The 72,089-nt window shown below is 36.0% G+C and overlaps 1 long non-coding RNA gene and 1 pseudogene across 1 annotated transcript; one reads left to right on the plus strand and one right to left on the minus strand.

The window, feature by feature from the left end:
* Positions 1-17,525: 17,525 nt before the first annotated feature.
* LOC128197504 (uncharacterized) lies at positions 17,526-20,722 on the minus strand (annotated as a pseudogene).
* Positions 20,723-33,752: 13,030 nt separating this feature from the next.
* LOC128197407 (uncharacterized) lies at positions 33,753-34,788 on the plus strand. The gene is made up of 3 exons (XR_008249940.1): positions 33,753-34,145; positions 34,261-34,417; positions 34,648-34,788. It is a non-coding gene; the product is annotated as an uncharacterized LOC128197407 (long non-coding RNA).
* Positions 34,789-72,089: the final 37,301 nt, after the last annotated feature.

A 72,089-nucleotide genomic window follows, 5' to 3' on the forward strand; every position in this document is an offset into this window, starting at 1 on the left:
TAAAAACTATTGGAAACATGTCAAAAAGTTCAAAGTATTGACAGTGGTCACCTAGGTTACCACGACTGGCTCCTACTTTATCAATGTAATAACTTAACATAATCATCTACTGAAAAAGTTACGTTGCGCTTTACTTTGTCATCAAAACACATACATTGTCAATCAAATCACATTGCACAATAACTACTCTTGAAAACTAACATCTTATTGCAATAAGAATCTGTAAATAAATATCAATGTTTGTTACAAAGCGAAAAATCCATTGTTCTCTACATACAGACAAAATATGTACAGATGAAATCAATCCTATAACAATCCATATTCCGTTAGCGCTTCAATTCTTCTAATGTTCTCGTTTTTATGGATCCAGTCCCATACATATTTCTTTCTAATTACAAGCAACTCCTCCTTAAACCATGCAATCGTAATGTTACTTACATTTGTATATTGAGGCATGCTTTTCCCATTGTATTTCTCCTCACTATCCCAAATTTCCATTGCTTTCAACATTATAATACCACAATCATGTCTGAAAGAATTCAACCACAACATATATCAGTTTTGACAACATACATTATGGACAACATAGAATGGTTAGAACAACTTATAAGTTTGGTTGGGATGGGTTATTTGCTTGTTCAACAACCAAAGGTCCAATACTCCCTTCGGGTCTATTGTACAACATGCGAAAAAATCCTTCAACATTTTCAGCCTACCAATTACCGGGTAAAGAAACAACTTAAACAAATCTCACAATAAATGACAATAACAAGTTTATTTGGAATCATAAATTTAGAAAACATACAACAGCTTTGTCAATCCTTTTCCGGTCTTTTATATCCCTTCCCAATGATTCAATGACAAATATTTGTAATGTGTTAAGTTTCACTTAATAGCACCACCAATGATCATCATGTACAAAGGGCATAAACAACTATAAGCAAAGAAAACCAAATGTCAATTACAGTAAAAAAAGATAGGCAAACATTGTCCTTAAAATTTAAACCTAACTACAAAGTCAGCGTGGCAATGTCTCCAAGTCCAAAAAAATAAGAACACAAGTACGAGTTGTAATTATGTAGGGTAAACACGTGTCTATTCTAGGGACGTCTCCTATAATCACCAAGAATATGGTGTTGTGGACAATTACAAATTCATTAAATCACAATGCCTTAGACACAATTTGTACCATCAAATATATGTTATCAAAATAAATATTACTTACCCCGTATAATGGACTAAATAGAATCCTCTTAACAACAGCGTAGGACCTTTTCTCAAAGTGCATAAAAATTGTAGTAGCCAATAACACCACCTACATGATGAATGATCATAAATTATCATCAACACAATGAAAATTGTACAATCAATTAACTATGAACATTTAACATACACCCATGTCACATAATAGTTACCATGTTATACAAGCTCATGATGCGGCTCCTGTTCAGATGAGACACATGTATATGTCTCTAATGGATTCTAGGATGGAGGCATTGTACAAAGGCAAGCAGGCGTACTGATTACCCTGACATCTACCTTCCCTGAGCGACAGTTCATGTCTCAGGATGATTTCATGGCCCATGTTGCATGGCCTACTGATCCAGCTCAGGCTAGTGGATGAGGATGAAGACGAAAAGGAAGACGAAAAGGAAGACGAAGAAGATGATGATGATTATGAGTCCGATGACAGCAGAGGCTGATGACTTAGAGGATAGTAACTACTGATAGATGCTATTAGAACAAGATTTTCGTTTTCTTTTTTTACTTTATGCATTGTTGAACTATATGTTGTTTTAACTTGTGATGTACTTGGCTAACTAGATTGATAGTCTGCTGCAATGGTTTTGTGTTTGGTGATGAACTGTTTTGTGATGAGTAATATTGTCTTGTGTTTGCTCTATTGTGTTGACATGCATTATTGAGATGATGATTGGTTTAGCTTTCAAACATAGATGGTGGTTGCTCATAGGTGTGATGCAGGACTTAAATTGTGATTAATATGCTGGGCACCATGTTTATCAAAATGTGGAACTTGAATTAACTTGTGAGAGATTGGACTCCATAGTCTTTGATTGATTGCATGCTATTACTTTGGAAGCATGATTGATTTCGCTTGAGTTTTTCTGATTGAATCACTTGCTTGCTTGTTACACATGATCAATGCCATGTTTTTCTTTTCCCATATAAGCCAATGCCAATATGTGAACCCAACAAAGAACAATATTTTTCTTTAACCTTTGAACCTTGAGCCTAAATTTGAAATTTGAAAAAACCTTTTTGAAATCCTTGCCTTGAGTTGAGTAGAGTATGTTTATGTGGTAATGGAGAATGGTTCAAGTTTGGGGTTGTGGGAAACCGGAAAAGAACATTACAAAAATCTTTAAAGGAGCATTGAGTAAAAGCAAGAAAAAAAGAAAAGAGAAGAGAAAGAAAGAATGGAAAAGGTTAAGCTCAATGTAAGTAAAGTTGAGAATTAGTTCAAGATTGGTTTCTCCAATAAAAGCAAAAAGATAGATTAATGATGTATTATGAAGTAAATTGCTCACTCTCTTAACTCAAGGAATTTTGTTGTCTAGAAAAACCAATTTTGTTCTTAGCTCGACCATGTTACAAGCCTAGAAAAAGTTCTTGTGATGATAACTTGCTTGTGAGTGTGTTTGATGTGTTTGAAGTGCATTGGTATTTTAATCGATAATGATTTTGATGATGCTGCAAGAGAAGAACTCGAAGAATGAAGATGTAATTTATTTAAAAGAACTTTTGTAGACTGGAAATGTATTATGAATAACCTTGAACATGTAAACACTTAGAAATTTACTGTCTTTAGGATATTTGCGCATATAATCGATTATGTGATGTAATAATCGATTATCACAAGCCTTGTTGAAAAACCATTGCTCTCGCAGATAATCAATTATTGCTTGAAATAATCGATTATCCTGGTTGAATGTGAATTGCTCAAGTCTCTCAAATAATCGATTATTCCTCAGAATAATCGATTATCACTTTTTTGAAAACCCTGTAACGGACTTGAATAATCGATTATTACTTACAATAATCGATTATCACTAGTAGTTGTATTTTGTCTTTTTTAAATCCAGACCTATGGGCTATATATACTTGTCTAAAACCCTTAGAGGGTTTATCTAAGTGACTTGATAATACAATGTGATTTGAGGAAGTTCTCAAAGTGTTAGTTCATTGCTCTTGTCAAGTCTTGTGAATAGGAGAAGTTCACGCTTTGTGTGTCAAAGGTCGGAGCGATTCTGTTCAAGTTGGTAGAATTATTTTCTTCCGGTTCGTTTTCGAAGGAAGATCTTCTGTTGTACTGTTCCGATTCGTTTGTCGAAGGAAAGTGTTTGTTACTTGCTTTCGGTTCGTTTGTCGAAGGAAGTTTCCTTCCAGTTCGTTCATCGAAGGAAGGTTTTATCATTCTCATTGCATTCACTATATTGTAATCTGTAAACTTGTTTTTAGTAATATCGTTAATCAGTCTTTATAGTGATTAACTATGTGATTTTTCCTACTCCCTACACTCTTTACATTTTCTACACATCAACTATTCGATAAAACGTTTAAGAGAATATTAAAGGAACCATTTTTCAAATTGACCGAACAAGCTCTTTGCTTTTAACAATCTGTATCGTACTTTGAGTTTTACTATTTCCGCTGCGCAATATCGGTACCGATTGTTACAACAATTGGTATCAGAGCTTGCTTTGATATTCTTTCAATTTTTTCGAAAATGGCCAGTCATCAAAATCAAGTATATCTCAAGGGTGCTTCCATCAACATACCACCACTTTTTACTGGTGATAACTATGCCTTATGGAAAGTCAGAATGGAAATTTTTATGGGGTCTGTTGACAGAGGCATCTGGGAAGCTGTACTAAATGGTCCTTATATTCCAAAAAGTATTGTTGATGGTGTTGAAGTAGAAAAAGGAAAGGATAAATACCATGGAGAAAGAAAAGAAAGTCAGGGATCTCCATCAAGCGTCAAGTGCTATGGATGAGGAGAAAGAGGACATATGAAGACTGAGTGTCCTAAAAATAAGAAAAGTGAGGAGAAGAAAGAAAGAAGATTTCCCAAGAAGAAGAAAGCTTACATAGCATGGGAAGAAAATGCTTCTAGTTCTTCAAGCTCTAGTGAATCAGATGAGGAAGCAAATATCTGTTTAATGGCAGACTCAGAAGATGCTGGAAGCCAAGTAAGTGATTCTAGGTTTGAGTTAAGTGATGAATTTGATTTATAAAACGCCTTTCTTGAATTGTTAAATGAATTTGAGAACCTAGATGTTGCTCATAAAATTTTGAAAAATGAGTTTAAGGATTTGCAAATTAAATATGAAGCATTAGATGAAGAAGTGATATTAAGAAATAAAGTTAGTAATCTAGAAACTAAACTGTCTGAGTCTAATGCAAATGAACAACCTATTGAATGTTTATCTTCTAAGAGTCATATGTTTGATATTGACATTCTTGAAAATTTATTTGCAAAGGCATCCAAGCCTAACTCATATGCTAAAATTATCTTTAAAAGAAGAAAAAATAGTAGTTTTGATTGAAAAAGGCACTTTTTTGAAAAATAAGGTGCATGATGTTTGTTGTTTTTATTGCATGAAGCATGGTCATACAACAAACAAATGCAACATTAAACATTTTGGAACTCCAAATGGAAAATATGCATGGGTTAAAATTGTGAAATAATGTTTGCTTGCATGTACTAACCCCAAGGACCCATAATGAGATTGGGGACCTAAATTCTTGTTTAACCTGTTTTGTAGGAACCTACAAAGTCAAAGAATTCATTGTGGTATGTTGACAGTGGGTGTTCAAGACACATGACTCGTGACAAAAAGACGTTAATCTCTTTTGAGAAGAAGAAGCACGGTTTTGTAACATATGGGGATAACAACAAAGGAAGAATAATTGGAAATGGAGACATTGAAGAAGGAAATACCTTGACCATAAAAGATGTATTATATGTTGAAGGTCTCAAACATAACCTCCTAAGCATAAGTCAGTTATGTGACAAAGGTCTCAAGGTAACATTTGAAAGTGATAAATGTACTGTTTATTTTAAGAACTCTTCTTATATTGCTTTACAAGGTGTTAGGCATAATAATATTTATTTGATTGACATTGAAAGTGCATCTAGTCATAGCATAACATATTTGGTTGCAAAAGAGGAAAATCCTTGGTTATGGCATAAAAGAGCAGCACACATTCATATGCAACATCTAAATAAACTGATTTCTAAAGATCTTGTAATTGGTTTGCCTAAACTAAAATTTGAAAAAGATAAATTATGTTCTGCTTATCAAAAAGGAAAACAAACCAAATCTTCTTTTTCATCTAAAAGCAAAATTTCTACATCAAAACCTTTGGACATTTTACATATGGACTTGTTTGGTCCATCTAGAATTAAAATTTTTGGTGGAAACTATTATGCACTTGTGATTATTGATGATTACACTAGGTTTACTTGGACATTCTTTTTAACTTTGAAAAGTGAAGCCTTTAAAGCATTCAAAACTTTTGCAAAATATGTTCAAAATGAAAAGGATTTGAAAATCAAAACCTTAAGAAGTGATCACAGTGGTGAATTTGAAAATGCATCTCTTGAAAAGTTTTTTGATGAGTATGGAATAACTCATAATTTTTCTGCTCCTAGAACTCCTCAACAAAATGGGGTTGTTGAAAGGAAAAATATATCATTAGAAGAATTAGCTAGAACTCTTTTGAATGAATCAAACGTACCTAAATATTTTTGGGTTGATGTAGTCAGTACTGCTTGTTATGTGCTAAATAGAATGCTTATCAGGCCTCCTCTTAAGTTAACTCCTTATGAACTGTTTAAAGGAAGAAAACCGAATGTGTCTCATTTAAGAATCTTTGGATGCAAATGCTTTATTTTAAATAATAGTAAAGATAATCTAGGTAAGTTTGATGCTAAATCTGATGAAGCAATTTTCTTGGCCTATTCTTTGACTAGCAAAGCATATAGGGTGTTTAATAGAAGAACTTTGATAATTGAAGAATCAATGCATGTTGTATTTGATGAAATTATGGACCTTGAGGTGAATCCTCTGGAGTCAAACAAACCAATTGCAGGTGATGAGGATTATTTAAGGGAAGCTCTTGAAGAGATGTATCTAAATGAAAACAATCATAGAGAAACTCAAAGTCAAGAAGTGGATCCCAAGAGCTACAATCAACCTCGTGGCCTCTCCCTGGACAACATCATTGGAGACATTTCAAAAGGGGTAACTACTAGACACAATCTAAATTTTTTTTGCTTAATTGTAGCCTTTGTGTCTTAGATAGCACACAAGAATATAAAAGAAGCTCTTCAAGATTATAAGTGGTGTGTTGCTATGCAAGAAGAGCTAAATCAATTTGAAAGGAATGACGTTTAGGAACTCATTCCTAGAAAAGAAGACTATCAAATCATAGGGTCAAAATGCATTTTCGGAAACAAGCTTGAGGAAGATGGAAACATCACAAAGAATAAAGCAAGGCTAGTTGCAAAGGGATACTGTCAAGAGGAAGGTATAGATTATGGTGAGTGATAACGGTTGAAAATACCGTTATCTGTGATGTAATTTTGATACTAAATGCACCTTTTTCTGCTTAGAAACCTGCTTGGAATCATGTTTTTCTGTTAAGTTGTGTGAATAAGAGAGTTGAGGTTGAATTTGATGAGTTTATGACTAATTCTCTTTGTTTTGATAGAAAATGAGTTAATATGGAAAGCAGGGATAAAGTGCTAAGGAGATAAAGCTTAGAAAGGTCCAGAAAAAGCACTAGAAGGAAGGAAGCTCGAGGCTTGGGCGCCCTTTTCGGAGGCTTGTGTGCAACAAACCACCGCTCGCCGCCCGGGCGCCCCTTTTTGGGCGCTTGAGCGCAATAGCACGAAGCTTGGGCGCCCTCTGGAAGGCTTAAGCACAAGAAGTATCGCTCATCGATCGGGCGCCCCTTTTTGGGATGCTTGAGCGCCGGACGTAGAAGGCTTGGGCGATTTCTAAGAGGCTTGAGCGTGGAAGACCAACGCTCGCTGCCCGGGCGCCCTAAGTGGGGCGCTTGAGCGCCATTCTCCCAGGCTTGGGCTTTATTTCTTTTCTGCTTCCGTTCTATTTAAAGGACCCAGGCATCCTAGGTTTGGTATCTCTAGCCGGAGAAGCACAACAACACACTCTTCCACTCTCTAAACGCGGATTTGGATGCGAAACCGTTGTTCCTCTACTTTTAGGGTTTTTCTATCTCATGCTTTTCCATTATTCATCTAGTTTCTCCATGTCTATGGGGAACTAAACTCTTTTTGTTGTTAGGGAATGATGTAACCTTGTGAACTCTCATGTATTTGAATTGATTCTTAATTTATATGCTTTTTCATTAATTGTTAGGGAATTCATTTGTTTCAATGCTTGCTCTATTTAACTCATTTAATAGCATGATTTATGAATTGCATGAATGCCGGGAGGTTCCTTACAATGCAGGTTCTTGTTGAGTTCTCGCAAGAGTAATATTTCTCAGGGATGAGGGTATGAGTCTTGGTCGTCTTAAGCTCTTGATCTTCACATTTAATCACTAGGAATGCTAGGAATTGCATGAACTGGTGGTTAAGGACAGACTTATTCTCCGAGGGATCGGGTTTAAGTGATTTAGTGAGTGACGTTAACATTAACGCATAAAGAAGAATTCTTACATACATGAGAAGGAACTTGGTGAAATCTAACCCCCACAACATACTCATCTCATATTAAACAACATTCGTTTATCACTTTGCTCTTCTGCTATTGATCAAATTAATCCATATTTAATTTTCTGTCTTTGCATCTAAAACCAATGATCTCGTTTTATTTAAGTCTTAATTAATCGAGTTATCACACGATTGTTTAGTGCCAAGAGTCTTCTGGGATACGATACTTGGTCTTACCATTTTATATTACTTGTGCGATTCGGTACACTTGTTGACCATCAACAAGTTTTTGGCGCCGTTGCTGGGGACTCACGGTTTAAACTATTTTATTTGTGTGATTCTTGATTAATTTTGACTTTATTTTTTTATTTTTCTCATTTTTATTTTTATTTTCATTTTTATTTTATTTTTAATTTGTGGTTTGGGTCGTTTGTTTTTGTTTTTGTGCTAACAAATTTTCTAGGGTTTTGTGTCTAGTTTTTACAGGATACAGTTAGAAAAAGGTGCAACAAAAGTGTTAAACCTCTTCTTGAAGGGCTTGAGACTAGTAGAAGGCCAAGAAGAAGTAGATTATCTAGAGAACCTTCTCTAGAGAGAATTTCACAAGCCTTACAATCTGATTTGGAAAGCATGGACAAAATGGTGTTCGGCGTACTTTGGCAGATTATGCAACAGTGGTTGGCCCTCATCATTTTAACAGCATTGCAAAGCCGAGGGTCAACACCGCAAGTATGGAGATGAAGCCTGCGTTGATCCATTTAGTGAGCAACCAATTCAATGGACTGTCAAGTGAAAGTCCATATGAGCATCTGACAACTTTTAATGAGATTTGTAATACTGTAAAGCTGAATGGAGTGCCAGATGATGCTATTAGACTAAGTTTGTTTCCTTTCTCACTGGGAGGCAATGCTAAATTGTGGTTGAACTCTTTTCCTGAGAATATTTTTACTGAGTGGGAAGATGTGGTTGCAAAATTCTTGAATAAATACTTCCCACAATCAAAGATCAACAAAGGGAAGTAAGAAATCTCTTCTTTCAGACAAGGCATGAAGGAGACATTAGGGAAGCATGGGATAGAAACAAGGGCTTGTTGAGAAAGACACCTACTCATGGTTTTGATGAAGCAACATTAGTCATTCTTTTCCTTGGAAGTCTTGGCCCACAAACCAAATTAATGTTAGATGCCTCAACTGAAGGCAATATCAGGTGCAAGACTCTAGAGGAAGCCTATGAATTAATTGAAAACATGGCTACCAATGACAATGAGATACACAATGAAAGAGGAACTCCATGACAACCTAAGGGAGTGTTATAGTTAAAGTCTTATGATGCCTTGCTTGCTCAAAATAAGTTTATAACTCAACAATTAGACGTGTTGACAAAGAAGCTTTCTCAACCACCAAGGGAGTTTCGGAATGTCTCACAAGTTCAACACCAACTTTGTGAACAATGTGGTGGTGATCATATCAATGGTCAATGTGTTGTGCCTAAGAATATCAATGAAGAAGTTAGTTACATGGGCAACCAATTTCGTCCCAACAATTATAATCAAGGGTGGAAATCTCATCCTAGCAATGGACAAAGTCAATTTGGCCAAACAGGTGGGCAGTTCAATAGACCATCACAACAACAACAACAGTGGCAACAACAACCCTCTCTATCTGAAAGAACTACCAAGCTTGAAGAGACTCTCCAACAATTCATGCAGGCAACTCTTTCCACTCAGAAAAGCACTGAAGTTGCTATAAGGAACCTGGAGATGCAGGTTGGTCAATACTGAAGTTAACCCCAAAGAAGAATGTAAGGCTATTGTTAGTATGAAAGATGAGAGAGAGAAAGAAAAAGAAAAGTTGAGCGAGAAAGAAAAAGAAGGGAGTGAGATAAAAGAAATAATAGAGAGAAAAGAAGAAAAAAATTTGATTGAATAAGAAAAATAAAGAGAGGAGAGTGAGAGAGACAAAAATGAAGAGGTTGAGCGAGAAAAATAAAAATTAGAAAATAAGCTCAATCACCCTGAAAAAGAAAAACAATTAGGGTGTTTTGAAGAAATCTCTAGAGAATTGGGAATTAGAATTCCTGTCACTGAAGCATCGTAACAAATTCCTGAATATGCTGAGTTTTTGAAGAAACTCCTCAAAATAAAAGAATATTTAAAAGAGGAAACAATGGAGGTACAGGAAGAGTGCAATATGATCTTACAAAAGTCACTTCCTCCTAAGGTTGAAGATCCAGGAAGTTTCACCATTCCCTGTAGGGAATCATAAAATAGGGAAAGCCCTAACTGATTTAGGGTCCAGTATCAATTTGATGTCTCAATCTGTTCTTGAAAAGATTAGTGATCTTGAAGTGAAACCTACAAGGATGACTCTGTTTATGGCTTATGGATCCACCAAAAAGCCCTGTGGTATGGTGGAAGATGTGATGGTTCAAATTGAAAATCTCATATTCCTGGTTGATTTTGTGATAATGGAGATGGGGGAAGATTTGGAGATCCCTATTAATCTTGTATTTGATAACATAAGAGAATTGTTCAATGAATTCAAGCCACTTAGCATGTCTCTTTTGCAACTTGTGTTGGCTCTTCAGATATTTTAGTGATTCATGATCACTATGAATAATAAACTCCTTGGAAACAAGATAAGGTTCCCAAGTTTGAAGAGCCCTCACAAGAGCATAGAGCTCTTTGTTATAGGTGGGGTAATTACAAGAAGCACCATGAAGTTTTTCACTAAAATAAGCAATTGGGTGTCCTTCTTGTAATAACACAGCACCTATTCCATGTCCAGAAGCATCACATTCTAACTCAAAAGTTTTGGCAAAATTTGGAAGAGCTAGAATGGGAGCTTAAGTGAGCTTCTCTTTAAGTAGCTCAAAAGCCTTTTGTTGTTTGTCTCCCCAAAGGAATGTAACATCCTTTTTCACCAACTCATTGAGAGGTGAAGCTAGACTAGAGAAGTTAGGCACAAATCGTCTATAGAAGCTTGCCAATCCATGGAAACTCCTAACTTCTCCTACATTCTTTGGAATGGGCCATTCTTGGATGGCCTTTATTTTCTCAGGATCAACATGGACCCCACTTTTATTGACTACAAAACCAAGAAAGATGACACTATCAACACAAAAGGTGCATTTGTCAAGATTTGCAAACAATTTATTGGTTCTAAGAATTATTAGAACAGCTCTCAAATGTTTTTCATGATTTTGCAAGTCTAGGAATGGGATGTCTATACTTTATTGTGATGTTGTTGATAGCCCTACAATCACAGCACATGCGCCACTTCCCATCCTTTTTAGGCACCAACAACACAGGTATAGCACAGGGGCTTAGACTCTTTTGGACCAAACCCTTATCTAATAACTCTTGGACTTATGACTCAATCTCTTTGGTTTCTTGGGGATTAGTCCTATAGGCAGGCCTGTTAGGAAGAGTTGCCCTTGGAATGAAGTCAATTTGATGTTCTATTCCTCTTAATGGTGGAAGCCCTTTGGGAATTTCTGTGGGAAATAGATCATCAAATTCCTTCAAAAGTTTTTGTATTGAAAGAGAAAGAGTAGAAGTCTAAGACTCACTAGATGTGCAGGTGAGTGTTCCTTGGCAAATAAGAAGGTATGAAGGTTGCTCAACTTGAAGTGTGTTGTTTAAAGTCTTTTTATTTAAAAGAACTTCATGTTGAGTGACCTTGTGGGAAGGCACATTGGACTCTATCACCTCTCTTTCTTCCCTAATGACTACTCCGCTCTTTTGGTTTGGAATTTTTTTCTTTTTTTGTTTCTTTTCCTGATCCCTAGCGGACTTCATTTGTGCTTGATCTTGTGCCACCATGGTCTTTCCAATAGCACATGGCAAGCTTCCATGGGAACTACATCACAGATAACTTCATCTTTGAAGTTCCCTATGGATAGAGCCACCTCTTAACTTGATTCTTGACTGTAATATCTCCATCTTCATTTAGCCAATGAAGTCTATAAGGTTTGGGATGGGGTATTACAGCAAGATTCAACTTTTCAACTAATCTTGTGCTACAACAATTGCAGCAAGAACCACTATCAATAATGAGAGAACAATAATTTTCTTGAATTTTACACCTTGTATGAAAGATGTTCTCTCTTTGTGATAGTTGTTCTAGACTTGGTTGACTGCTAAGCACCCTTTTCACCATGAGAAGTTGACAATCATCCGCAAACACATCCTCTTCTTTTTCTGTTTCACTCTCACTATCACTAGGGGATTCACTTTCACTGCTATAGATGTCCTTTCCTTTTAAAAGAATGGTTCTCTTAGTAGGACATTGAGCAGCTATATGACCCCTACCTAAACATTTGAAACACTTTATGTCACTTGTGCGAGTGTGTGAAGAGGACTATTTGTTTGGTTTTTCAACTATTTTGGCTAGAGGTTTGAGGGGTTCTTTTGCTTTATTAAATTTCTTCTCAAAGGGAGATTGAAATCTTTTGGCAGAAATTTTCCACAGATTTTGTTGTTCTACTTTTATACACATTTGAACAAGTTCATTCAAATCTCTATAAGGTAGAAGTTCAACTTTATCCCTTATGTCCAAATTCAACCCACTCAAAAATCTAGCTAAAGTAGTTTCCTCTGCCTCTGTGATTCCTTCTCTCATTATGTATAGCTCCATCTGTTGTCTATATCCTTCAACAGACATAGACTTTTGTTGCAACCTTTGGAGCTTATCCATAAGTTCCCTCTTATAGTAAGAAGGAATGTGCCTTTTCTTGAGAGCAGTTGTGAGTTCATTCCAATATTTGATGGGAGGAAGTTGTTGTCTCATTCTTTCTTTGACTAGGACAGTCCACCAATACATTGCATACCCTTGAAAACTAAGGGTAGCAAGAGAGACTTTTCTTTCCTCCGATACTTGTTGACAGGCAAAAATTGGCTCTACTTTCATTTCCCAGTCAAGGTAAGCCTCAATGTTATCTTTTCCATGAAAATGAGGCAATACAACATTGACTTCCTTAGGAGGAGGAGGAGAATTTTCATAGTCACGCCTATGCCTTCTTGAGGAAGAAGGATAGTAATCTCCTACTCTTAAGGTTTCTTGTTCACTTTGGGATTCTCCACTCATACTTCTCTCCCTATATTGGATTTGTTCATCTCTTAACATTTTCAACTCATTGTTGACCATGGCATTGTGCAGTTCTCTTTGAATCTTTTCTTGCCCTGTTTTCCTTTCAATCTCAGTGAGTTGATTGAAAAGAGTTTGAAATCAAATTTGATCTTTAGGCTCCTCATTAATTCTAGGGGAGTGTCTTCCAGACATTTTATGAATTTAGGAATTTTCTTGAGATAAAGACTAAGAGAGTTCACTTGAGGACAATATTCCAGGTAAGAGAGGTGGACCTTGTAGGTCACTTAAGTACCAAGTCTTGCCTTTCCAAATATATCCTTAGTTACTTACTAAAATTCCTTAAATCAAAATCACTTCTAAATCCACCAAATATATGGAGACACAAACAAACACAAAGAACGAAAAACCTTAAACTCTAAAACCGGACTCTAAGGCTTCCTATGCGAACTTGCAAAATTTAAAAGAATTTAAAGGTGAGGTCTCCTAGGTGAGGCTTAGAAATTTTGAATCTAAGACACACTCATCGTCTACCAATTTTAAAGTGATGAGACTTTAAGTCAAGTTAGCAAATGAGGGAAGAACACTTATGAGCTCTTCCACCTCACTTGCTTGAAATGGCCAACATACAAGAATGGAAAAGAAATTCAAAAAGCAATACAATGGAAACAACAAAAAAATTTGGGAAGAACACAAAGGTAGTTTAATGTGGTAGCTTTGGTTGCTCTCAAACAAGTAATGAATCAGAAGTGATTCATGCAAATCTTTCAGCTACAGAGTGAAATATGCTGCTGTTGCAGCAACCAAATTTTATGCAGACCAGTGAAGAACGTGGTTCTGCTGCACCAAAAATCAGCCCCAATGTTGATCTTTCCTTGCTCCAATCCACTCCCTAAGATGCTACCAGTGTTGTGGGACGTTTTGAGATAGTTCTGCACCCAACAGAGAGCTCATACAAACCACCAATAATCAATTATTAAGCCAGAAAATCAACACTGCTGCTGCCAGAAAACTGTTAAACCAGAATGCACAACTGTAGTTTTATCAAACAACTTATGTGCAGGATTTTCAAACAACTTAAATCAATCAATTAATCGGTTTCCAATGAATGGTGGTTCTCAAAATGAACTTAGGAAAGGATCTAGAGTGGATTTGAAAAGCAAGAAACAAAGATAAGTTGCAGCCGTGATCAATTCGAGACCAAATTTAAACTAGGCAAAGTGTTTGACAAAATGCCTAGCAGAAGGTTGAAAAGTGTGCATCAAAGTTTTCAAATTTGCTTGGTACAGGTTCAAACAGCTTTTTATAATGCAGTTTATGGTAAAATTTGAAGTGTGTACTTCTTTTAATTCAATTGAACCAAGCTTTTTCTACCAATCTAACACTGAATCTGATGCATTAATCATACCAAATACTGATTACAAAATCTGCAACTTATATCAGAAAAAGTGTTGAAAATTGGTGGTTTAGATGGTCAATTTTCACAAACGTGTTTGGTCTTTCAATTTAATGGTTCGAGCAACTTTAGTTTACCAAATATGACTTGTGCAAGCTGCCAGCAGAGGCTAAATGCTATCAAATCAAAATTTCACTAGTTTAGTTGCTTTTTAACACCAAATTTGACCAATTCACCAACCAAACTTCAGCAGAGGATTCAAACAAAACTGTAACAACTTTTATGACTCTAGGACAACAAATTAAACTTGAACAAGACTCTAGAAATGAAATTAAGAGATGTCCAGAAGGGAATTCTAAATTGGACAGATTCAAAAATCAGAAAAAATGGCTCAAACAATGATGATTGCAGTTCGGTCAAGCTGCTTAACAAGGATTTCCAGATTTTGCAGAATGGTGCATCCAGTTTTTATTGTCTTAGACAATACAATGTTTATATGGTATGCACACAACGCAGTCCAAGAATTCAAACACAACCAAAAAGCAAATTTCCATACGGTGTAGTTTAGAAAGTTTAAAACAGATTCAAAAAACTACATCAATTGGCACTGCACTGTGATGGAATTCAAGATGCACTTGAGCTCTTTAATCATTGCTCATTTGATGTGCTTCTATTGAAAAACACATCCAGTTTCATAGATTTATCCAGGCACCAAAATTACTCAGGATTTTTGACAAAATTCAAGCAAATCACATGACTGGACAAAACAATGCAGATTTAAAAAAATTAAAAGACTCAAATCAATGAATTGATCCGATTAAAATGATGAACACTAAAGCAATTAAAAGCTGGAACAAACGAATCAACACAATGGAATCTACTGGAATTGAAAAACTTAAGGAAACAGTGCACAGATTCAAGAAAAACACGAAGGAAGTGTTGATGACAGTATGGAAGGGGAAGAACACTTAGCTGGAGCGTGATGCAGAACCAGGCTCTGATACCACTTGATGAGGTTGCTCCAGCAAGAGTGACAGGTTGAATGCAGCGGAACATAGAATCCAGAGATGGCAGCGGAGATGTAGGGTGAAAATCAGTGGTGTAAGTGATGGTTGTAGAGCTGTTTGGGAGGTGGAGAGCTAGCTCAGGCGGCCTTCCACTGGAAGGAAACTAGATGGAGAAGGGAAGCTCATTGGGATGACTTTTGACAGAGTTTTAGGTGCTGCAAATGCATCAGCAGAGTAAAAATCAATATTCTCAAAAGTGTTTTTACAAAGGTAGCTGCCATGATTTTATAGGCTAATCATGGAGCTGCAGCGAGGAAATGATGTACAGAGAATGATGGATTAGCTGCCATGTGACCCATGTGTAAAATATGAAGGCCTTCTAGAAAGGCTTATTAAAAATGTGTTAAAAACCAAATCAGCACGTGGTCTATGGGTGTTGATGTTGCTATGGTGTGCTTAGCAAAGAGTGGTGGTGCAGCTAGCAACTTGGACATTCATATGGAAAGATTTGCCCCTTCTCTTGGTATCTCCAAATTCCACTTAAAATGAAGGAAAAGAACTTGCCCTGTTGATGAAGTTGCTCCAGAAGAGGTGTGGGTTGAAGGCAGTGGAATGATGAATTGGATCATGAGCAGTGTTGAAGTTGGCTCACGAGAAGCAGCTGGCAGCGGAATGAGTTGTGGTTTGGCAGCAGCGGAATAGTGAAATTTAGTGGTTGCAGAGATGGAGGAAGAGCTCTATGGTGAGTGGATTCTCTAGCTCAGACGGCCTTCACTGGAAGGAAGCTAGAAGGAGAAGGAAAGCTCAATAGGAGGTGACTTTTGGCAGAGTTCTGGTTGCTGGAAAATGCATCAGCAGAATAAAACTCAATATATTCAAAAGTGAACTTCAAGCTTTGCTTATGAGATTTTATAGATCAATCTCAAAGCTTAAGCAAGCCTTTTACACGTTTTCTTTAGATCTGAAATGTTAACCATGTGCTAAATGTGTGGCTTCTAGAAAGCCTTATGAAACACGTTGATAATTGAATTTTACATGTGAAAATGAAAAATTACTAATGCCACCCCATAGAAGGATAAGCACACCCCTTCTTGTGTGTAAATGTCCATTTTACCCTTCTCCATGTTTTGGCAAATTTGGAACATCTTCTTGTTCTCCAATTTTCCATCCAAAAATAGCAAATAGTATTTGACCTTGGGGAGAATACTCATCTTGGAGCTTTTTGGCCATTCCTCTTGTGATGGGTCCTATGGTGTTAGACCTTCTTGTATCATCCCCTCCCTCTTGAGAAGGATTTGCCCTCAAATCCAAAAGGTCTTCATCTTCACTATCAAATCCTGAAAAAGGTTTAAGATCAGATACATTGAAGGTAGCATGAACACCATATTCAGGAGGAAGATCAAGTTGATATGCATTGTTATTAATCCTTCTTATCACTCTAAAAGGTCCATCTCCTCTAGGATTGAGTTTGGATTTTCTTAATTGAGGAAATCTTTCTTTTCTAAGATGAATCCAAACTAAATCTCCTTCATTGAAGATTAACTCTTTCTTACCCTTATTATGTTGCTTGGCATATTTCTCATTTTGTTGTTGAATTTGAATTTTAACCCTTTGATGTAAATCTTTGATAAATTTAGACTTAGATACCCCATCTTGATGAATAAATTCAATAGAATTTGGAAGGGGTATTAAATCCATGGGTGTCAAAGGATTAAAACCATAAACAACTTCAAAAGGAGACAATTTAGTAGTTCCATGAACTACTCTATTGTATGCAAACTCAACATGAGGTAGGGACTCATCCCAAGATTTGTGATTTCCTTTAAGAACTACCCTTAGTAAAGTGGAAAGAGATCTATTGACTACTTCAGTTTGACCATCTGTTTGAGGATGGCAAGTAGTAGAAAAAGATAACTTAGTCCCTAATCTGGACCATAAGGTCCGCCAAAAGTGACTAAGAAATTTTGTATCTCTATCCGAAACTATTACCTTAGGTAACCCATGAAGTTTAACCACATCTCTAAAGAATAACTTTGCAATGTTGCTTGCATCATCTACTTTGTGGCAAGGTATAAAATGAGCCATTTTGCTAAATCTATCTACCACCACAAAGATAGAATCAAAACCCCTAGAAGTTTTAGGAAGACCTAACACAAAATCCATACTTATCTCTTCCCAAGGGGTGGAAGCAACATTCAAAGGAGTATACAGTCCATGAGGCATTGATTTAGATTTAGCTTCTAAACAAGTTATACACTTAAAGCAATGCCTTTGAACATCCCTTCTCATGTGAGGCCAAAAGAATTTTTCTTTCAACATGCCAAGGGTCTTTTCTACCCCAAAATGCCCCATTAATCCTCCCTCATGTGTCTCTTTAACAAGGAGTTTTCTATGTGAACCTTGGGAATGCAAATTTTTCCTTCTTTAAAAAGATACCCCTCTTTCACATAGAATCCTCCTTGAGGCTTATTGAGACATTCCTCATAGATATGAGCAAAATCAAGATCTTGGGAATATAATTCAAGAATGTTATTAAATCCAAGAATTTGAGCTCCCAATGTGGCTAATAAATTAATTTTTCTTGACAAAGCATCAACCACCACATTGGATTTTCCTTTCTTGTATTTAATAACATAAGTGAATTGTTCAATGAATTCCAACCACTTAGCATGCCTCTTTTGTAACTTGTGTTGGCTCTTCAAATACTTAAGTGATTCATGATCACTATGAATGATAAACTCCTTGGCAACAAGGTAATGTTCCCAAGTTTGAAGAGCCCTCACAAGTGCATATAGTTCTTTGTCATAGGTGGGGTAATTACAAGAGGCACCATGAAGTTTTTCACTAAAGTATGCAATTGGGTGTCCTTCTTGTAATAATACTGCACCTATGCCAAATCCTGAAGCATCACATTCTAGCTCAAAAGTTTTGGAAAAATTTGGCAAAGCTAGAATGGGTGCTTGTGTGAGCTTCTCTTTGAGTAGCTCAAAAGCTTTTTGTTGTTTATCCCCCCAATGGAATGTAACATCTTTTTTCACCAACTCATTGAGGGGTGAAGCAAGACTAGAGAAGTTAGGAACAAATCTTCTGTAAAAGCTTGCCAACCCATGGAAGCTCCTTACTTCTCCTACATTCTTTGGAGGAGGCCAATCTTGGATGGCCTTTATTTTTTCTGGGTCCACATGAACCCCATTTTTGGTGACCACAAATCCAAGAAATATGACACTATCAACACAAAAGGTACACTTGTCAAAGTTTGCAAACAATTTGTGTGTTCTAAGAATTGTTAAAACAACTCTCAAATGATTTTCATGAGTTTGCAAATTTTGACTATATACCAAGATGTCATCAAAGTAAACAACTACAAACTTCCCAATGCAATCCCTAAGGACATGATTCATAAGTCTCATGAATGTGCTTGGAGCATTTGTAAGACCAAAAGGCATAACTAGCCATTCATATAATCCAAACTTGGTCTTAAAGGCAGTTTTCCATTCATCACCTTCTTTAATTCTTATTTGGTGATAGCCACTTTTTAAATCTACCTTTGAAAATATTTGTGCTCCATGCAATTCATCCAACATATCATCAAGCCTAGGAATGGGATGTCTATACTTGATTGTGATGTTGTTGATAGCTCTACAATCACAACACATGCGCCACTTCCCATCTTTTTTTGGAACAAGCAACACTGGTACAGCACATGGACTTAGACTCTTTTGAACTAAGCCTTTATCTAGCAACTCTTGGACTTGTGTCTCAATCTCCTTAGTTTCTTGGGGGTTTGTCCTATAGGCTGGCCTATTAGGAAGAACTGCCCCTGGAATGAAGTCAATTTGATGTTCAATTCCTCTTATGGGTGGAAGCCCTTTTGGAATTTCTTGTGGGAATAGATCATCAAATTCTTTCAAAAGTTTTTGAATGGATGGAGAAAGAGTTGAAGTTTTTGAATCACTAGATGTGCATATAAGTGTCCCTTGACAAAGAAGAAGATATGAAGGTTGCTCAACTTGAAGTGTATTGATTAAAGTCTTTTTGTTTAAAAGGACTTCATGTTGAGTGACCTTAGATGGCACATTTGTTGCTATACCCTCCTTTCTTTTTGACTTTTTCTTTTGATCATGTTCTTGCTTTCTTAAAGACTTCATTTGTGCTTGATCCTTAGCCACTTGGGTAGGAGTCAAAGGATGAAGCACAAACTTCTTGTCCTTTTGATGGATAGTGATGGTATTGGTTAGAACATGATGGATAGTTTGATGATCAAATTGCCATGGTCTCCCCAATAACACATGACATGCTTCCATGGGAACTATATCACATAAAACTTCATCTTTGAAGTTCCCAATGGAAAATGCCAACTTCACTTGATTCTTGACTATTATATCCCCATCTTCATTTAGCCAATGAAGTTTATAAGGTTTTGGATGGGGTATAATATCAAGCTTCAACTTCTCAACCAACCTTGTGCTACAACAATTGCAACAAGATCCACTATCAACAATGAGAGAACAATGATTTTCTTGAATTTTACATCTTGTGTGAAAGATGTTCTCTCTTTGTGATATGTGTTCAAGACTTGGTTGGTTGCTAAGTATCCTTCTCACCATGAGAAGTTGCCCATCATCAGCATATATTTCCTCTTCCCTCTCTTCTTCCTCACTCTCACTTGTACTAGTTGGGGTGTCACTTTCACTACTATAAATGTCCTTGCCTTTCAAAATAATGTTTCTTTTTGTAGGACATTGAGTAGCTACATGACCCCTCCCTAGACATTTGAAGCATTTGATTTCACTTGTTCTTGTGTGTGAGGATGTCTCTTTCTTGGGTCTCTCTTCTATTTTGGCTAGAGGTTTAAATGGCTCTTTTTCTTTAAAAATTTTCTTTTCAAAAGTAGGTTGAACTTGAATTCTTTTAGAAGAAGATTTTCTCAAGTTTTGTTGTTCTACCTTTATACACATTTGAACAAGATCATTCAAATCTCTATAAGGTAGAAGTTCAACCCTATCTCTTATGTCAAAATTGAGCCCACTTAAAAATCTAGCTAAAGTAATTTATGGACCCTCCACTATGCCTGCCCTCATCATATACAACTCCATCTTTTGTCTATATTCCTCAACTGTCATAGACCTTTGTTGTAACCTTTGGAGTTTATCCATGAGTTCCCTATTGTAGTAGGAGGGAATGTGTCTCCTCCTAAGAGCAGTCTTGAGATCATTCCAATAGTGGATGGGAGGGGCTTGATGTCTAAGCCTCTCCTTGACCAAGGCAGTCCACCAATACATTGCATACCCTTGAAAGCTTAGGGTAGCTAGAGAGACCTTCCTCTCTTCACTCACTTGGTGGCATTCAAACAATTGTTCCACTTTCATCTCCCAATCAAGATAAGCCTCTACATTGTCCTTCCCATGGAAGTGAGGCAACACAACATTGACTTCTTTAGAAGGTGGGGGTGCATGAGAATTTCTCCTATGCCTTCTAGAAGTAGAAGGCTGATGAGGGTAATAATCACCCAAACTCATAGACATCCCTCCCTCTTGAGAGTTGTCACTCTGACTTCCCCTAGACTTACTTTTCCTTATCATTCTCAACTCATCTTGAATAACAGCATTTTGAAGCTCTCTGTTGGCTTTCTCTTCATTCATTTCTCTTCTTATTTCCTTGAATTCATTAACTAAAGTTTGAAGAGAAAAATGTTCTTTTTCACTATCACTAATTCTAGGAGAATGCCTTCTAGACATTATGATGGACTTAAATGTTATTCTTGAAGTAAAGACTAGAGATTTTCACTTGAAGCAATATTCCAGGTAAGGGAGGTGATTCACTAGAATGCTTAAGTACCAAGCCTTATCCTTGCCAAATATGCTTCTTGCTACTTACTAGAGTCCTTAGATCAAAATCACCCTTAAATCCACTTAAGTCTTAAAGACAACAAAGAAAACACAAAGCAAAGAAAAGACACAACCTAACTCTAAATTCGGACCCCTAAGAGAGCTTCCTATTCGCACAAGATATATGCTATCTAGTCGAGAATGGGACAAGCAATTAAAGTGAGGTCTCCTAGGTGAGGCTTAGACTTTTGGATCTAAGACACACTCACCGTCTACCAATTTTAAAGTGATGAGACTTTCAGTCAAGTTAGCAAATGAGGGAAGAACACTTATGAGCTCTTCCACTTCACTTGCTTGAAATGGCCAACTTACAAAATTGGAAAATAAAGTAAACACAAAAAATACAAGGGAAACAACAAAATTTGGGTAAACAAGGATGTGGTTGAATGTGACAGCTTTGGTTGCTCTCAAACAAGTAATGAATCAGCTTGGATTCATGCAATTCTCTCAGCTGCAAGTGAATTATGCTGCTGTTGCAGCAACCATTTGATGCAAACCAGTGAAGAATTTGGTTCTGCTGCACCAAAAATTTCAGCCTCAATGTTGATCTTTCCTTGCTCCAATCCACTCCCTAAGATGCTACCAGTGTTGTAGGACCTCCTGAGATAATTCTGCACCCAACAAAGAGCTCATACAGACCACCAATAATCAATTATTAAGCCAGAAAATCAACACTGTTGCTGCCAGAAACTGTTAAACCAGAATGCACAACTGTAGTTTTATCAAACAGCTTATGTGCAGGATTTTCAAACAGCTTAAATCAATCAATTAATCGGTTTCCAATGAATGGTGGCACTCAAAATGAACTTAGGAAAGGATCTAGAGTAGATTTGAAAAGCAAGAAATAAAGATAAGTTGCAGCTTTGATCAATTTCGAAACCAAATGTAAACTAGGCAAAGTGTTTGATAAAATGCCTAGAAGAAAGCTGAAAAACTGTGCATCAGATTTTAAATTTTGCTTGGCACTGGTTCACACAGCTTTTTACAATGCAGTTTATGGTAAGATTTGAATTGTGCACTTCTTTTAATTCAATTGAACCAAGCTTTTGCTACCAATTCTGAACTAAATTTGATGCAGTAATCACAACAAGCTTTCAATTTAAAAATTCTGCAACTATACCAGGAAAAGATTCTTAAAAATTGGTGGTTTGAATGGTCATTTTGCACAAACAAATTTGGACTCTTAATTTTATGATTGGAGCAAATTTGTTTTACCAAATATGACTTGTGCAAACTGCCAGCAGAGGCTAAATGCTTTTAAATCAAAATTTGACTATTGCAGTTGCTCTTTCACACCAAATTTGGCCAATTCACCATCCAATTTTTAGCAAAAGAATCAAACTGATATGTAATCAATTAAAATGACTCTAGGACAGCAAATCAAACTTAAACAACACTCTAGGAATGACTGAAAAGATATCCAAATATGAGTTCTAATCTGGACAGATTCAAAAATCAGAAAAATGACTCAAACAAAACTAATTGCAGTTCGGTCAAGCTGCTTACACAAGGATTTCCAGATTCTGCAGAATGGTGCATCCAGTTTTAATGATGTTCGTATGGTTTGCACATACAGCAAATTCAGCACATCAACACAGCCAAGGATGATGTTTCCATACAGTGCAGTTTTAGAGAAAAACACAGGTGCAGTTTCAGAGAAAAACACATGAAAAACCAGATTTAACACAGAATTAGATAGGCATCCATTGGCATTGCACTGTGATGGACTTCAAGATGCACTGAGATCTTTAATCATTGCTCATCTGTTGTGCTTCTATTGAAAATCCAGCTAAACACAGCAGATTTATCCCAAACCAGTTTCAACTCAGAATTTTGACAATAAACCAAAACACAGTACTAGACATGACAGAATTAGATTTCAAAATTAAAAGACTCAAAGCAAAGAATTGACCGATTAAAATGATGAACAATAAAGCAATTAAAAGCTGGAAACAACAAATTTCTCAATTGAAATCTACTGGAATTGTGAAAACAATGTAACAGTACAACATAATACAGAAAACAAGAATGGAAATGTTGACAGAATGCAGCGAATGAAAACAGATACTCAGCTGGAGCGTGATGCAGAACCAAGGCTCTGAATACCACTTGATGAAGTTGCTCCAGAAGAGGTGTGGGTTGAAGGCAGTGGAATGATGAATTGGATCATGAGCAGTGTTGAAGTTGGCTCACGAGAAGCAGCTGGCAGCGGAATGAGTTGTGGTTTGGCAGCAGCGAAATAATGAAATTTAGTGGTTGCAGAGATGGAGGAAGAGCTCTATGGTGAGTGGATTCTCTAGCTCAGACGGCCTTCACTGGAAGGAAGCTAGAAGGAGAAGGAAAGCTCAATAGGAGGTGACTTTTGGCAGAGTTCTGGTTGCTGGAAAATGCATCAGCAGAATAAAACTCAATATATTCAAAAGTGAACTTCAAGCTTTGCTTATGAGATTTTATAGATCAATCTCAAAGCTTAAGCAAGCCTTTTACACGTTTTCTTTAGATCTGAAATGTTAACCATGTGCTAAATGTGTGGCTTCTAGAAAGCCTTATGAAACACGTTGATAATTGAATTTTACATGTGAAAATGAAAAATTACTAATGCCACCCCATAGAAGGATAAGCACACCCCTTCTTGTGTGTAAATGTCCATTTTACCCTTCTCCATGTTTTGGCAAATTTGGAACATCTTCTTGTTCTCCAATTTTCCATCCAAAAATAGCAAATAGTATTTGACCTTGGGGAGAATACTCATCTTGGAGCTTTTTGGCCATTCCTCTTGTGATGGGTCCTATGGTGTTAGACCTTCTTGTATCACCTGTTGTATCCATATCTTCAAGCTCTTCTTGGATTCTTCTAGCCATACTTCTAGTAATGGGTCCCTGCCTTAAGTCATCAAACGGCGCCAAAACCTTGTTAACCATCGGTAAGTGTACCGAATCGTATCAAGTAATAATGAAATGGTAAGACCAAGTATCGTTTCCCAAAGGACTCACGGCCTAAACAGTTATGTGATTTGTTGATTAAATTGGACTTGTAAACGAAATCTTGTAAGTTTAGATGCAAATACTGAAAAATAAATATGAATGCATGTGTTGATCAATTGGATCGAAAGAAGCAAAAGTGATTGATGTAAAATATGAATGATTATGTTGTTGGGGTTTCCGATTCATCCTATCCACTCTCATGTATTCAAGAATTCATCTTTCTTCATTAATGTTAATGCCACTTTCTAATTTACCTTAAACCCAATGTCTCGGTGAAGAAAGCCTACTCCTAATCACTAGTTTACAATGTCTTGTCTCCCTAGCAATTATTCATGCATTACATTCGCACAGAAGCTTAAAGGCAACCAATCCTCTTATCCCTATGTCTAGGTAATATTGCTCTTGGGAGAATTTCCTCAGTTCTAGATGTACCTATAAGTGTCCATATAGATAACATCAATGATAATGCAATTGAATGAGTTAAACAAACCATGCATAGAGTATAGAAGAAAAACCCTAACAATTAATGAAAGAAAGCATATAAATTAAAGAATCAATTCAATACATGAGAGTTTCAAAGCATTACATCGGTTCCCCAACAACAATGAAAGTTTAGTTCACCATAGACATGGTGAAACTAGATGAAAAACAATGAAAGAATGAAAGATAGAACCCTAGAAGTTGAAGAATAGAGCTTGAGCATCCAAAACCCTCCTCCAAGGGGTGAAGAAAATGTGATTTCGCCTCTTTCTGTCCAAAGATACTAACCCTAGGTCGACTAAAACCTTGTATAGTTTCCTAAAAATTACAGAAAATAGGCCTAAGCCCAAATAAATGGCGCTCAACAAAAAGTGCGAGTCTTCAGAATTGACGCTCAGTTGCAGTTTTGGCCCTCAACGGTGACTGCGGGACTTTAGAATGACACTCAGCGGTAAAATTGGCGCTCAGCACTAACTGCGACTCTTCTTTTGTGCACTTTCTCTTCCTTTTCTAAGTCCAACTCCTTACTACTTCAACTTCTTTCATCTACTTCATCTTAATTCCTGTGAAAACAAGGAAAACCAAGCATAAAACCCATCCAACTATCTTATTTCCAAAACTTAACAAAAAGCATGATTCCAAGCTAATTTCTAAGTCATAAAGGTTGTCATTAAAGTCAAAATTAAGTATAAAAATAACAGTTTTTCAACTATTATCACCAGCTCCTGTTGAGACTTTTCAGAATCTTTATGTTGATCTCCTCTTTATCAAACACTTTGCCAAGAGCCATGAGATGATTTACTATATGTGTAAATCTTTTTTGCACTTCATAAATCATCTCACCCGCTTTCATCATGAATAATTCATATCTGTACAAGGGAGTTTTTCGTGGCCCATTTCACTTCGTCTGTGCCTTCATGCGTCACCTCAAGAACCTCCTACATTTCCTTGGAAGTCTTGCATTGGGAAGTCCTGGAAAACTCATCCATATTCAGTGTAGAAGCAATTACATTCCTAGCCTTAACATCATACTACGCTTTACGGTTCACATCTTGAGTCCACTCTGAAATGTTTTCCAAAACAGATTTTCCATTCACAATTTGAGTGGGCTCATATGGACCGTTTAGAGTTGCATCCTAAACTCCTTTATCCAAGGATTCAAGAAAAATTTGCATCCTTATTTTCCAAAATGAATAGTTTTCTCTAGAAAATAGTAGTGGTCTATTTGTGGATGCACCTTCACCAAAGGTTTGAAAATTGAAATCCATTTTCAGGATCAATCGATTAAACAAAAACAGTAATTGATTAGTTTTTCAAATATTTTATGAAAACTAGCTCTGGTGTCAATTCTTAAAATAGAATGGCTCAATTTCTCACACCAAGAGGGGGGGAGGGTGAATTGGTGAAGTGTAAAAACAAAAGCTTTTAAAATCTTTTTCACAAAAACTGATGCCTTTAAACTTTTCTTGAATTGCAAGGTAAAAGATTTTCAATGCAGCGGAAACTTAATTGAATGAGTACAAAAACTAATCGATTGAATAAAAGAGAGTAAGGATCAAAAAATTCAAACTCTGAGTTTTTACACTGGTTCGACCAAGCCTACATCTAGTGTCCTTCCAACCACGGGAAGCAAATGAACTATAAAGATCAAGGTTTTTACAACAAGAATTTTATAGAGAGCTCACGTCAAAAATATAAAACACGTCTCTAACCCTCTAATCTAATATAGGCAGTCAACAATAAGACCAGCAGCAAGAATCCCGTCTTCTGCCGTCTAACCCCTTTGAGGCACCCTCAAAATCAAGAACACACACGTTCTTCTTCCTGTAGTCACAACAGGGAACTCAAACCAATCTTCACAAGATTGCAGAATCTGATCATGCAGTTACACCCAAGTGTGTAGATTTGATCAACCTTTGAAACACAACAGTCTTTCTCTTCAAGAATTCACAAGTTGTTGATAACCACGGTCAATCTTGTTTCTTGGAGATTTTCCTCTCTTTCTATAAGATCACACTTTTTGTAAATGATATGAGAAATGTTAGAATCACCAAAAGTTCTTACAGAATTCAAATCTGCGTTAATTTATAATATAACACATATCAGACGCATTTTAATCGATTGAGCTGCTAACATAATCGAATATAAAAATCAGTTATAACAAAATAAGCAGTAGTCAAACAAATAATTGAATGTACAATTAATGCAATGGACTTGCAATAAATGCTTGGTCAACATATTTAAAAATATGACCGTTATGTCAGTTGTGACAAGAATTTAACAGTTTTCAAAACTTAACAAACTTAATTGAATACAAGAAGCATACAATCGATTAAGTAAAAACACTTAGAACAATTTTTGAAAACTTTTCTCTTCAAAATATCTCACAGCACACTTGAAAAGAGTTTGTGCAAACCCACGAGTTTTAATCGATTCACCCCATAATGTAATCGACTTAAAACTGTTGTTTTGCCACAAATTTCATGTTCAACCATGGTGCTTGTGATTTTTCTTTTCCCGAAAACATATGTTATGCATACACATATAAAATCACATATTTCACATAGTGATATGTAATGAACAACACAAACATAACTCAAACATGTTCTCAGATATGCATTAACAGATTTAACACATTAAAGAAAAGCATATGACATGTAAACACAGAATATACATGTGTTATTAGTTAAGTGTTTTCATCGTAAAAAACTCAGATATTACTAAGATTGTGGGTTACGCTAAACATGTGCTCCCCCTATCAACAATCTCAACACTGCTTTATTTATTATGATTTTTGTTTTCATTTTAGGGGTTAGGGTTTTCGTTTCTGGGTTGCAATTCAAATTAGAATAATTTGCGTTTTGTAGGTTGTGTTATACGTTTCCAGTTCTGTTTACACTGCTTGACAATGAATTCAATTCTGTTTTGGAGCTTTAATTTCGTTTTTATGGCAGGTTAATTGTTCTGGGTTGGTAATTGGTCAAACTGCATTGTCTCCATGAGATTAATTTGTTGTCATTATGCTTCTAACCTTGCATAGTTTTAATCTGTTTTGGGCTTTTCAAATTAGGTATACGCTTAGTTGCCTAATTCGTGTGTGAAAAATTGTTTAATCGTCGCAATCGTGTTTGCTTAATTCGTGGTTTTAAAAACACAATCAATCTTTGCTTAGTTGGTTGATTGGTGTTAGATTAAGGTGAAGAGAGTGTATAATTAGTTGTAATCAGGGATTGGAATCATTGTATGGAAGCCAATAACCAACCTGTCTTAATCATTGTCTTAATTCGAGTCTTTGCTAATTAGTGAAATTGTCCACATAACCACCTCCACCACATGTTTGATCTAGTTCTTAAATCATATTTTGTCTTCGAGAGACGACCTAGGAGTCACTTCCTAGTTTACTGCACTTTAATTGGATATTAATTTGATTTGGCTATGGCCTTGATCTATTGCTTCACAGGCCATCACTAGGTCTATTAAGCAACAATTTCTTCAACCTTGGGCATCATGGGGAGTAATCCCAACAGAGAACATGGAACTGTTCTAGCAGAGATTTAAGGTAAAACATCGTGTTACTTAATCATATTTTATTCATTTCAAATAGGAATTTCATCTGCTTTATTTTAACATTATCTATTGTAACTGCAAAAAGTGCAGTGGACAATTGAGCATGAAGCTCAAATTAAGAAAAACTTTCACATGAAAGTATCTCACCAACTGTTAGAAATGTTTAGAGATGCAAGGATCGCAGGACAACTATGGAATTCATTGCTGGCACATTAGAATTCGCCACAGTACCACACTAAATGTGCTACCGCCTAGAGAAATAGGGCTTTAGAAAAAAGTGGTGTACTGCATACTAGAGGATCAATCACTACACATGAGCATGCGATTCGTGTGGTAAAAATCTTCATTCATTTCTTATCATAACTCTATAACATCATGTACTTTGAAATTAATATATATGTCATTCGTATGTTTTAAAATGTTATAGGCAACGGAGCTTGGACGGGTTGCTCATGTTGATGAGGTATTTACACATACTCATATTCTCCAGGGGACTAACACATATGTTGATGAGAGGTCTCGCAAGACCATTGTAAGTAAATTTTTTAACAACATTCAATTTTGTACTCCTTTTTTTTGTTTCACACTTTTAAATTCATGTTATTGACGTTTTCTAACAAATTTAATAAGAAGATTTTTCTACGAGATTGACACAGGCGAGATTAGAGGTGGGATCTGCTCCTGATAATGACTCTAGAGTAGATGCTGATGATGCATTATCAAGACCCAATGCTGGGTTGAGGTCGTTGGGGGGAAGAAGAAAGGACAATTGTGTGGGGTAGGACAACTTGCCTCCAATTACAGTGCTGGAAGAGGAGGGATATTGAAACATCAACCATCTACATCCAGCACATTTGACCATAACAATGTCGTTAGTAGAGAGGCTTATGATTCATTTCTAGCTAGATTTGACAATCTTGAAAATCTGGTCAGGACATTGATACCTCAGTAAGGACAGTCCGCCCCATCATCATCCCAATAGCCACGCCCACCTCAGTAGCCTTCCCAGACCACACCTTTGCAAGAAGAAGATCATGATGATTCTGATGATTACAATGATTATTAGACATTTAGCAACTTTTGAAAACATTGAAGTTAGCCTTTTTTTTTTCAAACTTTGTTTTGCCATTAGGAACTTTTGAAGACCATTGAACTTAGAATTATATTTCAAAACATTGAAGTTAGCTTTTTTATTTTCAAACTTTGTTCTGCATTTAGGAACTTTTGAAGACCATTGAACTTGGAATTATATTTCAAAACATTGAAGTAATCTTGATGAATATTGAATGATTGCATTTGATGAATTGCCTGGATGAATTGGCTGGCTGAATTGATGTTTGGATTATTCATTGTTATTGATTGCTTATTTGCAGGTTTCCTTTCGTCATTGGGTATAACGCACAAAACAACTTGTTAGGTATAATGCACAAAACAACCTGCACTGGAAAATGGTATGTACGTTACGGACGACCTTACCGACGGTTAGAGCTAGTCGGTAATGCAAACATAGGCTTCGCATTACCGACTGCTCTACCCCTCGGTAATTTCCAACAACCTAAAGTCGTCGCTAATGCTATCCAGTTTTGCCCTACATTACCGAGGGTTTTTTTCCCTCGGTAATACCAACGACTTTTAGGCCTTCGGTATTACCCAAGGCTTTCGGGTCATCGGTAATACAGAAGGCCATAAAGCCATCAATAATGTTTCCGATTATAATATTACTGATGATTTTTTTATCGTCGCCCGTATGTTAGTAAGTGGTAATTACTGACGACTTTTTGCCATTATCGAGGGATTTCGGCCGTGGATAAATCCCTTCTTCATGCATGGAAAAATGTGAGAGTGCTTTTGTTTAGTGTTTTGGTGCATTTATGTTGAGTGATGCTCACGACAATTAATGGTGATAGTTTTTATGTATACTTTAGAGCATGGCCATGAAAGAGAGATTGGTTTCTTTTGTGAGTATTAATTAGTGTGGGTCGTGACTTTAAAGAGAGATAGGAAAACTTCCTCTATGTTTTGCTACATGATTTTAAGTATGTGCATGAGATTTGTGTTAAATTAGTGGGACTTGCGAGTTTAATAGTTAGGAAGAGAGAGGTAACATCCTAGTGCTTATGTGGGCCACCCCTTTGTTTATTACATGAAGTGTGTGGTTACCTTTTTTATAGCAACATGACATTTAGAAAAGATGGGGTGCGCCTAATATAGAGTCAAATGGTTAAGTTTTAGTTTTACATTGGTGGTGTTAATATTTAAGGGAGAATTGTTTTGGAAATGCTGATATGGGAGAATTAATTTGTGAGCAAGGTAGCTAGATAATATGGTTCGAGTGTTGATGACTTTTTTGACTGTGGATGCAGAAAAGAGGTTATCTTTGGTCGTGGATGCAAGAAGAGGATGAGTTTGAGTGGTGATGACTCTTTCGGTTGTGGATGTGGAAAAAAGATTCACTTCAACCATGGATGCGAGAAAAGGATCAGTTTAAGTGTTGATAACTCTTTCGACCATGGATGCAGAAAATGGGTTCTCTTCGATTGTGGATGCAGGATGAGGATAGGGCTGGTGCTACGAATGGCAAAAAAATTTGTGGGTAAAGGTATCCACGGATAAAATCCGCAACGAGTAGTTACTACCCGCGAATATTTCTTACCCGCGGGTAACGGGTAGCGGGTATTAAAATACTCGCGAATATTTTCTAAGCGGGTACCCGTGCGGGTAGCGGTCGGGTTGCGGGTAGGCACTATCCGTGCTTGAGCCGACCCGACCCGTTGTCATCCCTAACTGGTGCTCCATGGCAAGGCGACTCAAACTTGTTGGTTCTAATGAACAAGTAGTATGGTAGGGTACGAGAGATAAACCACTAGTTTGTGATGATGATCTATGACAGTATTTAAGTTGTTAGTGTGTGTTGTTGGGTTTATTATTGTAATAAATGTTTATCATTTGTGAGTTATGTTATTTTGTTTATGATTGAACCTCAATTAGCTCACCCTTATGTTTGTGATTGTGGTTTTCACCTACGATGATCGTTTATATGAAAATAGATGATCATGCAGATAGTTTGGATGTTGTATCACTACAAGAAAATTGCGTTTTACATACAGATTATTATATACGGATTTAGATTCATATGTAATGAATAATTTATATACGGATCTTTTATACGGATTTATAATTAATTAAAAAAAAAGTTAAGTTATTTAAGATGCACATCTTAAAGGTCGCGAACCCTATTTTCTTCTTCCTCAATCGCGTTGCAACCATTTCTCATTTGGAGAAAGTGTTGAGCCACTCAGCCTCCTTCAATTCAACCACCGAACCTATTCTTCTTTCTCTTTCACTACAACCCTCACTGAATTAGTTTTCTTGCCGTGGTTCTCTCTCGTCGATCCCTTCTTCCCTTTTAGTGGAGCCTTGGTTCTCTCTCGTTGAGCTTTCGTAGGTCGCGCACTGGAACCCTAATTTTCCCTCATTCGAACCATCATTGTGCGTCATTGGTACCATAGTTAATTGGTAAGTAATGTTTAATTCTGTTTGAGCTAAATTTTTGAATTGCAAAAACCCTAATCCTCTTTTTCTTTTCTGTTGGGCACAAAGTTGGTGTGCGAAGTGATTCGCATATATGGGAGCCTTGCCATTTTCATGGTGAAGCTTTTCGGTAGAAGACCTGAGAAGCGTTACAAATGGGAAACTCTACCTATCTCATGGTTCTAGTTCAAGTCCCAATGTACAACGAAAGAGAGGTAGCACAACAGATTATCTTTCTCCATATGTTTTCACTCACTCGTCTTTGACGTGCATTTTTTCATATTTCTGAATGCAGGTTTATCAGCTCTCAATCGGTGCCGCTTGTGGGCTTTCTTCATCGTATTTATTCTTAACCTCTACAGGTTAATGTTGTTGAAGTTTTTATGAGGGATGTTAAAACAAGTGATGAGGCTTGTTATCTAACACTCAAGGTATCCAAATCCAAGATGCATCGTGATTTTTGGGGTTTTTAAGAAAACTATGGCTATTGCTATGAGGGTGATCATACTCGAGCCTTACTTCCTTGTGAGGTGCGTTTCTAGTTTTGTTCATTTTCATGTTTTTGTTATTCTAATAAATTAATTATGAACTTGTTAACTAAAGCTACATGTTAGTGAATTAAAACATTAGTTAATGATAATGCATTGACAGTGTAAAATAGTTTTCTAGTCTTTTGATTCATTGCAGAGTGAAGGAGAAAACACGAAGGCCGTGTGGAGTCCTGATGCCAAATTAATTGTTATTCTTGTAAGTTTACTAGTCTTTTGATACATTATAAGATATATTCTATGAATGACCAACTTTACATTCTAAGTAGAAATCTTCAAGTCATATTCATCTTCCTTATACATCTATATTTTCCATTTGCAGACATCTACCTTCTTTCTTCATAGTTTCAAAGTCCAGTTCTCATATAAAAGAATACACACTGGTGGTAGACAACCCTCTGCTTTCTACCTAGCTATAATTTCTCTTCTGCTTACAGAGCAAGTTCCTTTTGCAGTAAAGGATTTGTATGTGTGAGTTTCCTTCTCGTTTTAATTTTATAATTTTCTTCATCTATATGACATGAATCAATTTGATTGAATAAAACTATTAAACTACTACTGGTATGGATTGTGGAAAGTGAATTCAATAGGATTTTTTCTTAGTAATTAAAATTATATATCGTCCATTTTATGAAACCAGCAAAGGTATGTTAATTAGTTTGTGATAGTTCAAATAGAGTGTAATGTCTCACTATGAGTGTAGGTATTTGTAAATAAAAAGTAGAAGAAGTATTATCTTAAGGTCCGAAGAATATGCCACTTGTAAAAGTCTGTATGCATTTGATTGTTAAATTCCAATGAAGTAACTATTGGTATCTATGGTAAGTGTACATGAGCTTCCATTTGTATCTTAGTATAGTTTTTGTGTGTTTTTTTCTCCCATGTGGGTCCAAACATGGCGTTTGAAGTAGGTTTTATTTTTTTTTCTATTCATCTAACGTGAATGTTTTTAAACATGCAAGTTTAAAGTCAAACCAAACACATGCTACAAGAACACTTAACGTGCCAAGTGAACTTTTGTATAAGATAAGATCAAGCTTTAACAGAAAGATTATCGAAATGTCACGTTTTATGTTTCAAGAACTAAATTAGTTTAAAGTAAAAATATATATCAGCACCTAAAACTTAGAAGTTTCTCTCATCTGATACAACTTTTTCTTTTAATATTTCATAAAAAATTGATAGATTTTTGACATGTGATTGATAGAGTTTATAAATAAAATCTAGTCACAAAACTCTTTGTAAGTGAACAAATATTACTCACAGATATAGTTTGCATGTTAGTGATGCCTCTTTCTCCTTGAAATCTTTCATTCCTAATCACGAAATACATATATGTTAGCTACTGTTCTGTTTGACCCTTACACTATCATAATGTCAGGTTCCATAGTCTAACCACATTCTTTGATAGAATTGAATTCTATCTTATTTATAAAAGAACAGTGTTTTAACGCCTTATACGCCTCGGTTCAGTTTGAACCGAAGACACTCTACTGTTTCTCTTATTTACGAAACCGAAGCATAACCCTCTCCGACAAAGTCCTATTGCTTTACGACCGAAGCCCACCCAAACTCATCTCATTTCTCTCAATTCTTCACATTCTTTTTTGGGAGAACTTCATTTCTCTTCAACCACATCTCGCACCTTAAGGTATTTCTTCTTCTTCTCCGAATCATCATCGTCTTCGTTACCTTGCGCGTCTCCTCCAACACCAAACCTCATACTCTGTTAGGGCTTCTCTTCCATTTCACCTTTTCCTTTGTTTTCACCGATTAAAATCCATTTTCCAACTTTTCCATCGATTAAACACCATTCTATCGATTGATTCTTCGATTAGCGCCATTCTCACCGTTCAATCTCCATTTCACACCGATTAACCGATTCATTTTATGTTTTCCCCCTTTTCTAGGGTTCCAATGGTCCATCATTTCACACCGACACCGTACACTGTACGTTCATGTTTGCTTTCGCATTGAGTGATCTGAAATCATGTTGAGATACTAGTTAACATATTCAATGGTTATGGTTAGGCTACATATTTAATGTTTTGTTGTGAAATTTCAGAGAGAACTGCAATGAGAGGATGGAGCAATTACTAAAAACATGTTTCTACAGAGTTTAGAATTTATTCAATAAATTCTAACTATATAAAAAAAAATGTGTTCCAGTGGTTCTAGAGCTCGTCCTCAAGAAATTGTCAGTTGAAGGTCAAGCATAGCTGGTAGGTGATCACGTTTCTTATATATCTTGTAAAAACTGTTTTTTGATGTATTCTGAAATGTAGGACAACTTCTCGTAGTCTGAATTGGGCATCTGAATCTTCTCTTGTACTCTTTTTACAATCTATATATATATATATATGTGCTACTGCTGCTGAGTGTTGAGATTACACTTATTCAAATATTCAACACTTCTTAATTGAATTTTTTCATCCCTTCCTCTTTTTGAAAGATAAGAAGTCATGCACAGAAGTATTTCATGAAAGTTCAGAAGAATGGAACAAGTGAACATGTACCTCTCCCTCGACCCAAAAGAAAAGCTGCTCATCCATACCCACAAAAGGCGTCTAAAAATGGTTAGTGTGACCAACTTCATTCCAAGTATATGTACCTTAGGTCTTGTTTGAATAAACTTTCATCAAACACTTATAGAAGAAAAAAATATAAAAAATAAATGAATTAAGTTTCATCCATAAATTAAAATTAACTTTTGGGAGAAGTTGAATGAGGTAGTTTTTAAGTAGGTAAGTTGATTTTAACTATGAAAGAAGTTTGATTTATTTTGTATTTTTATTTTCGTCTATTGTGAGTGCTTGATGGGAAATATATCCAAACAGGGTCATAATCAATGCATGAATAAGTATTTTATTGTCTTCATTTTATCAGCTCTCACTACATCCAAAGTTACAAGGCCTTTGCAATCTTCATATGCTTTGTCGGAATCATCATTCATTTACAGGCCAAACTCGTCATTTGTGCTTAGAACTGCAGTTAGCAGTGTGCCACTGCCATCTTGGAGTTATAATCTTACGCCACAAGTTGGTATTCTTCCTAAAGTGATAAAAGGTGTTCTTTAGCCTGAACTATATTTTTTAAATATTAATTTGTTTGTACATATCTTTTTTACTAGTAGTGAAGCTAGTTAGTTATAATTACTAATGAAGTATATTTATTTTTTATTCCGAAATCCATAGAATTCAATGATTTAAATGCAACTGCATGTTTATATTTATATATAGTTAGTTATATATAGAATTTAAAGTATATTTATTTTTTCTTCTATGTATCAACTTATGTTGACGCTTCTAATTTTTTAGCTCTTTTTCAACATTTGGTAGCTTGATGCTTGAGCAAAATCTAAAAGGACATGTTAAGCGGTGTCCATTGTTGAAACAGACTCAGTCCTTATTTGTCTAACCTTTCTATCAAAAGGGTATCATTGTTGGCTCTGATGAAGAGGAGGAAACATCCGGGGTTGATGATTAAAGTTTGCCAACAAAACCAGTTTCTTCCTAAATGAAGAGGAATGCTCTTCACGGAATGAGTGTGCCTGAATTTTGCAAGTTGATTGAAAAGATTGAATTTCTTCATGAGTCTTTGTCTAAAAATATTCAGGACTCAATTCAAATGTTAGAGGTCTACAGCCTATGGATTAAAAGAGGAGTTGAAGATAGGTAGCTATTAGTGAATTCTCTGAATTTATTTAATGTCAAATTTTGATTACCTTATGAGTTGTGAAATAATATTCTCGGGGACTCCTATTTATGAGTTGTTTTGAACATGAGTTGTAAAATAACTTTTTGTTACATGTAGTAAATGTGGTTGGTGCCGTGGAATTGAATTTAGCATAATTTAATTTATAATTATATTTTCATTTGTATTGTTGAATGCTGCTTGGGAATAAAATATTAATTCTAATGTTTTTATAACGTGGGATGTTACTAGCATTTTACAGCATGATGATATTTGAAAAAAAAAACTTCTTCTATTGCCTCGGTTGACCAGCAACCGAGGCTAAAAATCTCGTAAAAAAGGAAAGTGAAATAAGAAACACCCTCTACTACCTCGGTTGAATTTGAACCGAGGCAAAAGTATATATTTTTATGCTTCGGTTCAGAACCGAGGCAAAAAGCGGTAGACTTTTTGCCTCGCCTGTATATACCTCGGTTGCAGAACCAGTGTAAATAGGTAAAATTAACCGCGGTCATTTCTCTTTATTATACTAGTGGCAGTTATATATATATATATATATATATATATATATATATGTATATATATATATATGTATATATATATATATGTTTAGATTATTATGTTTGATCATCATCCTCAGAGAAAAAAACAATTTCTAAATATGGTTAAACAAAACATAAGTTAGCATTTCAATAGTTTTATTATTATTCAATGAAAAGTCATACACTATCAGAAAAATGAAAAAGAATGACGGAAAATAACACTAATTATCAATGATGAATATATAAGAAAATGAATGTGTAGAGATGAAGGTGGTGAGACAAAGGGTAGGGGTTGGTGAGGAGTGATTGGTCCTATCACACACATTGTGGTCATTCCAATTTTCACACTCTGTTATGATAATCCAAAAACATTATGATAATTTTGTTATGCTTTTTTTTTTCTATTTTGATTTCTATTACTTTTGTATTGAAAAAAAAAATACCAAATTAGATTTCCAAAACCCAATTAGTCTTTAATAGTAGTTAATAGCAAACTAAAAGTGTCAACTTGTTTAGTGCTTTATGATATCCTTGAGTGATGGCCTGATTAGCTTAGTGTGCAATCAAAAGTTCATTTTAATCCGTATATTATATTTAACTTTTATTCTTAATTTTTAGGTTTAAATACTTACTTCGTCCTCATGTTAAGAGGCGAATTTCTGTTTAGTATCCGGTTTTAAAAATGAAGACATTGGGTCCCTATGTTACGAAAAGTTTATGAATAAGGTCATGTCCGTTAAGTTGACAGCAACGTCGTTAAGTCCATGCTGATGTGGCCGTACTTTTTCTCTTCTCTCTTCTGTTGTCCAACTTTTTCTCTCTCTTGTTCAGCTTTTTCTTTGATGATTTGTTGAACTTGTTCTTTCTTTGTGAACCTTATTCATATACTTTTTATAACATAGGGACCCAATGTCTTCATTTTTAAAATCGGGTACTAAACAGAAATTCACCTCTTAACATGGGGACGAAATAAGCATTTAAGCCTAACTTTTATGAAACTATCTTATGAATAATTAATTATACATGTAACCTATATTGATTCAACCCTCCATTTGAACCTAGGATTGAAGTTCATATTTCCCGCTTTGTATTTTGCTTACAATTTCAAATATTAAATGTTTGAGTACCTCTTATTAGACTTTGCTCGATATCAGTTAGTCTATGCCGCTCAAAAGGGAGATTCTTTCTTTGGGATAACTGGATTTATTGAAAATTATCATTTTAATATGTTGTACATCAATGTAATTGTACTTTAGACAATTTTAAACTCCAGTTACAAAGTTCATAAGCTTTGAGTCATCTTGGTTTATTAACATTGTTTGCTTTTGTGGGCTATATTCTTGGGCTGCAATTTTCATGGCATTTAACTTATTTGTTTGCTTGTATTCAGTGAAGTGCGGGTAGAGGGTTTAGGGACATTGGATTATCTTGACAACTTGCAGAAATGGAAATGCGTTGCTCAACAAAGGAATGCTTTAACATTTGAATCAAAAGTAAGATTGTTACGCTTTCAACTTTACTTTAGAACACACATGTGGTAATTACAGTAACTATGTAGTAAGCAATGAAATGTCAGTTTTTGTGAAAGGAGGTTGGTTAAATAGAGTATCAGGCCAATTTAATCTGTCTTGAATTATTTTTTCTTCCGACTCATTTCAAGTAAGGCGTATTAAGAACCAATGCTAAAAGAACCATGTGCGGATGAAGAGAGGCAGTTTCCAGTAACTAACTTTTTTGGAAGTTGTATATTCTTTATTCACAAACTATTGAACAATTGCTTCTAATATCTTGACTTTTTGATTTTAAGTTTTAGTGTTTATTGGAATTTTATTTTTCAGGTTTGTTTCTTACTTTTTTGTTTAAGTGGTCATATATGCTTATGTTGTCTTCATGTCTAACTTGATTTAGTTTTCTTGTTTACTTTGGGTCTTTGTTGCTTCTTATACTTGTAGTAAAGGAGTGTGATGATATTTGATAAAGGATTGATAGACTTAACCACTATGAAACTATGGGTATCAACCCCCCAATTACCTTGCTTGGTTTCTGACTATTTTATGACTTTTCGTATTCAAGCAGCAGAAGAATTTGGAATCGTTGTCCTTTTCCTTTCCCCACTAAGGTGCATTATGATCTTTTATGCTCTATTGTACTCTGGTTGAAAGAGGAATCGTTCCCCTCAACATTATAAAGTTATGTTCTTCATTGTTAAATATTATTAGTGTTTTGGGTATGGGGTTGAGGTCAACGGTCTAAGCTGTATGGTGTCGTCCAAAGTTTGAATGTTGTCTAGAAGTCCAAGTGCTGGGTTAAACCGATCGTCTAAACCGATGGAAAGGTACCTATAGACTCTCTGATGTTAAAGACAGTTCAATGTTGACAGTTAACAATTAATGACACGGTAAATACAAATGACCTACCTTTTTACTTCAAATCTCTATTTATAGGTTTTAGAGTGGACTTTTAATTAATGTTGGCTTAATCGCAGCCTAATTGTGGACAATCATACTTACTTTTAAGTTGATCAGCATTAAGGTTAATGTGTTCTGATTCATGATCGTCTGGTTTTCTTGGTGGTTGGTTGGTGGCTCGCTGGATCATGTGATCTATGGTTGACTATGGTCCATTATTAATCGGATAATCATACAGTACAATTAGTAACTATATATTGGTAGGATAAAACTTGTTTTAACTTCTTCAAGATTTACATAGGATTGATTATAGTACCTACATATTGTTAGGATATTTATCCTATTTTATCATCATTATATTGTGTCAATGGTTACCCTATTTATGATGATTATATTGTGTCAAGGGTTACCCTATTTATCATGATTATATTGTGTATAAAGTTATCCTATTTATCATGATTATATTATGTATACAGTTATCCTATTTATCATGTACTCTTGTATCAATTTATTCTTATAAATAAAAGATTATGAGAGGAATTAATCAAGTCTTTGTTAACACTTCGGCAAGCGTACCGAATCGTATCAAGTAATAATAAATGGTAAGACTAAGTATTATTTCCCAAGAGACTCACGACACTAAACAGTTATGGGCACAAAAGTTGTTATACACAAATGACATTCAATATCTTTATGGTGTTTGTCAGGATCTATTCACTGTTATTCATTTGCGCAGTCCTGGTCCCATGGCAGAATATTTGGGTAAAGTGCATGCCTTCCTTCATGATTTTAATGAGCTATTTCTCTCATGTCCGTGATCAGATTTTGGGTTCTCCTGTCATACCCAACTTTACTTATACTTGTTATGCTCTTTTGCATATACCGAGCAAATCAGTCACTAAGACATCTCCTCATACTGATGATTCCTCAATTATGGTAGCCCAACATGATGATCGAAGTCAATCTCGCAAGCCAAGTAAAGGACGTCAAAAATGTGACCAGTGTGGCAAGTTAGTCCACAAAATTGATAGATGTTATGCGCTTCATGGACGTCCTCCTCGACCTATAGCAATGGATAATTATGATCCACCTCCCCGATTACCGTTTGCTGACCATCCTACTTCATCTAATACCGTAGAAAACCCTACAATCTTTCACGAATTTCTCAGATGGTGTGAGGATCTTCAGCACTTTAGATTCACTATATCTACATCTGTTGCACGTACAGGCACACCTTTTGGTGGTCTGACTCACTTTGTTGGTCTGAGGCAAGAATAAACACCTTATTGAAACAACTCGCACACTTCTAGTTCATGGTCAAGTACCCTTGCATTTTTGGGGTGATATAGTTCTCACTCCATGTTATCTAATAAACCACATGCCATCTTTAGTCCTAGATAACAAAATCCCTCATTCTATCTTATTTCCTCAAGACCCTCTACATCCATTACCTCTTAGAGTTTTTAGGTCTACATGTTTTGTTCATGATTTTATTCCTGGTCTTGATAAATTATCTACTAGATCTCACAAATGTGTCTTCTTAGGATTTCCACGGTCACAAAAGGGCTATAAGTATTTTTCCCCTTCCCTCAATCGTCATTTTATCTCTGCTGATGTCACTTTTGATGAATCTTCTTTTTACTTTTAAGATCTATCTTCTAGCTCTGTACCTCCACCTACTACTGTTCATATTCCTTTTTTATGTGATCCTCCTCGTGATACTCCACCCATTTTGCCTCCTCCTTCTTTAGACTCTCATTCACCACATGATCGTCCTTCACCACCACTCCTTCAGGTTTATAGTCGCCGCAATCGTCTCCCTCATGACTCCTTTCCAATGCCGCCTCCTATGTCTCCTGCAGCTCCAACAAATGAGTCTGACTTGCCCATTGCCTTCCGTAAAGGTATACACTCTACATGTAACCCTTCCCCCCATTATACTGTTCTTAGTTACTGTTTAAACCCTCGACAAGTGTAACCGAATCGTATCAAGTAATAAACCTGGTAAGACCAAGTATCGTTCTCCCAAAGGACTCACGGCCTAGACAGTTGTGTGGTTTGTTGATTAGCTAAGACTTGCAAAACCGATTGATTAAGATTTAAATGCAAATACTCAAAAGTAAATATGAATGCATGGATTGATCAATGGTAAGAAGAAACAAAACACGTGAATTGAAATATATGGATGATTATGTTGTTGGGGTTTATCAATTTCATCATATCTACTCTCATGTATTCAGGAATTCATCTTTCTTCATTAATTGTTAATGCCACTTTCTAAATTACCTTAAACCCGATGTCTTGTCGAAGAAAGCCTAATCATAATAACTAGTTTACAATGTCTTGTCTCCCTAGCAATTAATCATGCATTATAGTGAACAGAAGCTTAAAGGAAACCAAACATCATACTCCTATGTCTAGGTTTATACTATTATTAGGAGAGATTCCCAGATCTAGATTTCCCCGTATGTGTCCATATCGACAAAATCAATGATCATGACATCGAATGAGTTAAACAATGCATGCTTTAAGCAAAGAGGAAAAATCATAACAATTAATGAAAGAAAGCATGTATCTTAAAAGGATTACACTTATTCCCCAACAATAGTAAATGTTTAGTTCACCATATTCATGGTGAAACTATATATAGAACCCTAGAAAGGTGAGAAAGGAGCTGTAACATCCAAAATCCTCCTCCACGGGGTGAAAGAGTGTGTTTCTGCTTCGTCCCAGCCAAAGATGTCTAACCTAGGTTGACTAAAACCTTACATAGCTTTCTAAAAATTACAGAAAAGTGGCCCAAGGCCCATTAAAATGCCGCTCAGCGGTAAGTGCGGGTCTTCAATTTTGCCCCTCAGCTGTTGTTTTTGCCCCTTAGCGGTTATTTCGGCACTTGAAAACTGGCGCTCAGCGGTAATTACCGCTCAATACAACCTTTTCTGCACTTTGGTTGACTTTTCTGCATTTTGGTTGACTAGTTCACTTTTCTGGTTGACTGGCTGACTTTTCTGGTTGACTTGTTGACTTTTATGGTTTCTGGTTGACTTTTCTGCGTTCCAACCATTCGGTACTTTAACTGTTCTTTCAAATCATTCCAATAACCTACAAAATCCAAGGAATCTAGCACAAAACCATTAAATTCACCTTCAACTCTCTTATTCACAAAACTAAAGCAAAAACATGAGTTAAAACAAGTTTTTAAGTTAAAGAGGGTTGATTGGTTATCGAAATTAAGTATAAAAATAACAGTTTTTCAACTGTTATCACAACCACAAACTTAGAACTTTGCTTGTCCTTAAGCAAACAAGATGTAACTTAGTTTTCAACCAATCAATGCAATGATTCAACACATTTCAAAACCTTTTCTTTTAAGAGAAGTAATTGCTTAAATCAGCTTATCATAAAGAATATCAGTCAAGATGAATACATGCCTTGATTCAATTAAGCTCATTGTGGTGATCAGATAATCATAGAATATTCAATTGATGCTATGCTCATGAATGATCAATTAACCAAGCAAAGATGTAATCGTGGAATCTTTCCTCACCAGATAAAGTGTTTCACTCAAACACACAAGTGTATAAGAGGTTACTCATTCACTCCACTATCACAATGTCACATGAATTAACTTTGTCTTTCATTTAACCATAATTAAATATACTCACAAGCAATTATCATCACAAGGGCTTTTCTATGGCTTGTAATATGGCTGGGCTAAGAAAAAAATTGGTTTTTCTAGATCACAAAATCCTTGAGTTAAGAAAGTCATTCATACTTTCATCATTTAAACACAACCATTCTTACTTATTCCCAACTTTCCCTTGCATTGAGCTTTTCTTTTCTTTCTTTTCTTTCCTTTTTCTTTTGTTTTTCACGTGCTTAGCTCTTAACTCAATGCTTGTTATTTTCCCTTTCTAGACTTCCCAACAATCCCAAACTTGAACCTTTATGAATACCACAAAATATTCTCAACTCAACTCAAGGTAAAGATTTTCACAAAGGGTTTTCAAATCATGTTCAAGGCTAAAGGTTCAGAGGATAGAACACATAGTGCTCTCTTTTAGTAGGGTAAATTCATGCATTTTAGCTAAAAAGGGTTAACAACAAATGGCCTTGATCATATGACACATACAAGCAAGTGATTCAATCATAGAAAACTTGGGCAAAGTCATTCATGCTTTCAACGTAATAGTACTTACTCACAAAAACTCTGGATCCTCACACAGGCTAAATCAAATTCCAACATTTAGATAAACATCTTGCTCAGTATCATAATCACAATCACAATTCATCATGCATCTGTTTCAAAATATTTTGAGCAATCACTTGTGTATCAGCATCATGCATCATCTCAACATCAATCAATATAATCAACATCATGAAGCAATACTCATCACAAACATCATAACATCAACAAACCATTGCACACAGATAAAGTTTTAAGCCAAGTACATCAAATCCTATACTAAAAACAAAAGCAAATAAGTTCAAAAGATAAGAAAAATCATACTCTAGTGCTGATAGCATCCATCAGTAGATGCTATCTCAGCTCCTCATCAGCTCATGCTATCATCATAGTCTTCCTCCTCTCCTTCTTCAACATCTTCAAAATCATCATCCTCATCATCTTCCTCCATAATTGGAGCTTCAGTTGCTCCAGTTCTTCTAGCCTGTGCCTGCTTCTCTTGCCATGCTATCTTGGACAATGAGGAACTTGCTGGAATAGGGTTGATTTGGTTCCTTCTCCTTCCTTTTAAATATTGTAGTCTTGAATCTCTTGCCCGATGAGGAGGCCATCCCTACATCAAACTCAATTCACAAAACCACAAGACACATCATTAAGCATTAGTAAACCACAAACAACACCCTAAAACCATTCCTCTCATCGCTGAGAGCAGTCAAAAAACCTTTAGTGCAACCTATGCAGCAAAACCGGCAAGCATAATAGTGAAGAATGCTCTATGAATGTGAAGAATTCAGCCCCTAATAGCAATGCTCTCACCAAACCCCAAACTTGAATGGAAACATGATGCAAAAATGAATGGAAGAGAGGTTTTATTAAGGGGGAAGAACAGAAAAGTGAAGAGAACTCTTTGGAGAGTGCTTGAGAGTGTGTGTGCAGAGGGAGATATGAAAGTGCGCCCTAGGGTATGAAAAAGACCTAATGAGCCAAATCCCACTGAGCCCAAATGAGCCAAAACCAGTCCACTTAACTCTGCAGTAGTCGCGCTCAACGATTTTACCGTTGAGCGGCACTTGCGGCATCAACTCACCTTCTTCCTAGCTTACCCTAGGTGTCTTTATACTAATGCCTCTCACTCACTCAATGTATTTAGGTTCTTACCTCACTCAAACATTCAATCCCTATAATGCAAGTAGAACAAAATCAACACAAGCAAACAAAAATAAATTCAATCAACTTGGTTGCCTCCCAGGTAGCGCTTCTTTAACGTCACGAGCCTGACCCAAAATCCTGCAGCACTGATAGACGGGGCCCAAGCCCAATTAGTTTAGTGTAGTATTTCTTTTACTTTTATTAAAACATGTGTAAAAGGTGTTAGGCATGTGCTAGATAGGAGGGACTTTTAGTCCTATATATAGCCATGTCACCACCTCTTGTAAGATACTTTTGAGAATAATGAATTAAACTTTCTGTAGAGAGAACTCCAGAATTTAATTTCCTTGAAAGTCAAGCTAGAGAATCCCAAAGGATCTCCTCTAGCCACCTTCCATTCACGCTTCATCTTTCATTTTCCATTCACACTTCAGATATCTCTTACATCCATGTAATCATTTTTATTCCACTCTGCCTCAGCCGCGTGGATTGCTTACACCATCGCTGCCACGCGAGCTTATTCCCTCAGCACCACATCACATCTTCATTTCGCTAAGTCTCCATCTACTTCACTCTCGAGAGAGAGCTCCTCCACCACGAGCCACATTGTCATCACAAAACTTCACATCTCTCACCGATTAAAATCACTTCTCCACCGTTCAAATCCGTTTCCGTTTCAAACCCTAGGTTTTCAACTGAACAAACCTCAAATTTATGGTTTGTTCATCGCTGTTCATCTTTGACTCCAAATCCTAGGGTTCTTGAATAAATCTGTTTCTTCCGCTGCTTCCCGGATCTTCAGTCCGATCAAGTCCAGATTTCACGTCATCCTCCGATTCCGCTCAAGCCTTCAGTCATCATGTGGTAATCAGAGCTCAGGTTCTTCCGCGCTTCGCAAGCTAAGTATCTCTCTCCATTGATTCGCGTCTCTGATCTGAGTTTAAGTTTCTTGCGTTGTTATGAAATTCACGAGTTGTTTCGATTCTGTCTTGATCTTATTCATTCTTGTTGAATCTCTTCAATATTCGTGTTTTTTTGTCTTGATCTTAGTCATTCTTGTTGAATCTCTTCAATATTCGTGTTTTTCATTATGATTCCTTCTCTGTCTTGTGTTGATTCATGTGTTTTGGTGTTGATCTGTTCATTAGGTTCTGGTTGAGTCAATTTGTGTGTGCCAGCTTTACTTTGATTATTATTCCTCATCTTAATCGGTTGTTTGAGTCATTTTAGTTGAGCATCATATTCTGTCTTGTCTATAGTCATGTGCATTGGTTGAAACTAGTGCAGTTTTTTTTTATCTGTCCTAAAACTGATTTCAATTGTACATTTGATCGTCAAATTGTGTTTAAGCCTTGGTATAAACTCTATCAAACCACAAAAGCAGTGACACATTCAAACGAATGAGCTGGTTGATAGATATCCATTGGCCAGTCCAATTAATTTTTTAAAGTTGAAACTGTTTTAGTCCAGATTCTTTTGCTACATTCATTTCTGGATTTTGAGCTGCTGTTAACAAAAGCAGTGTATACTGCAAAGATCAATGAAAGGCATAGCCTAGATCAGTAGCACGTTGTGAACACAGCTTAACATTGTTGCAGCAGTTGGCCGATCTGCACATGCTTTGCTTGAGCCTTTTTATGGTTTTTAAATCTGTTTGGCATTTAGATCATTGTTGGACATCTTGCATTAATTTTCTAGTGTTTTGTTCAAGACTTAATAGATATTCCTGTGTCCAGAAAACTGTGAGAATGCTTTTTGAATCATTGAGTCAAATTTTGGTGGGTTGATTTGCTTGTTTTGAATGAATGTGGGGGGGGGGGGGGGGGGGGGGGCTAGAACATCAAAATTATGAAGTAATTTGTTTCTGCATCATTAAGCTGTTTAAACCAGTTTGAATTATGCATTAAACTTGCTGATGCAAAAATAATATGAGTTCTAGCTGCCATACAGATTTTCATGCTTTAAACCACCAAAATTTTGACATGTTTCATTCACAAGTTGCTGCAGCAGATGTATAATTCTGATTCTGGTTTTGAGCATTGTAATTGGATTGTAGCAAAAGGAATGGTCACATTATCTATAGCCTAAAAATATCCTTCAAAAGATCAAGAAAAAGTTCTGAAAAGCCAAATAGGCCTGTGCAATCCATATTTTAAAAACTAAAACAAAGAATCAGACTTTGGAAATTGGAAATCAACCATCATACTCCTATGTCTAGGTTTATACTACTATTGGGAGAGATTCCCTAGATCTAGATTTTCGCGTTTGTGTCCATATCGACAAAATCAATGATCATCACATCGAATGAGTTAAACAATGCATGCTTTAAGCAAAGAGGAAAAATCATAACAATTAATGAAAGAAAGCATGTATCTCAAAGAAGATTTTGAAGAACAAATTCCATACATGAGAGTTTCAAAAGGATTACATTGATTCCGCAACAACAATAAATGTTTAGTTCACCATATTCATGGTGAAACTATATGAATTACAATGAAAGAGTGAAAAGATAGAACCCTAGAAAGGTGAGAAAGGAGTTGTAGCATCCAAAATCCTCCTCCAAGGGGTGAAAGAGTGTGATTCTGCTTCGTCCCAGCCAAAGATGTCTAACCTAGATTGACTAAAACCTTATATAGCTTTCTAAAAATTACAGAAAAGTGGCCCAAGGCCCATTAAAATGCCACTCAGCGGTAAGTGCGGCTCTTAAATTTTGCCCATAGTTGTTGTTTTTGCCCCTCAACGGTGATTTCGGCACCTAAAAACTGGCGCTCAGCAGTAATTACCGCTCAGCGCAACTTTTTCTGTACTCTGGTTGACTTTGCTGCATTCTGGTTGACTACTTCACTTTTCTGGTTGACTGGCTGACTTTTCTATTTTACTGGTTGACTTTTATGGTTTCTGGTTGACTTTTATGCGTTCCAACCATTCGGTACTTTAACTGTTCTTTCAAATCATTCCAATAACCTACAAAATCCAAGGAATCTAGCACAAAACCATTAAATTCACCTTCAACTCTCTTATTCACAAAACTAAAGCAAAAACATGAGTTAAAGCAAGTTTTTAAGTTAAAAAGGGTTGATTGGTTATCGAAATTAAGTATAAAAATAACGATTTTTCAACCGTTATCAGTTACCATAGATTATCTCCATCTGTTTACGCAAGTCTCTCACCCATTTCTTCTGTGTCAATTCCCAAGTCTGTAGGTGATGCGTTAACTCATCCTGGTTGGCGTCAAGCCATGCTAGATGAATTAAGTGCTTTACAGAAAAGTGGAACTTGGGAGCTTGTCCAATTACCATCTGGAAAGTCTATTGTTGGTTACAAGTGGGTGTATGTTATCAAGGTTGGCCCTAATGGTGCAATTGATCGTCTGAAAGCTCGACTGGTTGCCAAAGGCTACACACAGATTTTTGGTTTGGATTATGGTGATACTTTTTCTCCAGTGGCAAAAATGACCTTTTTTCACCTATTCATTGCCATGGCCACGCTTCGAAAATGGCCTCTTTACCAACTTGATGTTAACAATGCTTTCCTTAATGGTGATTTACATGAAGAAATTTATGGAGCAACCGCCTAACTTTGTTGCTCAAGAGGAGTCATCTGGATTGGTATGTCATCTTCGCAAATCCTTATATGGTCTAAAACAGTCTCCTCGAGCCTGGTTTGGTAAATTCAGTTGTGTTGTTCAATAATTTGGTATGTCTCACAGTGAAGCGGATCATTCAGTGTTTTATCGCCACTCAAGTGCTGGATGTATCTACTTAATAGTGTATGTCGATGACATTTTTCTCACAGGAAGCGACTATCTTGGCATCTCTCAAATGAAATAACTCCTTTGTCACCATTTTCAAACCAAAGATCTTGGCAAACTCTGGTACTTTTTGGGTATTGAAGTAGCACAATCCAACACTGGCATTGTCATATCTCAGAGGAAGTATGCGTTAGACATCTTGGAAGAAACAGGGTTAATGAACTCTAAATCTATTGAGATACCTATGGATCCTAACATCAAACTCCTACCAAATCAGGGGAAGCCTTTCTCAGATCCTGAACGGTACAGAAGATTAATTGGTAAATAAAACTATCTTACCATTACGCGTCCTGACATTTCCTTCGCAGTTAGCATGGTGAGTCAATTCCTAAACTTCCCATGTGAAGACCATTGGGATGCAGTTGTTCGCAGACTAAAGTATATTAAAGGATCACCTGGAAAAGGTTTGCTATATGGTCCTAACAACGATACAAAAATCGTTTGCTATTCAGATGCTGATTGGGCTGGTTTCCCTTCTGATAGGAGATCTACTTCTGGATATTGTGTCTCTATTGGTGGCAACCTGATATCTTGGAAAAGTAAGAAGCAAAGTGTTGTGGCAAGGTCCAACGCAGAAGCAGAATATAGAGCTATGGCATCAACAAAGTGTTGTGTCCCCAATTCAGCACAGTAATCTTCAAAGCATTCATTCTGGAATTTTGTGCTATGATCACTCCTTATTGACTTGATTTTGAGATCCTTCTGTTTCTGTATCATAGCTGCAAACTTCTTGAATACCTTGCAATTATCACTTTTGACAACAAGAAAAAAAGTCCAGGTATATTTAGAGTAGTCATCTACAATTACCAATCCATAAAGATTTCCTCCAAGGCTTTTTATTCTAGAGGGATGATAACTGTTGAAAAACTGTTATTTTCATGCTTAAAATTGATACTAAAAGCAACCTTTAACACTTAGAAACTAGCTTGGAATCATGCTTTTGTTCATATTTTTGGAAATAAGAGAGTTGGACATGTTTATGCTTGATTTCAGTGTTTTGTGCAGGTTTTAAGGTGAATTTGATGAAAGAAGTGAAGAAGGATAGAGATGGAATCAGAAAAGAACTCAAAAAGTGCAAAAAGAAGAGAAGCCGCAAGTACCGCTCAACATCAGTTTACCGCTGAGCGGCACTAATGAACACCCGTTGGCTCCGCTGAGGGGTGAAAGTGCAACTGAGGGTAAGAATTCAACACCCGCACTTACCGTTGAGCGGTAGTTTACCGATGAGCGCCATTATTCTGGGCTTAGGCCCACTTTTCCGTAATATTTCGAATAATATATAAGCTTTATGACTTCCTAGGGTTTGTATCTTTGGCAGAGTACGAAGCAAACACACACCTTTCCACCCCTTGGAGGAAGATTTTTGATGCTAAGGCTACCTTCTCAACTTTCTAGGGTTCTATCTTGCACTATTTCATTGTATTTCATCTAGTTTCACCATGTATATGGTGAACTAAACTCTTCTTGTTGTTGGGGAATCAATATAATCTTTTGAAGCTCTCATATATGGAATTTTGTGTTTAAACATCATACCTATGATACATGCTTTCTTTCATCATTAGTTAGGGTTTTTCCTCTTTGCTCAAAGCATGCATTATTTAACTCATTCGATGTCATGATTATTGATTTTGTCGATATAGGGATATGAGGGTTGGTTGCCTTTAAGCTTTTGTGCTTCAGAATTAATTATTAGGGATGCTAGGAATTGTATGAACTCATAATTAAGGATAGGCTTTCTTCACCGAGACATCGGGTTTAAGGTAATTTAGAGAGTGGCATTAACATTGATGAAAAGAATGATGAATTCCTAAAATATATGAGAGTGGATAAGATGAAATTGATTACCCCAACAACATACTCATCCATATAATTCGTTCAGTGTTTGTGTTCTTCTTTCCCATTGATCATCACATGCATACATGTTTACTTTTTGTCTTTTGCATTTGAAACTTATAACAATTTGTTCACAAGTCTTAAATAATCAAGAAGTCATATAACTAACTAGGCCGTTAGTCCTTTGGGAGAACGATACTTGGTCTTACCGAGTTTATTACTTGATACGATTCGGTCACACTTGCCGAGGGTTAAACAAGTTTTTGGCGCCGTTTTTCGGTGTTCATAAATTTGTCATCAAGTTTTTGGCACCGTTGCCGGAGATTCGTGGTTTAACTAGTCTATTTGTGTTATTTTTGATTATTTTTGACTTGTGAATTTTGTTTTCTGTTTTTATTTTTCTGTTTTTTGTTTTTTATTTTTCGGTTATTATTTTTTTTTATTTTTTTTATTTTCTGTTTTTAGTTTTTGGTTGTTATTTTATTTAATTTTATTTTTCTGTTTTTATTTTATCTTCTTATCTCTTATTTTATATCTTTTTGTGCTAGCAAATATTTTCTAGAGTTTTGTGCCGAATGCTTGCAGGATGCAATTCGGACAAGAATTTAACTATATGGGCACTCAATTCTACCAAAGTAATCTCAACCATTGGTGGGAACCTCACTCAAGCATGGATCAAAGTCAATTTTGGCAAGCTGCTGGACAATTTGAGAATCAACCACAACAACAATGGCAACAACAACCCTCTTATCGGAAAGAAGGTCAACGTTGGATGACACACTTCAACAGTTTTTGCAGGTGTCCATCTCCACTCAGAAAAACATTGAAGCATCATGTAAAAGGATGAAGATGAACCCTCATTACATTAGTCAGAGATTGGACGATTTTGAGGTTAATACTGAAGTTAATCCTAAGGAGGAAGGTCAAGCCATTGTCACTGAAAGTGACAAGATTTTTGATGAGAAAAAAATAGGGAGAGATGAGGAAAAGATAGAGAGAAAAGGAAAAGAAGAGTTGAGTGAGAAAGATAAAGATGAAGAAAAAGAAAAAGAAGTGGTTGAGAGAGAAGAGAGAAAGAAAATTTGTGTGAAAATAAAGAAGTTAAGAAGAAAAAGAGAAGGGAAGAAAAAAATAAGAGAAAAGAAAAAGAGAAAATTTAGGGAGAGGAAAAGTAAGAAAAAGAAGATGAGAGGAAAGAAGAAGGAATCATATGAAAAACCCCATCCTCATCTAAAGAAGTATCATAGGAAGGAAAAGAAATTTAAGTGCTTTATGCAAATCTTCAAGAAATTGGAGACTAAAGTTCCTATGATTGAGACATTGCAACAGGTTCCTGGTTTTATTAAATTTCTGAAGAAGTTCAGTAGAAAGAAGAAAAAGAAGATGGAACATGAGCTTTATTGGGTCAAGCTAGTGACGTTAAAAGAGCGCTTGCTGGGAGGCAACCCAGTGATTTAAGAACTTTTAATTTTTGGTTTGGTGATGTAATTTTGAACTTTTGGGTATTTTTGTTTTTGTTATAAGTTTGTTACAGGGTTTAAATCTACTGATGGATGTTAGGTGGAAGAGTATCTACTGAAGGATACTATGTTTGTATACACCTACTGATGGGTGTTGGTAAGAAAGATTTGCATCTACTAAAGGGTGCTGGAGGATTTTGGGTCAGGCTTGTGACGTTAAACAAGCGCTACCTGGGAGGCAACCCAGTTTATTGATTTTATCTGTATTGTTTGTTTTGATTTTGCTTTAGTTGCATGATAGGGATTGAATGTATGAGTGATCTGAGAACTTAATTGCAGGGAGCAAGTGAGGGGCATGAGTAGAAGGCACCTAGGTTAAGCTAGGAAGAAGAAAAGCACAACATGAAAGCGCCAATGAGCGGCAAATTGCCGCTGAGCGGTGGTATCGCAAAATGGGCTTAGGATGCTGATAACAGTTGAAAAACTGTTATTTTCATGCTTAAAATTGATACTAAAAGCAACCTTTATCACTTAGAAACTAGCTTGAAATCATGCTTTTGTTCATATTTTTGGAAATAAGAGAGCTGGACAGGTTTATGCTTGATTTCAGTGTTTTATGCAGGTTTTAAGGTGAATTTGGTGAAAGAAGTGAAGAAGGATAGAGATGGAATCAGAAAAGACATCAAAAAGTGCAAAAGGAGAAGTCGCAACTACCGCTGAGCGGCAGTTTACCGCTCAGCGGCAGTTTACCGCTCAGCGGCAGTTTACCGCTCAGCGGCAGTTTACCGCTCAGCGGCACTCAGGAACCCACGTTGGCTCCGTTAAGGTGTGAAAAGGACGCTGAGGGGAGGAAAACAACTCACGCACTTACCGCTGAGCGGTAGTTTACCGCTGAGCAGCACTATTTTGGGCTTGGGCCTACTTTTATGTAATTTTACGAATAGTATATAAGCTTTAGGTGTTCCTAGGGTTTGTATATTTGGCTGGGACGAAGCAAACACTCTCTTTTCCACCCCTTGAAGGAAGATCTTGGATGCTCAGGCTACCTCTTCACCTTTCTAGGGTTTTATCTTTCATTCTTTCATTATTTTTCATCTAGTTTCACCATGAATATGGTGAACTAAACCTTGTATTGTTGTTGGGGAATCAATGTAGTCTTGTGAAACTCTCATATATGGAATTTGTTTTAACATCTTATATTAAGATACATGCTTTCTTTCATCTTTAGTTAGGGTTTTTCCTCTTTTCTTAATGCTTGCTTTGTTTAACTCATTCATTGCCTTGATTATTGATTTTGTCGATATGGGAACGTACGGGGAAATCTAGATTTGGGGAATTTCTCCCAATAGCATATTGCCTAGACATAGGAATATGAGGGTTGGTTGCCGTTAAGCTTCTACACTTCAGAATTAATTATTAGGGATGCTAGGAATTGTATGAACTCGTAATTAAGGATAGGTCTTCTTGCAAGGTGATTTAGAGAGTGGCATTAACATTGATGAAAAGAATGATGAATTTCTAAGGTATATGAGAGTGGATAAGATGAAATTGATAACCCTAACAACATACTCATCCATATAATTCATTATGTGTTTGTTTTACTCTTTTTGCCATTGATCAAACTCATGCATACATGTTTAATTATTGTCTTTTGCATTAAAAACCTATAATCAATCGTTCACAAGTCTTAAATAATCAACAAATCAGATAACTAACTAGGTCGTGAGTCCTTTGGGAAAACGATACTTGGTCTTACCTAGTTTTATTACTTGATACGATTCGGTCACACTTGCCGAGGGTTAAACAAGTTTGTGGCGCTGTTTTTCGGTGTTCATAAATTTGTCATCAAGTTTTTGGCGTCGTTGCCGGGGACTCGTGGTTTAACTAGTTTATTTGTTTGATTATTGATTATCTTTGACTTGTTTTTGAATTTTTGTTTTCTGTTTTTATTTTATTTTATTTTATTTTATTTTTCTGTTTTTATTTTATTTTATTTTATTCTATTTTCTGTTTTTATTTTTCTGTTTTTATTTCCTATCTTCTTATCTTTTCAATTATATCCTTTGATTTTTTTATCTATCTTCTCTATCTTTTTGTACTAACAAATATTTTCTAGAGTTTTGTGCCTAATGTTTGCATGACGCAATTCGGACAAGAATTTAACTAAATGGGCACTCAATTCTACTAAGGGAATTTTAACCATTGGTGGGAACCTCACTCAAGCATGAATCAAAGTCAATTTTGGCAAGCTGTCGAACAATTTAAGAATCCCCCACCACAACAATGGCAGCAAAAACCCTCTCTATCGGGAAGAAGGATAACGTTGGAGGAGGCAGTTCAACAGTACATACAGATACCTAATTGTCATCACAAAAGCACTCAGGCTGTGGAAGAGTTTGATAGGCCATCACCACAACAATGGCCGCCACCGCAACAATGGCCGCCACCACAACAATGGCAGCAACAACCCTCTCTATTAGAAAGTTTGGATGACACCCTTCAACGATTTTTGAAAACTTCCGACTCTATTCAGAAAAGCATTGAAGCATCATGTAAAAGGATGGAGATGCACCTTCGTTACATTAGTCAGAGATTGAACGTTAAGGTTAATACTGAAGTTAACCCTAAGGAGGAAGGGCAAGCCATTATCACTGAAAGTGACAAGATTTTTGCTGAGAAAAAAATAGGGGGAGATGAGGAAAAGATAGAGAGAAAAGAAAAAGAAGAGTTGAGTGAGAAAGATAAAGATGAAGAAAAAGAAAAAGAAGTGGTTGAGAGAGAAGAGAGAAAGAAAATTTGTGTGAAAATAAAGAAGTTGAAAAGAAAAAGAAAAGGGAAGAAAAAAATAAGAGAAAAGAAAAAGAGAAAATTTAGGGAGAGGAAAAGTAAGAAAAAGAAGATGAGAGGAAAGAAGAAGGAATCATATGAAAAATCCCATCCTCATCTAAAGAAGAATCATAGGAAGGAAAAGAAATTTAAGTGCTTTATGGAAATCTTCAAGAAATTGGAGATTAAAGTTCCTCTGATTGAGACACCGCAACAGGTTCCTGTTTTATCAAATTCCTGAAGAAGTTCAGTAGAAAGAAGAAAAAGAAGAAAGAACATGAGCTTTATTGGGTCAAGCTAGTGACGTTAAAAGAGCGCTTGCTGGGAGGCAACCCAGTGATTTAAGAACTCTTTAATTTTTGGTTTGGTGATGTAATTTTGAACTTTTGGGTATTTTTGTTTTTGTTATAAGTTTTTTACAGGGTTTACATCTACTGATGGATGTTAGGAGGAAGAGTATTGATGACAAATTTATGAACACCGAAAACGGCGCCACAAACTTGTTTAACAATCGGCAAGTGTGACCGAATCGTATCAAGTAATAAACTCGGTAAGACCAAGTATCGTTTTCCCAAAGGACTCACGGCCTAGTTAGTTATCTGATTTGTTGATTATTTAAGACTTGTGAACATTTGATTGTAGGTTTAAATGCAAAAGACAGTAATTAAACATGTATGCATGAATGTGATCAATGGCAAAAAGAGTAAAACAAACACGGAATGAATTATATGGATGAGTATGTTGTTGGGGTTATCAATTTCATCATATCCACTCTCATATACTTTAGGAATTCATCAATCTTTTCATCACTGTTAATTCGACTCTATAAATCACATTGTCGAGAAGGCCTATCTTTAATTACGAGTTCATACAATTCCTAGCATTCCTAGTAATTAGTTCTGAAGTGCAGGAGCTTAAAGGCAACCAATATACTATTGGGAGAAATTCCCCGGATCTAGACTTCCCTGTACGTTCCCATATCGACAAAATCAATGATCATGACAATGAATGAGTTAAACAATGCATGATTTGAGCAAAGAGGAAAAAGCCTAACAATTAATGAAAGAAAGCATGTATCTCAAATGAGATTTTTAAAACAAATTCCATATATGCGAGTTTCACAAGATTACATTGATCCCCCAACAACAATACAAGGTTTAGTTCACCATATTCATGGTGAATCTAGATGAACAATGATGAAAGAATGAAAGATAAAAGCATCGAAAGGTAGAGAGGTAGCCTGAGCATCCAAGATCTTCCTTCCAAGGGGTGGAAAAGAGAGTGTTTGCTTCGTCCCCAGCCAAAGATACAAACCCTAGGAAAACCTAAAGCTTATATACTATTCATAAAATACAGAAAATTAGGCCCAAGCCCAAAATAGTGCCGCTCAGCGGTAAGTGCGCGAGCTCGATTCTTCCCCTCAGCGGCCATTTCACCCCTCAGCGGTGCTAACGTGGGTTTCTGAGTGCCGCTCAGCAGTAAACTGCCGCTGAGCGGTGGTTGCAGCTTCTCCTTTTGCACTTTTTGATGTCTTTTCTGATTCCCTTTCTGTTCTTCTTCACTTCTTTCACCAAATTCACCTTAAAACCTGCATAAAACACTGAAATCAAGCATAAACCTGTCCAGCTCTCTTATTTATGAAAATATAACCAAAAACATGATTTCAAGCTAGTTTCTAAGTGTTAAAGGTTGCTTTTAGTATCAAATTTAAGCATGAAAATAACAGTTTTTCAACTGTTATCAAGTATCTACTGAAGGATACTATGTTTGTACACACCTACTGATGGGTGTTGGTAAGAAAGATTTGCATCTACTGAAGGGTGCTGGAGGATTTTGGGTCAGGCTCGTGACGTTAAACAAGTGCTACCTGGGAGGCAACCCAGTTGATTGATTTTATTTGTATTGTTTGTTTTGATTCTGCTTTAGTTGCATGATAGGGATTGAATGTTTGAGTGATCTAAGACCTTAATTGCAGGGAGCCAGTTAGGGGTATGTTTGAGTCGCATTTAGGTTAAGCTAAGGAGAAGGAGAGCACTTCCCGTAAGTGCCGCTGAGCGGCAAACTACCGCTGAGCGGTAGTGTCGCAGACTGGGCTTAGGTTGCCCCTTAGCAGAACCTGAGCCCATTAGGGTATTTTTATACCCTAAGCTGCGCCTTGGCCTCTCTTTTTAGATTCTTCTCTGCACACACACTCCTGCATACTTTTCCAAGGTTTTCTACAACTTTTCCCTCATCCCTTTTGAGAAAATCTCTTTTCCACTCACTTTCTCACTTATTGTCCATCTAAGTTTGGGGTTGGGAGAGAGCATCATTGATGTGGATGAGGTTTTCAAAGCACTAGAGCAGGATTTGTTTTATCATTCACTTTTATTTTTAGAATAGGGTTTGATGTACTCAATTGGAAACTTTGTCGGATATGATGGTTTGCTTATGATTGTTGTTTGATAAGTAATGCCTGATGATGCTTTGATATTGATTGATGTTGAGATGTGCGCATTACATGCTTATACAGGTGGTTCACAAGATTCGTGAACAAATGCAAGTTATTGTGATTGTGATTGTGATATTAAGCAGGATGTGTATCTCAAATGGGAATGAGCTTATATGTGAGGTTTTAAGCTCCAGAGTTTTTGTGATTGAGTGTTATTACTTTGAAAGCATGAATGACTTTGCCCAGGTTTGCTATGATTGAATTACTTGCTTGTTTGCATTATATGGCCATTTTTTGGTAACCCTTATATTAGCCAAATTGCATGAAATAAGCCACTAAAAAGAGAACACTATGTGTTCTATCATTTGAACCCTTAGCCTTGAACATAAATTTAAAACCCTTGTTGAAAGCTTTACCTTGAGTTAAGTAGAAAATATTTTGTGGTATTGACAAATGTTCAAGTTTGAGGTTGTTGGAAAATAAAAAGGGAAACTGAAAGTATTGAGCTAAGAGCTAAGAATTAAGTATAGAAAAAGAGAAAGAGAAAGAAAAGAAAAAGCAAAGCTCAATGCAAAGGAAAGTTGGGAAAAGTAAGAATGATTGTGTTTATATGATTCTCTTAACTCAAGGGTTTTGTGATCTAGAAAAACCAATTTTTTTGTTAGCCCAGCCACATTATAAGCCATTGAAAAAGTCCTTGTGATGATGCATGCTTGTGAATTTATTTGATTGTGGTTAAATGAAAGGCAAAGTCAATTCATGTGACATTGTGATAGTAGAGCGAATGAGTGATTACCTCTTATACACTTGAATTTGAGTGAAACACTTTACTTAGTGAGGAAATATTCCATGAGAGAACAATAATTTTCTTGAATTTTACACCTTGTATGAAAGATGTTCTCTCTTTGTGATAGTTGTTCTAGACTTGGTTGACTGTTAAGCACCCTTCTCACCATGAGAAGTTGACAATCATCCGCAAACACTTCCTCTTCTTTTTCTGTTTCACTCTCACTATCACTAGGGGATTCACTTTCACTGCTATAGATGTCCTTTCCTTTTAAAAGAATGGTTCTCTTAGTAGGACATTGAGCAACTATATGACCCCTACCTAAACATTTGAAACACTTTATGTCACTTGTGCGAGTGTGTGAAGAGGACTCTTTGTTTGGTTTTTCAACTATTTTGCCTAGAGGTTTGAGGGGTTCTTTTGCTTTATTAAATTTCTTCTCAAAGAGAGATTGAAATCTTTTGGCAGAAATTTTCCGCAGATTTTGTTGTTCTACTTTTATACACATTTGAACAAGTTCATTCAAATCTCTATAAGGTAGAAGTTCAACTTTATCCCTTATGTCCAAATTCAACCCACTCAAAAATCTAGCTAAAGTAGTTTCCTCTGCCTCTGTGATTCCTTCTCTCATTATGTATAGGTCCATCTATTGTCTATATCCTTCAACAGACATAGACTTTTGTTGCAACCTTTGGAGCTTATCCATAAGTTCCCTCTTATAGTAAGAAGGAATGTGCCTTTTCTTGAGAGTAGTTGTGAGTTCATTCCAATATTTGATGGGAGGAAGTTGTTGTCTCATTCTTTCTTTGACTAGGACAGTCCACCAATACATTGCATACCCTTGAAAACTAAGGGTAGCAAGAGAGACTTTTCTTTCCTCCGATACTTGTTGACAGGCAAAAATTTGCTCTACTTTCATTTCCCAGTCAAGGTAAGCCTCAATGTTATATTTTCCATGAAAATGAGGCAATACAACATTGACTTCCTTAGGAGGAGGAGGAGAATTTTCATAGTCACGCCTATGCCTTCTCGAGGAAGAAGGATAGTAATCTCCTACTCTTAAGTTTTCTTGTTCACTTTGGGATTCTCCACTCATACTTCTCTCCCTATATTGGATTTTTTCATCTCTTAACATTTTCAACTCATTGTTGACCATGGCATTGTGCAGTTCTCTTTGAATCTTTTCTTGCCCTATTTTCCTTTCAATCTGAGTGAGTTGATTGACAAGAGTTTGAAAACAAATTTGATCTTTAAGCTCCTCATTAATTCTAGGGGAGTGTCTTCCAGACATTTTATGAATTTAGGAATTTTCTTGAGATAAAGACTAAGAGAGTTCACTTGAGGACAATATTCCAGGTAAGAGAGGTGGACCTTGTAGGTCACTTAAGTACCAAGTCTTGCCTTGCCAAATATATCCTTAGTTACTTACTAAAATTCCTTAAATCAAAATCACTTCTAAATCCACCAAATATATGGAGACACAAACAAACACAAAGAACGAAAAACCTTAAACTCTAAAACCGGACTCTAAGGCTTCCTATGCGAACTTGCAAAATTTAAAAGAATTTAAAGGTGAGGTCTCCTAGGTGAGGCTTAGAAATTTTGAATCTAAGACACACTCACCGTCTACCAATTTTAAAGTGATGAGACTTTAAGTCAAGTTAGCAAATGAGGGAAGAACACTTATGAGCTCCTCCACCTCACTTGCTTGAAATGGCCAACTTACAAGAATGGAAAAGAAATTCAAAAAGCAATACAATGGAAACAACAACAAAATTTGGGAAGAACACAAAGGTAGTTTAATGTGGCAGCTTTGGTTGCTCTCAAACAAGTAATGAATCAGAAGTTATTCATGCAAATCTTTCAGCTGTAGAGTGAAATATGCTGCTGTTGCAGCAACCAGATTTTATGCAGACCAGTGAAGAACGTGGTTCTGCTGCACCAAAAATCAGCCCCAATGTTGATCTTTCCTTGCTCCAATCCACTCCCTAAGATGCTACCAGTGTTGTGGAACGTTTTGAGATAGTTCTGCACCCAACAGAGAGCTCATACAAACAACCAATAATCAATTATTAAGCCAGAAAATCAACACTGCTGCTGCCAAAAAACTGTTAAACCAGAATGCACAACTGTAGTTTTATCAAACAGCTTATGTGCAGGATTTTCAAAAGACTTAAATCAATTAATCGGTTTCCAATGAATGGTGGTTCTCAAAATGAACTCAGGAAAGGATCTAGAGTGGATTTGAAAAGTAAGAAACAAAGATAAGTTGCAGCCGTGATCAATTCGAGACTAAATTTAAACTAGGCAAAGTGTTTGACAAAATGCCTAGCAGAAGGCTGAAAAGTGTGCATCAGAGTTTTCAAATTTGCTTGGTACAGGTTCAAACAACTTTTTATAATGTAGTTTATGTTAAGATTTGAAGTGTGCACTTCTTTTAATTAAATTGAACCAAGTTTTTGCTACCAATCTAACACTGAATCTGATGCATTAATCATAAAAAATACTGAATTACAAAATCTGCAACTTATATCAGAAAAAGTGTTGAAAATTGGTGGTTTAGATGGTCAATTTGCACAAACGTGTTTGGACTTTCAATTTAATGGTTTGAGCAACTGTAGTTTACCAAATATGACTTGTGCAAGCTGCCAGCAGAGGTTAAATGCTATCAAATCAAAATTTCACTAGTTTAGTTGCTTTTTAACACCAAATTTGACCAATTCACCAACCAAACTTCAGCAGAGGATTCAAACAAAATTGTAACAACTTTTATGACTCCAGGACAGCAAATTAAACTTGAACAAGACTCTAGAAATGCAATTAAGAGATGTCCATAAGGGAATTCTAAACTGGACAGATTCAAAAATCAGAAAAAATGGCTCAAACAATGATGATTGCAGTTCGGTCAAGCTTCTTAACAAGGATTTCCAGATTCTACAGAATGGTGCATCCAGTTTTTATTGTCTTAGACAATACAATGTTTATATGGTATGCACACAACGCAGTCCAAGAATTCACACCCAACCAGAAAGCAAATTTCCACACGGTGTAGTTCAGAAAATTTAAAACAGATTCAAAAAACTACATCAATTGGCACTGCACTGTGATGGAATTCAAGATGCACTTGAGCTCTTTAATCATTGCTCATCTGATGTGCTTCTATTGAAAAACACATCCAGTTTCACAGATTTATCCAGGCACCAAAATTACTCAGGATTTTTGACAAAATTCAAGCAAATCACATGACTGGACAAAACAATGCAGATTTAAAAAAATTAAAAGACTCAAATCAATGAATTGATCCAATTAAAATGATGAACACTAAAGCAATTAAAAGCTGGAACAAACGAATCAACACAATGGAATCTACTGGAATTGAAAAACTTAAGGAAACAGTGCACAAATTCAAGAAAAACACGAAGGAAGTGTTGATGACAGTATGGAAGGGGAAGAACACCTAGTTGGAGCGTGATGTAGAACCAGGCTCCGATACCACTTGATGAGGTTGCTCCAGCAAGAGTGACAGGTTGAATGCAGCGGAACATGGAATCCAGAGATGGCAGCGGAGATGCAGGGTGAAAATCAGTGGTGTAAGTGATGGTTGCAAAGCTGTTTGGGAGGTGGAGAGCTAGCTCAGGCGGCCTTCCACTGGAAGGAAGCTAGATGGAGAAGGGAAGCTCATTGGGATGACTTTTGGACAGAGTTTTAGGTGCTGCAAATGCATCAGCAGAGTAAAAATCAATATTCTCAAAAGTGTTTTTACAAAGGTAGCTGCCATGATTTTATAGGCTAATCATGGAGCTGCAGCGAGGAAATGATGTACAGAGAATGATGGATCAGCTGCCATGTGACCCATGTGTAAACTATGAAGGCCTTCTAGAAAGGCTTATTAAAAATGTGTTAAAAACCAAATCAGCACGTGGTCTATGGGTGTTGATGTTGCTATAGTGTGCTTAGCAAAGAGTGGTGGTGCAGCTAGCAACTTGGACATTCATATGGATAGATTTGCCTCTTCTTGGATTCTTCTAGCCATACTTCTAGTAATGGGTCCCTGTCTTAAGTCATCAAACGGCGCAAAAACCTTGTTAACCATCGGTAAGTGTACCGAATGGTATCAAGTAATAATGAAATGGTAAGACCAAGTATCGTTTCTCAAAGGACTCACGGCCTAAACAGTTATGTGATTTGTTGATTAAATTGGACTTGTAAATATGAATGCATGTGGTGATCAATTGGATTGAAAGAAGCAAAAGTGATTGATGTAAAATATGAATGATTATGTTGTTGGGGTTTCCGATTCATCCTATCCACTCTCATGTATTCAAGAATTCATCTTTCTTCATTAATGTTAATGCCACTTTCTAATTTACCTTAAACCCATTGTCTCGGTGAAGAAAGCCTACTCCTAATCACTAGTTTACAATGTCTTGTCTCCCTAGCAATTATTCATGCATTACATTCGCACAGAAGCTTAAAGGCAACCAATCCTCTTATCCCTATATCTAGGTAATATTGCTCTTGGGAGGATTTCCTCAGTTCTAGATGTACCTATAAGTGTCCATATAGATAACATCAATGATAATGCAATTGAATGAGTTAAAGAAAGCATGCATAGAGTATATAAGAAAAACCCTAACAATTAATGAAAGAAAGCATATAAATTAAAGAATCAATTCAATACATGAGAGTTTCAAAGCATTACATCGGTTCCCCAACAACAATGAAAGTTTAGTTCACCATAGAGATGGTGAAACTAGATGAAAAACAATGAAAGAATGAAAGATAGAACCCTAGAAGTTGAAGAATAGAGCTTGAGCATCCAAAACCCTCCTCCAAGGGGTGAAGAAAATGTGATTTCGTCTCTTTCTGTCCAAAGATACTAACCCTAGGTCGACTAAAACCTTGTATAGTTTCCTAAAAATTACAGAAAATAGGCCCAAGCCCAAATAAATGGCGCTCAACGGTAAGTGCAGGTCTTCAGAATTGACTCTCAGTTGCAGTTTTGGCCCTCAGTGGTGACTGCGGGACTTTAGAATGCCACTCAGCGGTAAAATTGGCGCTCAGCACTAACTGCGGCTCTTCTTTTGTGCACTTTCTCTTCCTTTTCTAAGTCCAACTCCTTACTACTTCAACTTCTTTCATCTAATTCATCTTAATTCCTGTGAAAACAAGGAAAACCAAGCATAAAACCCATCCAACTATCTTATTTCCAAAACTTAACAAAAAGCATGATTCCAAGCTAATTTCTAAGTCATAAAGGTTGTCATTAAAGTCAAAATTAAGTATAAAAATAACAGTTTTTCAACTATTATCACCAGCTCTTGTTGAGACTTTTCAGAATCTTTATGTTGATCTTCTCTTTATCAAACACTTTGCCAAGAGCCATGAGATGATTTACTATATGTGTAAATCTTTTTTGCACTTCATAAATCATCTCACCCGCTTTCATCATGAATAATTCATATCTTGTACAAGGGAGTTTTTCGTGGCCCATTTCACTTCGTTTATGCCTTCATGCGTCACCTCAAGAACCTCCTACATTTCCTTGGAAGTCTTGCATTGGGAAGTCCTGGAAAACTCATCCATATTCAGTGTAGAAGCAATTACATTCCTAGCCTTAACATCATACTACGCTTTACGGTTCACATCTTGAGTCCACTCTGAAATGTTTTCCAAAACAGATTTTCCATTCACATTTTGAGTGGGCTCATATGGACCGTTTAGAGTTTCATCCTAAACTCCTTTATCCAAGGATTCAAGAAAAATTTGCATCCTTATTTTCCAAAATGAATAGTTTTCTCTAGAAAATAGTAGTGGTCTATTTGTGGATGCACCTTCATCAAAGGTTTGAAAATTGAAATCCATTTTCAGGATCAATCGATTAAACAAAAATAGTAATTGATTAGTTTTTCAAATATTTTATGAAAACTAGCTCTGGTGCCAATTCTTAAAATAGAATGGCTCAATTTCTCACACCAAGAGGGGGGAGGGTGAATTGGTGAAGTGTAAAAACAAAAGCTTTTAAAATCTTTTTCACAAAAACTGATGCCTTTAAACTTTTCTTGAATTGCAAGGTAAAAGATTTTCAATGCAGCGGAAACTTAATTGAATGAGTACAAAAACTAATCGATTGAATAAAAGAGAGTAAGGATCAGAAAATTCAAACTCTGAGTTTTTACACTGGTTCGACCAAGCCTACATCTAGTGTCCTTCCAACCACAGGAAGCAAATGAACTATAAAGATCAAGGTTTTTACAATAAGAATTTTATAGAGAGCTCACGTCAAAAATATAAAACACGTCTCTAACCCTCTAATCTAATATAGGCAATCAACAATAAGACCAGCAGCAAGAATCCCCTCTTCTGCCGTCTAACCCCTTTGAGGCACCCTCAAAATCAAGAACACACACGTTCTTCTTCCTGTAGTCACAACAGGGAACTCAAACCAATCTTCACAAGATTACAAAATCTGATCATGCAGTTACACCTAAGTGTGTAGATTTGATCAACCTTTGAAACACAATAGTCTTGCTCTTCAAGAATTCACAAGTTGTTGATAACCATGGTCATCCTTGTTTCTTGGAGATTTTCCTCTCTTTCTATAAGATCACACTTTTTGTAAATGATATGAGAAATGTTAGAATCACCAAAAGTTCTTACAGAATTCAAATTTGCGTTAATTTATAGTATAGCACATATCAGACACATTTTAATCGATTGAGCTGCTAACATAATCGAATATAAAAATCAGTTATAACAAAATTAGCAGTAGTCAAACAAATAATTGAATGTACAATTAATGTAATGGACTTGCAATAAATGCTTGGTCAACATATTTAAAAATATGACCGTTATATCAGTTGTGACAAGAATTTAACAGTTTTCAAAACTTAACAAACTTAATCGAATACAAGAAGCATACAATCGATTAAGTAAAAACACTTCGAACAATTTTTGAAAACTTTTCTCTTCAAAATATCTCACAGCACACTTGAAAAGAGTTTATGCAAACCCATGAGTTTTAATCGATTCACCCCATAATGTAATCGACTTAAAACTGTTGTTTTGCCACAAATTTAATGTTCAACCATGGTGCTTGTGATTTTTCTTTTCCCGAAAACATATGTTATGAATACACATATAAAATCACATATTTCACATAGTGATATGTAATGAACAACACAAACATAACTCAAACATGTTCTCAGATATGCATTAACAGATTTAACACATTAAAGAAAAGCATATGACATGTAGACACAGAATATACATGTGTTATTAGTTAAGTGTTTTCATCGTAAAAAACTCAGATATTACTAAGATTGTGGGTTACGCTAAACATGTGCTCCCCCTATCAACAATCTCAACACTGCTTTATTCATTATGATTTTTGTTTTCATTTTAGAGGTTAGGGTTTTCGTTTCTGGGTTGCAATTCAAATTAGAATAATTTGCGTTTTGTAGGTTGTGTTATACGTTTCCAGTTCTGTTTACACTGCTTGACAATGAATTCAATTCTGTTTTGGAGCTTTAATTTCATTTTTATGGCAGGTTAATTGTTCTGGGTTGGTAATTGGTCAAACTGCATTGTCTCCATGAGATTAATTTGTTGTCATTGTGCTTCTAACCTTGCATAGTTTTAATCTGTTTTGGGCTTTTCAAATTCGGTATACGCTTAGTTGCCTAATTCGTGTGTGCAAAATTGTTTAATCGTCGCAATCGCGTTTGCTTAATTCGTGGTTTTGAAAACACAATCAATCTTTGCTTAGTTGGTTGATTGGTGTTAGATTAAGGTGAAGAGAGCGTATAATTAGTTGTAATCAGGGATTGGAATCATTGTAGGGAAGCCAATAACCAACCTGTCTTAATCATTGTCTTAATTCGAGTCTTTGTTAATTAGTGAAATTGTCCACATAACCACCTCCACCACATGTTTGATCTAGTTCTTAAATCATATTTTGTCTTCGAGAGATGACCTAGGAGTCACTTCCTAGTTTACTACACTTTAATTGGATATTAATTTGATTTGGCTATGGCCTTGATCTATTGCTTCACAGGCCATCACTAGGTCTATTAGGCAACAATTTCTTCAGCCTTGGGCATCATGGGGAGTAATCCCAACAGAGAACATGGAACTGTTCTAGCAGAGATTTAAGGTAAAACATCGTGTTACTTAATCATATTTTATTCATTTCAAATAGGAATTTCATCTGCTTTATTTTAACATTATGTATTGTAACTGCAAAAAGTGCAGTGGATAATTGAGCATGAAGCTCAAATTAAGAAAAACTTTCACATGAAAGTATCTCACCAACTGTTAGAAATGTTTAGAGATGCAAGGATCACAAGACAACTATGGAATTCATTGTTGGCACATTAGAATTCGCCACAGTACCACACTAAATGTGCTACCGCCTAGAGAAATAGGGCTTCAGAAAAAGGTGGTGTACTGCATACTAGAGGATCAATCACTACACATGAGCATGCAATTCGTGTGGTAAAAATCTTCATTCATTTCTTATCATAACTCTATAACATCATGTACTTTGAAATTAATATATATGTCATTTGTATGTTTTAAAATGTTATAGGCAACGGAGCTTGGACGGGTTGTTCATGTTGATGAGGTATTTACACAAACTCATATTCTCAAGGGGACTAACACATATGTTGATGAGAGGTCTCGCAAGACCATTGTAAGTAAATTTTTTAACAACATTCTATTTTGTACTCCTTTTTTTTGTTTCACACTTTTAAATTCATGTTATTGACGTTTTCTAACAAATTTAATAGGAAGATTTTTCTTCGAGATTGACACAGGCGAGATTAGAGGTGGGATCTGCTCCTGATAATGACTCTAGAGTAGATGCTGACGATGACATGATCAAGACCCAATGTTGGGTTGAGGTCGTCGGGGGGAAGAAGAAAGGACAACTGTGTGGGGTAGGACAACTTGCCTCCAATTACAGTGCTGGAAGAGGAGGGATATTGAAACATCAACCATCTACATCCAGCACATTTGACCATAACAATGTCGTTAGTATAGAGGCTTATGATTCATTTCTAGCTAGATTTGACAATCTTGAAAATCTAGTCAGGACATTGATACCTCAGTAAGGACAGTCCGCCCCATCATCATCCCAATAGCCACGCCCACCTCAGTAGCCTTCCCAGACCACACCTTTGCAAAAAGAAGATCATGATGATTCTGATGATTACAATGATTATTAGACATTTAGCAACTTTTGAAAACATTGAAGTTAGCTTTTTTTTTTCAAACTTTGTTTTGCCATTAGGAACTTTTGAAGACCATTGAACTTAGAATTATATTTCAAAACATTGAAGTTAGCTTTTTTATTTTCAAACTTTGTTCTGCATTTAGGAACTTTTGAAGACCATTGAACTTGGAATTATATTTCAAAACATTGAAGTAATCTTGATGAATATTGAATGATTGCATTTGATGAATTGCCTGGATGAATTGGCTGGCTGAATTGATGTTTGGATTATTCATTGTTATTGATTGCTTATTTGCAGGTTTCCTTTCATCATTGGGTATAACGCACAAAACAACCTGTTAGGTATAATGCACAAAACAACCTGCACTGGAAAATGGTATGTACGTTACGGACGACCTTACCGACAGTTAGAGCTCGTCGGTAATGCAAACATAGGCTTCACATTACCGACTGCTCTGCCCCTCGGTAACTACCAACGACCTAAAGTCGTTGCTAATGCTATCCAATTTCGACGTGCATTACCGAGGGTTTTTTTCCCTCGGTAATACCAACGACTTTTAGGCCTTCGGTATTACCCAAGGCTTCCGGGTCGTCGGTAATACAGAAGGCCAAAAAGCCATCAATAATGTTTCCGATAATAATATTACTGATGATTTTTTTATCGTCGCCCGTATGTTAATAAGTGGTAATTACTGACGACTTTTTGCCATTATCCAAGGATTTCGGCCGTGGATAAATCCCTTCTTCATGCATGGAAAAATGTGAGAGTGCTTTTGTTTAGTGTTTTGGTGCATTTATGTTGAGTGATGCTCACGACAATGAATGGTGATAGTTTTTATGTATACTTTAGAGCATGGCCATGAAAGAGAGATTGGTTTCTTTTGTGAGTATTAATTAGTGTGGGTCGTGACTTTAAAGAGAGATAGGAAAACTTCCTCTATGTTTTGCTACATGATTTTAAGTATGTGCATGAGATTTGTGTTAAATTAGTGGGACTTGCGAGTTTAATAGTTAGGAAGACAGAGGTAACATCCTAGTGCTTATGTGGGCCACCCCTTTGTTTATTACATGAAGTGTGTGGTTACCTTTTTTATAGCAACATGACATTTAGAAAAGATGGGGTGTGCCTAATATAGAGTCAAATGGTTAAGTTTTAGTTTTACATTGGTGGTGTTAATATTTAAGGGAGAACTGTTTTGGAAATGATGATATGGGAGAATTAATTTGTGAGCAAGGTAGCTAGATAATATGGTTCGAGTGTTGATGACTTTTTTGATTGTGGATGCAGAAAAGAGGTTATCTTTGGTCGTGGATGCAAGAAGAGGATGAGTTTGAGTGGTGATGACTCTTTCGGTTGTGGATGTGGAAAAAAGATTCACTTCAACCATGGATGCGAGAAAAGGATCAGTTTAAGTGTTGATAACTCTTTCGACCATGGATGCAGAAAATGGGTTCTCTTCGACTGTGGATGCAGGATGAGCATAGGGCTGGTGCTAGGAATGGCAAAAAAATTTGTGGATAAAGGTATCCACGGATAAAATCCGCAACGGGTAGTTACTACCTGCGAATATTTCTTACCTGCGGGTAACGGGTAGCAGGTATTAAAATACTCGCGAATATTTTCTAAGCGGGTACCCGTGCGGGTAGAGGTCGGGTTGCGGGTAGGCACTATCCGTGCTTGAGCCGACCCGACCCATTGTCATCCCTAACTGGTGCTCCATGGCAAGGCGACTCAAACTTGTTGGTTCTAATGAACAAGTAGTATGGTAGGGTACGAGAGATAAACCACTAGGTTTGTGATGATGATTTATGACAGTATTTAAGTTGTTAGTGTGTGTTATTGGGTTTATTATTGTAATAAATGTTTATCATTTGTGAGTTATGTTATTTTGTTTATGATTGAACCTCAATTAGCTCACCCTTATGTTTGTGATTGTGGTTTTCACCTACGATGATCGTTTATATGAAAATAGATGATCATGCAGATAGTTTGGATGTTGTATCACTACAAGAAAATTGCGTTTTACATACAAATTATTATATACGGATTTAGATCCATATGTAATGAATAATTTATATACGGATCTTTTATACAGATTTATAATTAATTAAAAAAAAAGTTAAGTTATTTAAGATGCACATCTTAAAGGTCGCGAACCCTATTTTCTTCTTCCTCAATCGCGTTGCAACCATTTCTCATTTGGAGAAAGTGTTGAGCCACTCAACCTCCTTCAATTCAACCACCGAACCTATTCTTCTTTCTCTTTCACTACAACCCTCACTGAATTAGTGTTCTGGCCGTGGTTCTCTCTCGTCGATCCCTTCTTCCCTTTTAGTGGAGCCTTGGTTCTCTCTCGTTGAGCTTTCGTAGGTCGTGCACTGGAACCCTAATTTTCCCTCATTCGAACCATCATTGTGCATCATTGGTACCATAGTTAATTGGTAAGTAATGTTTAATTCTGTTTGAGCTAAATTTTTTAATTGCAAAAACCCTAATCCTCTTTTTCTTTTCTGTTGGGCACAAAGTTGGTGTGCGAAGTGATTCGCATATATGGGAGCCTTGCCATTTTCATGGTGAAGCTTTTCGGTAGAAGACCTGAGAAGCGTTCAAAATGGGATACTCTACCTATCCCATGGTTCTGGTTCAAGTCCCAATGTACAACGAAAGAGAGGTAGCACAACAGATTATCTTTCTCCATCTATTTTCACTCACTCGTCTTTGACGTGCGTTTTTTCATATTTCTGAATGCAGGTTTATCAGCTCTCAATCGGTGCCGCTTGTGGGCTTTCTTCATGTATTTATTCTTAACCTCTACAGGTTAATGCTGTTGAAGTTTTTATGAGGGATGTTAAAACAAGTGATGAGGCTTGTTATCTAGCACTCAAGGTATCCAAATCCAATATGCATCGTGAGTTTTGGGGTTTTTAAGAAAACTATGGCTATCGCTATGAGGGTGATCATACTCGAGCCTTACTTCCTTGTGAGGTGCGTTTCTAGTTTTGTTCATTTTCATGTTTTTGTTATTCTAATAAATTAATTATGAACTTGTTAACTAAAGCTACATGTTAGTGAATTAAAACATTAGTTAATGATAATGCATTGACAGTGTAAAATAGTTTTCTAGTCTTTTGATTCATTGCAGAGTGAAGGAGAAAACATGAAGGCCGTGTGGAGTCCTGATGCCAAATTAATTGTTATTCTTGTAAGTTTACTAGTCTTTTGATACATTATAAGATATATTCTATGAATGACCAACTTTACATTCTAAGTAGAAATCTTCAAGTCATATTCATCTTCCTTATACATCTATATTTTCCATTTGCAGACATCTACCTTCTTTCTTCATAGTTTCAAAGTCCAGTTCTCATATAAAAGAATACATACTGGTGGTAGACAACCCTTTGCTTTCTACCTAGCTATAATTTCTCTTCTGCTTACAGAGCAAGTTCCTTTTGCAATAAAGGATTTGTATGTGTGAGTTTCCTTCTTATTTTAATTTTATAATTTTCTTCATCTATATGACATGAATCAATTTGATTAAATAAAACTATTAAACTACTACTAGTATGGATTGTGGAATGTGAATTGAATAGGATTTTTTCTTAGTAATTAAAATTATATATCGTCCATTTTATGAAACCAGCAAAGGTATGTTAATTAGTTTGTGATAGTTCAAATAGAGTGTAATGTCTCACTATGAGTGTAGGTATTTGTAAATAAAAAGTAGAAGAAGTATTATCTTAAGGTCCGAAGAATATGCCACTTGTAAAAGTCTGTATGCATTTGATTGTTAAATTCCAATGAAGTAACTATTGGTATCTATGGTAAGTGTACATGAGCTTCCATTTGTATCTTAGTATAGTTTTTGTGTGTTTTTTTCTCCCATGTGGTTCCAAACATGGCGTTTGAAGTAGGTTTTATTTTTTTTTCTATTCATCTAACGTGAATGTTTTTAAACATGCAAGTTTAAAGTCAAACCAAACACATGCTACAAGAACACTTAACGTGCCAAGTGAACTTTTGTATAAGATAAGATCAAGCTTTAACAGAAAGATTATCGAAATGTCACGTTTTATGTTTCAAGAACTAAATTAGTGTAAAGTAAAAATATATATCAGCACCTAAAACTTAGAAGTTTCTCTCATCTGATACAACTTTTTCTTTTAATATTTCATTAAAAATTGATAGATTTTTGACATGTGATTGATAGAGTTTATAAATAAAACCTAGTCACAAAACTCTTTGTGAGTGAACAAATATTACTCATAGATATAGTTTGACATGTTAGTGATGCCTCTTTCTCCTTGAAATCTTTCATTCCTAATCATGAAATACATATATGTTAGCTACTGTTCTGATTGACCCTTACACTATCATAATGTCAGGTTCCATAGTCTAACCACATTCTTTGATAGAATTGAATTCTATCTTATTTATAATAATTTACTTGGATATTTGAGGTAATCCTTGCTAATAATTAAATGCAACATTGATGGCCACGAGAGCGTAATGGAAGATTGACTTCACACTGTAAAGTCCTCTTCTTCTTTCCTTTTTCAAAAGTTTTAGGAAATATTTTTACTTTTAAAATTTAAGAAAACATTAATTCTTGTATTTTTTGTTTATAATTTTGTAATCTTTAAGTCCATGTTATGTGCTTGTTTGGCCTCTAAATGTGGTGTCTATTTTTGTAGATTGTATTGACTAGTTTTGTTTCCAGTGACCAACAATCCAAGTCTACTATAGTTATATTATTTCTTATCCCCCCTTTGTTTTCAGATCCCATCAAGCTTGAAGAAGGTCTTCCACCCAATAATTTTTTGTGCAGCATTTGCAGAGCTAGCAGCAATTGTTTCAGATAGCAGCAATTGTTTTAGAGTTTCTTTCTGAGTAGAGCTTGATTCTATTTTAGGTGTAAATTATAGTTTAATTAATATTCAACTCTATATTGTACAAGGGCCAGTTTGTTTTGAACTCTATTTATAGAGTCTTTCAATAAAACTTTTATGTTTTAATTATTTGTTTTAAACATAATTATATATTATAAATTCTTTACATTCGTTGAAAGTTGAAACTAATAATACCAATAACCTTATATAATATTGTATTTGTAATGTTCTTTGTTTTAAAGCTTTCTATCTTTTACAAATAATTTTTTTTTCTCTATTGTATGTTACATACGGATAATCCGTATGTAAAAAAAATATTTTTTTGATATATTATATATGGATTTATCCGTATATAAGTTACATACAGATTTATTCGTATATAAGTTATATACGGATTTATCCGTATATAACTTATATACGGATATATCCGTATATAACTTAGCTACGATAATTTTATGTACGGATTTTTATCCGTATGTAAGTCGTATGTAATCAAGTGTTATATACGGATTTTGGCTGTATGTAATTTAATTTTTTCTTGTAGTGTATAACACGACAAGTAGATTGAGAGAGCTAGGGAATTTAAGGTTGTTTGAAATAACTATTTTATTTGGAATTATATTTTCAAATTAAATTAGAG

Source organism: Vigna angularis, chromosome 6 (genome assembly GCF_016808095.1).
Source record: "Vigna angularis cultivar LongXiaoDou No.4 chromosome 6, ASM1680809v1, whole genome shotgun sequence".
In the NCBI taxonomy this organism is placed as follows: Eukaryota; Viridiplantae; Streptophyta; class Magnoliopsida; order Fabales; family Fabaceae; genus Vigna; species Vigna angularis.